Source organism: Miscanthus floridulus, chromosome 5, assembly GCF_019320115.1.
Source record: "Miscanthus floridulus cultivar M001 chromosome 5, ASM1932011v1, whole genome shotgun sequence".
Taxonomy (NCBI): domain Eukaryota; kingdom Viridiplantae; phylum Streptophyta; class Magnoliopsida; order Poales; family Poaceae; genus Miscanthus; species Miscanthus floridulus.
In genome coordinates this window covers 124,819,107-124,891,195 of record NC_089584.1, presented here as the reverse complement: position 1 = coordinate 124,891,195, position 72,089 = coordinate 124,819,107, and the positions used below count along the sequence as shown (strand labels likewise).

Genomic DNA, 72,089 nt, shown 5'->3' with positions numbered 1-72,089 from the left:
TTCTTCCTTGTTGTGTGTGTGAATGAGAGAGAGTGAGTGGTTATTTATAGGTTAAGAGAAGGAATGGAGGCCTCTCAATGTGCCATGTCAGCGATCCGTATGCCTCTTCACCTCAGCCCTTGGATCAAATAGTCATAAGATGGATGGTGGAGATAGAGTGGAGTTGTGCTTCCTTGCATGCCAGTACTATACCAATGATGTGATAATTCGATGTTGTCCGTGTATCTGAAAAGTCTATATTTATTGTCTGAAAAGCATAGATTCGTTCACTGTTGCTTGGTAATCCTAGATTCATCTACAAAGCGTATGTACAATATTTCCTAGATTATACACGTTTTAATAAATTTATTGTTAATCTGTGTACTCCATTTATGCCTTTGTAGAAGTGTAGTATGATTAAAGGCTCACGGAAAAAATTCGCAAGATACGGTCTTGTTTTAGGAGCATCCACAGTTACAAACAGAGACATCAATATATATTCCAAACATTTAATCATCCAAGGAGCATAATACAACCACAACGAATATCACAACCAACATAATATGTCAAGCAAAGTCCAAATAGTCCACAATGTCCATATAACCCTGAATAGTTACAAAAAAGTAAATACAAAATTCATAATAGTTCATACAAACACCTACCACATCCCTCACTGCCTCCTACTCTTGGCCTTACCCTTATGACCCAGAGCGCTGGTGCCTGGAGTGTAAGGGTCACGCGGACGGCGTCGCCTAGTGCCTAGAGGCAGTGTAGGATGAGTCGAGGGAGCGTCATAGAGCTGAGAGGGGCCAAGCTCATCGTGCCTCTTGTCCACGTCATCGTCGTCGTCCTCCTCCTCGTCCTCGTTCCTGTCCCCTGTAGCTGCTTGACTAGAGGAACCCAAGCCTCCTCTTCATGTAGAAGGAACATACACGTCTTGTGTCGTGTCTGTCATGCAACCACAACGACCAGCCGCATGGCGTAGACGATGTGACAACCTCTGTTGTATAAAACTATGTTAACTGAAAGAATATAACGTATTAATGATATGTTTGAAAGAATATTTTTAATCTTACATCTAGGAAGCCAAGTATGTAGTCATCATTGACTCTTGACCGAACGCGCTCGATCTCTTCAACTAAGCATTTCAGTGTATTGCCCTGCAATAAAGTTCTCAATAATAATACTTCTGAACAGATAAAATTTAGTTTTGTTTTCTTTTATACAAGAATCTAACTTATTATAAGGGTTATATGGCTCGAAAGTTGCACTAACTATAATAGATAACTCCTAATGTTGGTCCAAGAACGCCGAATGTATTGTTATGTAACTTAACGTACAAAAATAAGGCGATTGGCTTACCACTCTGTCCAAGATCGGTCCTGCCTCCACCTGCCTTCCTGCACGAGTCGACTGGTCATACACCGTGTCTTCATCGTCGAAGGACTCAATGTCGGCGTAGTCAGCTTCGGTCCACTGTAGCCTCAGCCTACACTATGTCGCACGTTGGTACCAAGCTTGGTACCGCCTGAACTCACGGTTCGTGTGCGGCTCGTTGTTGTCGTCCACGTTGTTATGCATCTCCTTCCATTCCTCAATGAAGGACTGATGGTGCCTCTCCCAGTAAAAAATCTTCTTGTTCCTCTGATGATCCAACCTGCACGTATGTCATCGTTACATGAATCCACATACGTGTCACCATATTAATAGAAATGGACCATCATCATGAGACAATTGAAATATCAAAACACTTACTTGTGTAAGTCAATGCCAGTCGAGAACAGAGCCATAGGCTAAAGCTGTCTCACTCCAAATTGGCGTGCAACCCTATCTGGCAGGTGGTACTCGACAACATAGAAGTAGATTAGAGGGCACCTCATCCTATAGAAGTCGTCGTCGACCCCACAGACGTTGCTCAGCTAAAAAGGAAGTGCGTCCTCTCCACCATACGGCTCCCACTCCACCTACAACATGTCCAAATAAGATGTTAGATGGTATACTAATCCTTTTCAAAGCAGCATGGAAAATAAAATTTACTTACACTAGACGTCGTCAGCGTATCTAGCTCGTTCATGTACTCAATGTACGCCCGGTCTATCCTCGTGTGCGGAACCCTGACCTAGTCCCAAAGGTACGCCCACGTCCGCTGGCGACTTGGAGACTGACCTTGGAACCACTCACGATGAGCCAGAACCTCTAGACGACCAACTGGAAGACGAGCCCATATCCACAGCTGTAACAGGTACACGCATACACCAAGTGACGGGTTGGACGAAGACCGACGACACCCCTCGCACAGCCGCCGGTATAGAAAACACAAGACTGCAGAGCCCCAACTGTACTGACCCGCCTAGTCCCAATCACTGAGGTAGTGGATCCACATCCAGGACACACTGTCACCCGTGGTGTCGGGAAAGAGAACGCAGACAAAAAGGTGTAGGATCGACGCCCGGCAGTAGTACCCAACCGTCTCCTCAATTGCCTCCTCGGGGCACTGTGCGAACTCTACACGTAGCTAGGAGATGGGAACTCCAGAAGTGCAAGCCCCTTGCTCGCCAAGCTCACGCCCAAGGAAGGCCTCTACTTGTGCTCTCCAGTCCTCTGACCTGCACTGCCCGGTGACTGGGTTGCCATGAATCCTTAGGCCTAGCATCTTATGACAGTCCTGGAGCGAGACTGTCATCTCCCCGAAAGGTAGGTGGAAGCTGTGAGTCTCCGGCCGCCACCTATATTTAGGACAAAGCGAGATTACTTGTCAAAAAGTCAATCGTGTGAACAAATGGCCATGAATGGAAGCAATGATTCGCTTTAATACCTGTCTACCAATGCAGTTATCGCCGCTGAGTTGAACTTAGGCAACCCACGACGAACCTAAAAAGAGATGACATCCAGGCTAGCTCTTTGCAGGAAAGGAGTGTACCTGTCGTCGTACCGAATGTCCAAGAACCCACTGTGGGTCTTAGAACGAAGGTGCGGAAGGTCCTGCATCGAATAAAACATAGTCACATGTTACTTCACGAACACATGTACGAATAAAACTTATAGATTATTACCTGCCCCAGCGCAACGAGACGTCCTCGGTGGGTCGCCTCGTACGTCGGGTCGAGTAGGTGGAATTGCTCCATCCTACAAAAAAGTGAATGAATTAGAATTCCAGTATACAATGAAACATGAACTTAGAAATGTATAAGTAATTGACACAAATACAAGCATAAATTGAAACATGCATAATTAAATATATGAATAAGACAAATATAAAATAATAATATAAACCAATAGTCCTACCTCACTAATCTGCCAACGGCAACTTCGTGAGTTGTGGCCAAGTCTACCACACTTGCCGCACTCGTACTGCTCGGGATCAGTAACAAATGGAGTTCCTCTCCCGCGCCTAGTTCTTCTGGGTATCTGATCCATAACCATCCTGTGCCTCGTCCTCTGCCTTGATCCACGCTTATTTCAATGGTAAGCTGGATCCACAATGTATTTCGGCCCATCATATGGAGGCCACTCTCCAAGGTCCCAGAAAGGCACGAAGCGGGGGCTCCATGTGTTCACAAGCGTGTCGACACTGAACTCGTGAGGTATCCTTCTCTCGATATTATAGTTGCGATGCCTAGCTGCTGCCACCAAATGAGAACATACAAAGTGGTATTGCCTTGGTTTACCACAAGTGCACTTGAAATCTTGGAGGACAACCACATGTATCCTCGACTCTTGGACCACGGGAGACAGCACGGCGAGGGACGCGGTGCGGGGCGGGGGGGGGGGGGGGGGGGTGGGCACGGCCTTGGGCGCGGGTGCGGGAGCAGGCGCGGGCTCGGCGCGGCGTGGGGCGGCGGCGCGGGCTCGGCGTGGCGCGGGGCGGGGGGCGGACGGCGCGGTCTCGACGACGAGGCGCGGGCGCGGGCGTGGCACGGGGCGGCGGCGCGCTCGGCGCTGGCTCGACGCGGGCTCGGCGCGGGGCGGGCGCTACCTCGGGCGCGGCGCGGAGCGGGCACGGGGGTGGCGCGGCGGGAGCGTGGACGCGGGGGCGGCGGTGGCGCGGGCAAGGGCGGCGGCGTCGGCGGGGCTAGGGTGCGAGAGGAAGAAGAAGAGAGAAAAGGCGCGGGCTCGGTAGATATTTCCGAGCTCGGCGCCAGAGGCGCCGTAGATCGGCGCCAAGATCTACGGCGCCGAGTTCAGCGCCAGTCACTCTGGCGCCGAGCCCCTGGCAGGTCATCAACCGTGCCCAGGAGCTTGGCGCCAACATCAATAGCGCCGAGCTAAGGGTCCATTTCCTGATTTCTTTCCGTCAGGAATTTATTTATAAAAAACTTAAAAAAAAAGAGTTAAATTGTAAAAAATTTGGACCGGCCCACCACCGCTCCCTCAGCATCCCGCCTCCCCCAGTCCTAGCTGCTGGCGGCGGCTGCCCCTTGGCTGGTTGGCCCCAGCCGCCTCCAGCCCGCCGCCAGGCGCGAGGTGCATAGGAGCCCGCTGCAGCCGATGTTGGCAGCCCGACTGGATCCAAGAGGTGCCTAGAGCCTCCCTGCCTACCGGCGGGATGCGGAAACACGCTGCCGCCAGAGTATCGAACGCCTCTTCGCCTTGCCAGAGATTGGAGAATCAATGATTTTCCCCTTTTTTTTTTTGTTTCAAAGATAAGATATCCATGGGGCGTGCGAAAGGCATCATGAGAAGGCCAAAGCCCAAGGGTGTGCGTGCGTTCGGCGAGTTGGTGGGCCACCTAGCCTCATTCTCTTTTTTTTATTGTCCTAACTGAGAGATCAGCAAGGCAGCCTGTCGTGTATACAGGCAGTTCTATCATTCCCTCTCTCTTTTTTTTCAATTCATTCTTTGTTTTCAAATTTAACATTTACATGTTATTTAACAATTATTCAATGTTATAAATTTCCGCAGCAACGCGCGGGGTATCATCTAGTAAATTGTATGGACATGTCCATATGCCCCTCTCTACGAGACTATGACTCTTAGGAAATCAACAATGTGCATGCCAAAAGTTTGCCTTAAGATGGGCCCCACATAAATGCACAACAGTTGTTACCTGGTGCACAACATATATGCGGCTTGTTCGTTTGGTTGTAAACGATCGTAAATTTTTAGTCAGAACAGTATTTTTCTCTCACACCAAACCAGTCAGCAGTAATAATCCATGATCGTATACGATGGTTTAAGCCCCAGCCGAACAGGATGATGGTTTAAGCCCCAGCCGAACAGGATGATGGTTCAGAGGCATCTTAAGATGGGACCCACGCTTTGATAAAAAAATAAAAACAACTCTCCACAGCACACAGCTAACCGTAGTCGGAATGGGAGTACCATCAGCCTGTTCGGTTGGTTGGTTCATATCGTTGCTGGTTCGTTTATGTGAGAAAGAAGTACTGCTGGCTAGTTCACGTAAATAGTGTCCATGTGAGGGGGCTGCCAGCCCCAGCCGATCACGCTGCATATCTTGAATCGAGTTCTTCTCTTGCTAAATTGAAGCCATGGGCATGGAATTGGCTGACCACCACCTGCACATGGGTGCCGTGCGCCATGGCCCGATCGTGGGTGCGACGGTGATGAAGAGGGCACCCGGCATTCAAGGCTAGGAGCGGTGGGGGAGCTGGGGAGGAAGCCACACATCTTGTCCTCCAACTCGTGGCTCCAACCATTGTTGTTGCTTCCGCGGCACCCGAAGCTCCTAGACCCTGTTCTTCAACTGTTGTCAGCGTTGACGCTCGATGTGCCTCTAAGAGGACTTCGCTCCGCCTCTTCCGACTTTCGGCGAGCTCCCGGCGGTGGCACCAACACCAACAGTCAGGCGTGCGAAGGAGCGAGATGGATGATAGAGAGAAAGAAATGTTATTTTTATTTCTCATGGATGTGGTTCAGCTGCACAATGTTCATTGTCATTTTTTAGTAGCAATAAATACTTAATGCCACCTTGTTAGCACATTGTTGGTGCCCTTCCGTCCCAACATAACCTAGTACTACTAACTAGTGTTAGACGGAGCAGTAGAGTACAACACCATTCCACGCTGGCACACTTATTGTTCGCTAGTCTAGTCCCTAGCTAGTCCTTCGACCTTCGGTTCACGTTCACATGGGCCACATGGCTTTGATGCTGAAACAAAATGGTCTTCCCGTCGTCCACAACGAACCTATCATACCTTGTGGGCGCAGGCGCGAGGAGAGTCGATGCGCGCGGCGTGGGCCTTGCCTGCATTGCCTGCTGCGTGCTGGTCCTGCTGGAGTTCTCCTGCCGGTCCATACAGTGGGCGGGGTCGCGCCGTGGCTGATGCAGCCAAAGCCACACCAAAACCAAAACCAGAGGCGGAGCTTATCGGTCCAGCGCGGCCTTGAATGGAGGGGGGCCGAGGCCAACGTACGCAGACACACGGTCGACAAACACAGAGGCGATTGGGGCAAGCAAAGCCACAGCCACGGGGTCCCAGCGCACGCGGCACGCCAATTTGGCAATTTACTCGCCCCGGAGCCGGACTCTTCGTCAGGTCTTGTGTCTCTTCCCTGCCATGGGCCATGGCGGCCAGGCACTTGGGCCTTGTTTAGATCCCATCAAAGTTTTAAGTTTTTTCACTCTCTCCATCACATCAATTTTTAGCTACTTGTATGAAATATTAAATGTAGGTAAAAAAAATAACTAATTACACAGTTTAGTTAGAAATCACGAGATAAATCTTTTGAGCCTAGTTAGTCCACGATTGGACAATATTTACCAAATAAAACGAAAGTGGTACTATTCAATTTTGTTGAAAAAAGTTTTAATCTAAACAAGGCCTTGGAAAACTTTAACGGCTCCACTGCGCCACTGCACGCACCTGCGCCCGCTCCCTCATTTGCTCATCGCGGCAGTAGCATTCGTCTAGCTACCGCCCTAGCCCTGCTCCGCGCCTCCGCGGCTCACGGTTGCATCGCCAACCCGCGCCGAGATGTTTTCCTGCAGCACCGCCAGTCGTGCTGTTGCAACTACTCCGGGAGTCCGGGCCGGGGTCCGGTCTACGTACTCGCAACTGCTACCGCCAGAGATGTTTTCCTGCAACACTGCCGGTCCTCATCGGGTCAGCACTTTTTCCGTGTTAGTAGGGTACAGCCACATGCATGCACGCCCAGCCGTCTACTCCGGTTGCTCTACCTAAAAGGTGTATCCATGAGACCATGACCATGACGACACCCTGGAGATTGATACCGGGGAAGGCTACCCATAAGAGTAACCACAGTGTGCTCCAAAAATAGTCCATAGAGACTAAATTATTCTATATAGACTAACTAAAATATTGTGAAACTAGCCACTAGCCATAACAAAAGCTACCCATAAACCTACGTACCACCCATAAGGAATAAAAAAATATTACTCTCTCTCCGTCTCTCTTCCTTGATTCCTGCCATCTATAGACTATTTGAACATTTTACGGTGTAGCAACAGAAATAGTTATGGACTACGGGACCCATCCATATAGACTAATTGATCTAAATACACTGTGGTTGCTCTAAGCGTCGTGCAAGCTTTCTTGTAATCATGCATGTACCGATGCCGTCAGTACCGACGTCCGACAAGCCCCAGTTATTCTCCCGTCCATACATCTGTGATCTGTCCCCCCCCCCCCCCCCCCTCTCTCTCTCTCTCTCTCTCTCTCTCTCTCGTCACTTCATCAGAAGTTGTTTCTTGGTAGGAATAGCTGGTTCTGTACAAGTTTTTCCTTCATGCCTGAATTCCGTACAGCAAAACTGCAAAACGAAGAGGAAAAACAGTGGGGCAAACATTTGTTGTGGGTTTCTTTTCACTTTCTCAGCAGTAGAGATTTTTTCAGTATTGTTGTGTGGGGTGTGGTGGGGGGGGGGGGGGGGGGGGGGGGGGACAAAGGTACATATATAGGTAGCCCTGGACAAATTTTACCGAGAACCGAACAGAAAAACCGAGAACCGAACCGAATTTATCGAGAACCGAAATCTCGGTTTCCCATTCGGTTCCCATTTCCTCAGAACCGAAATTTGTTCAGGTTCCTCCCCTCGGTTAACCGAACTAACCGAGGAACCAAACTCTGCCGCCGGCACGACATATGTGAAAAACTCCTAAAAAAATACTTGGGTGTTTTTTTTGGGAAGTCGCTTCATTCATTAAACAACGTTATTACAATCGAATTGCAGACATTGCTGCAAGAAGCTAGGAGGTAAAGACCAAACAAAATTATCTAACAAAGATGTAGCATGTTGGGCGTACAATGAGCTGCAAAATTCGCCGACCTTCTTGTATGGATAACCTTGAAAGAAGAGAAATTTGAAGCCATTTCCTCAACTTCCTCCAGGATTGTAGAGATCTCTGATCGGTTCATTCGTCTATTCTTCCACAACAAGGCCAGTTCTTGCGAATCAGTCTCTATTAAGATGTGCTCCATGGTACCTTGTGGTATGAGCCGCACGCCATCTCTGAACGCCTCTGCTTCTGCAAGGAGAGCTGAGCCCAACGAATCCATCCAGCGCGCTGATGCAGCCATAAAAATCCCATTGCTGTCCTGCAACACTGCCCCCGTTGCACCCGTGTTTGACTCCTAGAGGTAAGCCCCATCAACATTGATCTTTAGAGAGCCCACCTCCGGTGGTCGCCAGTGCATGTTCGGCATCGATGCTCTCCTGACGTCTCATTGTTTACTGCCCCACAGTTGGCAGCACGCCTCGTGTGCCCAGTCCATAGCTGCACCCGGATCAATAGGCGTCTTGTCGTGCCGGCGGTCATTCCTGCTTTGCCAAAGGGACCACATAGCACACATGATGACGCCTCTATCTCCCTCTGGACATACGGAGTCATCCATCAGGTCTCGTGCCCATGTCCTAGGACAAAGCTTTGGCAGCTTAATCCCCGTGAAAGTTCAGAACTTGTTCCAGGACTCAACGGCGAAGGTGCATTGGGTGAGTGTGTGATAGGTAGTGTCGGGTTCATAAACCCGGGTCTCTAATGGGCTTGCTCCCTAGCAAACAGCTCAGCCCAACGGACAAATGTTGCGGACGACGCGCAACTTTTGGGTCGGCCCAAATACCTAACGATAGGCCAGGAGGACAATCTAGTCTCCGACCGGAAGTCCTAGGCAAGGAGGAACGATGCTCGCCTCTGACTCCGACCCGCTTCTCTGACTGAAAAGGCTTGGCCGAACTCCCGCCTCCGCGCTCTGACTCTGACCCACCTGTCCGACCGGAAGGCCCGGCCAAACGCTGCTTCCCACGTCTCTGACCCGGGATGCACCGAACCTCTGCTTACAGCTCGTCTACGACTGGCGCAGTTGGGGCTGACTGGGACCAACCGACCGGGGACGCCCGCTCGGTAAGGACCTAGGAAATGGGCAGAGCAAGTAAGGTAGGACGCTCAAGCCAACTGCCATATCGATGACCGTACCCTACACGACTGTAGGACAGTACCGACAAGACATGTCAGAAGGGTGCCCTGCAACCTTTCAGACGTGTCAGAACCCAAACAGTATTGAGGGCGCCGACATTTGCCCTACAGTGTTGCGGGCGCCATCAATTCTCATACCAGGCAAGCACAGTAAGGCCCTCCACATGCATCTGGGCATCCACAGTGTTGTGGGCGCCGGCATTTACCGTACCTGATGACCACGGTGAAAACCTCCCACATGCGTCTGACATCAATAGTACCGTGGGCGCCTACAATCATCTTGTACCCGACGACGTGGACAACAAGACTTAGTAGCATACGTACACTCCATCTCTCTCTTGTAAGGCCATCCCCTTCATCTATAAAAGGGGATGCGCCCTCTCCCAACAGGGGGGATGGAGATCGACTCAACACACAACAACGGAACTACTAGGTTCAAACCTCGAGCATAGGCTCAAACACTCAGCGCACGTAAGAGCTCCCGTCACTCTCGGCCCTTCAGACCGGAGTCCGACCGGACCTCTTGCGTCTCCCATCTTACTCCCTCTTGTTTGTAACCCCATAGCAAACTTCGAGCACTGGGCTCGGAAATAAAGTCACCGACCGATTCAAACTGGACGTATGGCACATTGCCTGAACCAGTATAAACCTTGTCATTGAGTGCTAGGCCACATCCGATCATAACGTGCAGCAAAATTATAAATATTTACATGGTAGTTTCATCTTCCATTCCACAAAACACACATGTCCCTGCCGGTTCTATATGCCTGCGGTGCAGGTTTGCCCGACAGGGCATAAAATCATTTGACACTTGCCAGCAGAAAACTCTGACCTTTGGTGGGATTTTGCATTTCCATAGCTTCTGCCAGTATGGGTCATCAACTGCTACAGAACATGAAGCCATACGTTATCCGCAAATGTACTTTGGAGCAAAAATCGAGGCACAAACTCAGACTAGAAAAATCATGCTAAAATAATAAAATTCATATGCATATGCCCTACAAGACAAAAATTCATGGGAATTTGTTTTGTTGTTGTGGAAGAAGTGCACCAAAATTTTGTTATTGATCTATGAATTTTTATAAAATGAGTATGCATCTCAACTATTGTGATAAAGTACATATATAGATGAATTATGAGTGGGCATTGTTTCAGTTTCTTTTTACAACCCCTAAGTATGTTTGTTCTAGAGCTTTTCACGTTCCCACCCAAAAGGTGATTTGCATTGAATATTTTTCTATCAATATTGAATTATTAAACTTTCAAAAAAATTAGGATCTCTGCTCATTTTGAAATGTAATAATTTTTTAGGTGTCTATATATTGTAATCCGACTAGACTCGTTAGGATTCCAATAGTGTATAACACAAATTTAGCAAATGTTGTGCATATATAACGAAGCAGTGGGTGACTGTAGAGGGCATGTAGTTCTAATATTTCACAAATTTCAAAGTTAAATGGGTGAAATGACCTAGGATGCTGCCTAGAGGGGGTTGAATAGGCGTTTCTGAAAATTAACACCTTTAAATGCGGAAACAATTAGAAAAGAGAGTTTTCAAAATAGAAACTCCAAATTAAGAGTGATACCACCCCTCACAAGTTAGCCACAGAGTAAACAAGGTATAAAGAATATATTTAGAAGCTACAACCCTGCAACACAAAGTTAAAACAGAGAATAAATATTTTCAGCACAAACAGAATATACTAGACGTGTCCGGTATGATACCAGATGTGTCCGATATACACTATTTCTACAGAGCAGCCCCAAACTTGCTCCTTTTGATTTCTATCTTCAGGCCAAACTGTAGGTACCTACTAGAGATGATAATATACACAGAGAACCTGCACAAGAGCTGGAGCAACACAAATATAAAATGAAATACGAATTGAGACACGATATTTGTTTTACCGAAGTTCGGACTCGTTCGAGTCCTACTCTCCGTTGAGGGGGCTGCGGGTGACCCAGCGAACGTCAGCCCTAGAGGGTACCACGAAGGTCACTCTAGCCAGAGTCTTTTCCAACCCCTTTTCCTCCTTCCACTATTTGATTCCGAGGCGGCGGAATCGACCGTTACAAACTTTCCGAGGCACACCACAATCTCTCAGGTGCTCTTCGGCGATGTCTAACTGTCTAGGACCGAAGAGTCCAAGAGTAACAAATGCAAATAATAAAATAGACTATATGCACAAGTGCTCAAGTGGTGGCTTTCTCTCTTGTTTAAATTCCCTCTTAACCCACAAATGGATTTTGCGATTTGGATCACACACTCACTAAGAGAGGGTTTGGGAGAGTTGGTGAAAGCTCTAGTTTGGTTTTGGTTAATTGATGAAACCCTAAGTGCTAACCTAGTTTATCAAAATGATTATGAGATAGGTAGCACTACTCCAAGTGATGAAGCAATGACGAAGATCATGACAATGGTGATGGCATGGTGATGGTCAAATGCTTAAACTTGGAAAAGAAGAAAGAGAAAAATAAAAGGCTCAAGGCAAAGGTATAAAATGTAGGAGCCATTTTGTTTTAGTGATCAAGACACTTAGTGAGTGTGATCACATTTAGGATAGATAGCCATACTATTAAAAGGAGTAAAACTCGTATCGAAATACGGTTATCAAAGTGCCACTAGATGCTCTAATTTATTGCATATGCATTTAGTATCTAGTGGAGTGCTAACACCCTTGAAAATATTTGAGAAAATATGCTAACATATGTGCACAAGGTGATACACTTGGTGGTTGGCACATTTGAGCAAGGGTAAGATACTTCACCGGTGGAGTGTCCGCCCGTAGAGTGCGGACAGTCCGACGGTGCCATCGGCGCCCTAGATAGAAAAGTTGGAGGTCACTGTAAGTGACCAGACGATGGATCTAAATTGACCAGATGCTGGAAGTCTGGGTCCGGTCGAACTGATGGGTCAGCACAGTATCCAGGGTTTTGCACTGAGGTGTGTCCGGTCAAGGTGGTCCGGACGTGTCCGGTCGAAGAAAACCTAATTTGGAAGCTTACTAGAAACGACCGGGCGCTGGGGGTTCAGCGTTCGGTCACTTATGACGGAGCGTCTAGTCGCTACTTAGCCGTTGCGATCGGGTGGTTCCTGTTGAATGGACAATGACACGTGGCTTACATCGGTTGACCGAACGCTGGGTCTAGAGTCTGGCCAGTCTGACTGGAGCGTCCGGTCAGCCCGTAGTGTGCCCAGTGAAGGGGTACAACGGCTCTATTTCATGGGGCTTCTATTTAAGCCCTATGGCCGGCTCAAGCTCACTCTCTAGCACATTTTCATTAACATAGCAACCTTGTGAGCTTAGCCAAAGCCCTCCCACTCATCTCCATCATTGATCTATCATCATTGTGAGATTGGGAGGGAATCCAAGTGCATTGCTTGAGTGATTGCATCTAGAGGCACTTGGTATTCGTGTTGCGCTGTGGATTTCGCTTGTTACTCTTGGTGGTTGCCACCACCTAGACGGCTTGGTGCAACGATGGAGGATCGGCACGAGTTGGTGATTGTTCGTGGCTGCCTTCGGTGATTGTAAGGGGAGTTGTACCTTCCCCAGCGGAGTGCCAAAAGATAACTCTAGTAAATTGCTCGTGTCATTGAGTTACCTCACTTGTGGGTCAGTTCTTGTGGTGTCCTATCGTGTGGACAAGGTTTGTGAAACACCTCTTAGCCGCCGAACCACCAAGTGTTGGTCAACACAACGGGGACTAGCGTGTTGGCAAGCACGTGAACCTCGGGAGAAAAATCGGTTGTCTCTTGTCATTTGCATTCTCCCGGTGATTGGCTTAATCTTCTTCTTGTGATTATTTCATCCCCTATACGGCGGTATAATCACCCTACTCACCTATTTACATTCTTACAAACTAGTTGATACAAGCTCTTTAGTGTAATTAGAATTGAGAGCTTGCTTTATTATTTACATTCATCTAGTTGAGCTTTTTAGAGTAGCGAGTTTGAGAGCTCTTAGTGAGTAGTTACATAGCAAGTTTGGGTGCCTAAGTAATCATTGCAACTAGAATTATTGAATAGGTGGCTTGCAACCCTTGTAGAGCTAGAGCAAGTTTGCATTACGCTATTTGTCATACTAATCAAATTGCTCTAGTTGATTTGTAGATTTTTAAATAGGCTATTCACCCCCCTCTAGCCATATTAGGACCTTTCAAGTGGTATCAGAGCCGTGGTCACCATTTGATTGAAGGCTTAACAACCTTGGTGTTAAATTATGGCTCAAGTTGTGTTCAACCATGTGGGGGGCAAACCACCATTCTTTGATGGCACATGCTATGATTATTGGAAGAGAAAGATGAGGATGTATCTTGGTTCGATCAATGATCAAGTATGGGAAGTGACCGAGAATGACTATGCTATCATTGATCCCGATGATCCAACCAACCAAGATAAGATCAACAAGCAATGCAATACAATGGCTCTCAACACCATATACAATGCCATTGATTCTAAGGTGTTTGAGCAAATCAAGGATTGTGAAAGAGCAAATGAGGTGTGGAAGAGATTGAAGGAAACATATGAGGGCACACCGGCAGTGAAGAGTGCCAAGTTGTACATCCTCAAGGACAAGTTGACAAGTTTTAAGATGAAGGATGATGAGAGCATTCCGGAGATGTTCCATCGACTACAAGTAATTGTCAATGACTTGAAGGCTTTGGGAGAAAAGACCAAGGATGATGATGTCTTCCATCGATTCTTGATATGCTTACCTCCAAGATTTAAGATGTTGAGATTGCTCATCATAACAGGAGGATTGAAGGATATTACCCCTAACCAAGTACTAGATGATGTCATGACAGAAGAGACATACCGTATGGAAAGGAAGGGGGATGACAAGAAGGAAGAAGAAGACAAGAAGAAGAAAAGCATAGCATTCAAGGCTAGCTCATCATCATCAAAGAACAAGGGCAAGTCCAAGAAAGAATCAAGTGATGATGATGATATTAGTGATATTGATGATGAAGCTATGGCTCTCTTTGTGTGCAAGATGGGAAAATTCATGAAGAAGAAGGGCTATGGTGCAAGAAAGAGAAGAGCTCACACCAAGAAGAAAGAGTATGTGAGAAGATGCTACAATTGCAAAAGCCCTGATCATGTAGTAGCAAATTGTCCATACAATAGTGACAATGTTGAGGATGAGAAGAAGAAGCACAAGGAGGATAAGAAAGAAAAGAAGGAGAAGAGAATGACCTTCCAAAATAAGAAGAAGGGTGGAGGCTATTTGGTCACATGGGATAGTGATGGCTCTTCGGATAGTGATAGCTCTAGTGATGATGACAAGAAATCTATCAAGAGAGCACTAGCAAGCATCGTCATCAACAACAAGCCCTCCATCTTCGACACTCCATCGACATGCCTTATGGCAAAACCTACCAAGGTAAATTATGATGTGAGTGGTGATGATGAATGTGAAAGTGATGCTTGTAGGAGTGATGATGATGAGAAGGAGTACTCCAAGGAGGAGCTCATGGACATGTGTGAGCAAGTACGTACTTGCTTTGAGATGAAGAGAAAGGAGTGCAAGGAATTGAACAAGAAAGTCAAATTTTGTGAGCAATCCCTTGATGAGCTCAGTGCCACTCATGAGAGGCTAATGGAAGCCCATGAGAAGCTTGGCAAAGCTCTCTCTAAGCTTGAAAAGGCTCACTCCTCTCTCATTGAGCAAGTCAAAGTGGAGGAAGCCAAGAAGGAGCAAGTGATCATATCATGTGATGTGGGACTAACATGTGATCTTATTGATGAATCTATTTTTGTTGCTCCCACTAACACTTCTTGTAGCACTACTACTTCCACTTCACCCTTGAGTGATGGTTTCACTTGTGATGCCTCACTTATGGTGGAAAATGAAACCCTCAAGAAGGAGGTGAATGAGCTCACTCGTGCCTTAGGCAATGCCTATGGTGGAGAAGCCCACTTGCTAAAGTGCTTGGGTAGCTAAAGATTTTCTTTCAACAAAGAGGGATTAGGCTATACCCCCAAAAAAGGCAAGGCGACCTTTGTCACTCCCAAAGCTAGCTTTGTGAAGGGCAATGGACGGTTTTGCAATAGATGCAAGCAAGTTGGGCATATAGAGCAAAATTGCAAGACTAACAAGAATAAGCTACCTAATGTATCCTTAATCAAATTTGATTCTTGTTACATGCTTTATAAGGGTGCCAATGGTGTGAAGGCTAAGTTCATTGGTACACCAATTGTGGGCCCAAAGAAGAAGGCCATTTGGGTACCAAAGACCTTGGTAACTAACCTTAAAGGACCCAAGCAAGTTTGGGTACCTAAAAGGAATTGATCTTCTTTTATAGGTGAATTATAAAGCCAGTGGAAGGCATTGTGTGCTTGATAGTGGGTGCACACAACACATGACTGGTGATCCAAGAATATTCAATTCAATCAATGAAAACAAGAGCAATGGGATTGATAGTATCACATTTGGTGACAATGGTAAAGGCAAGGTCAAAGGGCTTGGTAAGATTGCAATATCCAATGACTTGAGCATTTCCAATGTGCTATTAGTGGAGAGCTTGAACTTCAACCTATTGTCGGTAGCTCAATTATGTGATCTTGGTTTCAAGTGCATATTTGGTGTGGATGATGTAGAGATCATAAGTGTAGATGGCTCTAACTTAATATTCAAAGGATTTAGATATGGGAATCTATACATGGTTGATTTCAATGCTAGAGAAGCTCAATTGACAACATGTTTGATCACTAAATTTAGCATGGGTTGGTTATGGCATAGAAGGCTTGGTCATGTTGGAATGAAACAATTAAACAAGTTAATCAAGCATGACTTAGTTAGAGGCTTGAAAGATGTCACTTTTGAGAAAGATAAGCTATGTAGTGCATGTCAAGCCAGAAAGCAAGTTGGTAACACACATCCTAAGAAGAGTATGATGAGCACATCTAAGGCATTTGAGTTAATGCATATGGACTTGTTTGGACCAACCACATACACTAGCATTGGAGGAAATAAATATGGATTTGTGATTGTGGATGATTTTACTAGATACACATGGGTATTCTTTCTTGGTGACAAGAGTGATGTGTTTGCAACATTCAAATCTTTTGTCAAGGGTATTCATAATGAGTTTAAAACAACAATCAAGAAAGTTAGAAGTGACAATGGAAGTGAGTTCAAGAACACTAGAATTGATGAGTTATGTGATGAATTTGGAATTAGACATCAATTCTCGGCTAAGTACACTCCTCAATCAAATGGGCTAGTTGAAAGAAAAAATAGAACCTTGATTGATATGGTAAGATCAATGTTGAGTGAGTACAATGTGAGTCATTCATTTTGGGCCGAAGCAATCAACACGGCTTGCTACTATAGAAACCGACTCTATTGTCACCCCATGATGGAAAAGACACCTTATTAGCTATTGAATGAAAGAAAGCCCAACATAGCATACTTTCGGGTCTTTGGCTGTAAATGCTATATATTGGAGAAAGGCACTAGATTGAGCAAGTTTGAAAAGAAATGTGATGAAGGTTTCTTGCTTGGTTACTCTACTACTAGCAAGGCTTATAGAGTTTGGAATTTGGCTAGTGGCACTCTTGAGGAGGTTCATGATGTGGAGTATGATGAAACAAATGGTTCCCAAGAGGAAGATGAGAATCTAGATGATGTAAGAGGCACTCAATTGGTCAATGCAATGAAGAACATGGATATTGGTGAGTTAAGGCCTAGAGAGGTGATTGATGTTGAAGATGATAAGAATCAAGTGCTCTCTAACTCAAATGTGCAAGCTAGTGGTTCTCATAATCAAATCTAAGCAAGCACTAATAATGGCAATGTGCAAGATCAACAAATGGCTAGTTCATCATCCCAACCAAGTAATCAATCTAATACAAGCAATCAAGTGCAAGTGCTTCAACCAACCAATGTTGCAAGAGATCATCCATTGGACACTATCATTGGTGATATTTCAAGAGGTGTGCAAACAAGATCAAGATTGGCTTTATTTTGTGAGTATTTCTCATTTGTGTCATCTATTGAACCTAAGAAGATAGATGAAGCTTTGAAGGATGTTGATTGGATAAATGCTATGCATGAAGAGCTAAACAACTTCACAAGAAACCAAGTATGGGATTTAGTTGAGAGGCCTAAGGATAATAATGTGATTGGAACTAAGTGGGTCTTTCGGAACAAGCAAGATCAAGATGGGATAGTAATAAGGAACAAAGCAAGATTAGTGGCTCAAGGTTACACTCAAGTTGAAGGTCTTGACTTTGGAGAAACATATGCCCCGGTTGCGAGATTGGAAGCAATTAGGATCTTGCTAGCTTATGCTTGTGCCCACAACATCAAGTTGTACAAAATGGATGTGAAAAGTGCATTTCTAAATGGGTACATCAATGAGCTTGTGTATGTTGAGCAACCTCCCGGTTTTGAAGATGAGAAGAAACCCAACTATGTCTATAAGTTGAGAAAGGCTTTGTATGGATTGAAACAAGCACCTAGAGCATGGTATGAGAGATTGAGGGATTTCCTACTCTCTAAGGGATTCAAGATGGGAAAGGTTGACACCACTCTCTTCATCAAGAAGCTTGGAAATGACTTGTTTATAATGCAAATCTATATTGATGATATCATCTTTGGATCAACAAATCAAGAATTTTGTGAGGAGTTTGGCAAGATGATGGCAAGTGAGTTTGAGATGTCTATGATTGGAGAGCTTAGTTACTTCCTTGGTCTTTAAATCAAACAAATGAAGAATGGCATATTTGTGAGTCAAGGCAAGTATATCAAGGACATGCTCAAGAAGTTTGGAATGGATGATGCTAAAACTATTAGTACACCAATGGGGACAAGTGGAAGCTTGGATAGTGATGCTAGTGGCAACATGGTGGATCAAAAAATGTATCGGTCCATGATTGGAAGTCTACTCTATGTGACCGCATCAAGGCTGGATGTGATGTTTAGTGTTTGTATGTGTGCTAGATTTCAAGCCTCACCAAGAGAAAGTCATTTGAAGGCAACTAAGAGAATATTGAGGTACTTGAAGCATACATAACATGTTGGATTATGGTATCCAAAGGAGCAAGATTTGAGTTGATTGGATATTCGGATTCTGATTATGCGGGATGCAAAGTTGAGAGAAAGAGCACATCGGGCACATGCCAACTATTGGGAAGATCACTTGTATCTTGGTCATCAAAGAAGCAAAATAGTGTAGCACTTTCAACCACCGAAGCGGAGTACATTTCGGCCGATAATTGTTGTGCTCAATTACTTTGGATGAAGGCTACTTTGAGTGACTTTGGAATTAGATTCAAGCAAGTGCCATTGCTATGTGACAATGAGAGTGCCATAAAGCTCACCAACAACCCGGTTCAACACTCAAGAACAAAGCATATTGATGTCTACCATCATTTCATAAGAGATCACCAACAAAAAGGAGACATTTGCATAGGGAGTGTGGGCACCAAAGATCAACTTGCTGACATATTCACCAAGCCACTTGATGAGAAGAGGTTTTGCAAGCTAAGGAATGAATTGAACATACTTGACTTCTCCAATATGTGTTGATACACCCCCACTATATGACATGCCTCTCCTTCGAGCCAAGCAAGGTAAAGTTGATTGACATGTCATCCATCCATTGCTAAGGACATGATTAGTGCATCTAGACATATTTCATATTTGAATAAGCTCACACATGAAAATCAAATAAATTTGATGCTTGTATGGTACCACTATTGCTTGAATGTTTGAAATGATCTAGTGGTAGCATATGACATGTTTGTGGGCTTGCAAACCTAATGATTGATTTAGAAAATGAGCTATAAGTGTTTAACTCAACATGGTACAAGATGACCCTTATTTGGAGGTGTGAAGAAGCTTGTCCTTGGATCAAACCGAGTTAAATATCTTTTGCAAGAAATCTAGATTGAACCAAATTGGGAAAATGATCCTCATTTCATATGGTTTCACCCCAACATATCTATAATTTGAGGCTACCTTTTGTGCAAATTGTTGACATTAATAATCCTACCCTATCTATACTTTAAGCCTTTGTGTTCATTGATGACAAAGGGGGAGAAATAGTGTACAAAGTTAGTGAAACAAAGGGGGAGAGATAATATATGACAAAGGAAGGGGATCAATTAAAATTTTGAGCATATAAATAGGGGGAGCAAGCTCATGAACTCATATGGTAAATTTGTATGTGCATTACATATGGTTGCTTGCATGGCATAAATTTTTAATATCCATGCTTATGTGGTGTATGCTAGTTGTAGGTTTGAATGTTGAAATGAAAAACTAGCATGCATAGGCTAAAGTAACTAGACCTATGTTCATTCTATGGAAACTAGACCCTTATTTGTAATATTGATCTCATGGGGTATTCTAGTTTTTGTGTATGTCTAGTTACTAATGGTGCTAAGGATGGTATAATGGTGCACTCCGATTGGTATCACGCTTCAAAGGTCCATCTCTTATACCTTAGCATCATTTGGTAGAAATTGACTCCTATATTTCCTATCTAAGCATATGTACAAGCTTCAATCCAAACTCTTAGCACATATGTAGGGGGAGCAATTGCTATCATATGGACTTCATGAAACTTGCCCATATCCTTCACACATGGTAAATATGCTTGGGCAAGCAATATGGATTCAAATGTACTTTAATTAATATCTTTGTATAAGGGTTGTCATCAATTACCAAAAAGGGGGAGATTGAAAGCTCTAGTTTGATTTTGGTTAATTGATGAAACCCTAAGTGCTAACCTAGTTTATCAAGATGATTATGAGATAGGTAGCACTACTCCAAGTGATGAAGCAATGGCGAAGATCATGACAATGGTGATGGCATGGTGATGGTCAAATACTTAAACTTAAAAAGAAGAAAGAGAAAAACAAAAGGCTCAAGGCAAAGGTATAAAATATAGGAGCCATTTTGTTTTAGTGATCAAGACACTTAGTGAGTGTGATCACATTTAGGATAGATAGTCGTACTATTAAGAGGAGTAAAACTCGTATTAAAATACGGTTATCAAAGTGCCACTAGATGCTCTAATTCATTGCATATGCATTTAGGATCTAGTGGAGTGCTAACACCCTTGAAAATGTTAGAAAATATGCTAACACATGTGCACAAGGTGATACACTTGGTGGTTGGCACATTTGAGCTAGGGTAAGATACTTCACCGGCGGAGTGTCCGCCCGTAAAGTGCGGACAGTCCGATGGTGCCACCGGCGTCCTAGATAGAAAAGTTGGAGGTCGCTGTAAGTGACCGGACGCTGGATCTTGTTGACACCGTTTTTTGCACGTGTTAAAATGTTCGGAGTGGACTAATCGGCAAGGGGAAAGTTACTGTATACTTTGATAGCCGATGAAAGCCAGCTTGTAAAGATGGTTGCCGATAGCTGGTGATGCCGATGAAGGGAGGCTTGAAGATTACTGCCGATGAAACAGGGAGTATGCCGATGAAGGGAGATTTGAGGACTACTGCCGATGAAACAAGGAGTATGCTGATGAGGGAAGACTTGAAGACTATTGCCGATGAAACAGGGGGTATGCCGATGGGAAGAAGGACAGTGAGATTTCCATCGTAATTAAGGCGGACAGGGAAATAGATAGGAGTTGATTTCCTTTTCTATATTTGTTAGAGTATGATTCATGTAAGAGTCACGTGTTTCCCTAGATATGGGCTTGGTGTCCTAGTTGTGTTTGGTTGTGTCTCTTTAGATCAGGGTATAAATATGGAGTGAGGGGCAATGTAAATAGATATCAATCAATATCAAAACCAATTTTTACTCCTATTTGCATCTACTTACTTTTCGGCGACTTCGTCAATTTGCATTATTTTCTCTTTATGAGTTCTCATTGATTCAGCGAGCTGCATCGCTTCAGTGCGACCTTCGGCGATCCTCGAGTTCTGCATGAGTACCTCTTGGCCGTGACTTCCGGGCGTATCGCTGTTGTCAGGACCAAAGTGCTCGTATCTTCATCCTTGTCGATTAACAGGTCAAATCGACTGGCACGCCTTGGATACCGATTCGGGTATTAGCCCTTTGTGTTTGCAGATCCACTTTTGCATCAACACATCTTTTGGCACGCCCGGTGGGACCAATCAATCCGATCAATATGTTCAATTCCGAGATCGATGCGGGGAACATTATCGCGGTATCAGAAGAAGATCTTAAGGAAGAACAGAGGCAGGCTATGGAAAAGGCCGTAGAAGAATACAGGCAGCTTTGTCTGAAATCGTTTAGCCTGAACAAGAGTGGACAAGTTATCCAGAAGCAAGATTTGTCGTTGCCTCGGCAGGTTACCTTTGACTCCAACCCTGGTAAACTTCAAGAGATGGTTAATTCTGCAGTAAATTATGCTTTGATTAATCATTCCAATGTGTTGTCCAATATTGTTCATAATGCTGTGGTTCGAACTCTCAAAGAAGGACAAGCGTCACCGCATTATGTTGGGCCTGCCTATCACCAACCAGAGCCGGCATCTGTCAATACTCCATCGGCTCCCTCGGCCGTTGTGGGTACAGAAGTTACTTCTTCTCCAGTATCGGCAGGCTTACATAATATTCAATCTACACCGATATGATCAGATCCGGTACTACCAGGAGGACGAATTCAGCTTAGCACAGATCTATCGGCATCAGCTATGTCAGGTCCTGTGTCTCAGAATAGCCAGATTTCTACTAATTGGTGGGGATATGGTATGCCTCCGGGGTCATCTGCTTTCAATCCTGGATTACCTCAAGTGTTTGACGCAGTAGGAAAAGCTCCTGTACCATTGGCTGTTTCGCCGATGGCCCAAGTGCCTCAATATGCCACAACAACTACTGTGCAACCAACTCCAGGGGGTTTCCAGATGCCTTCGGTTCAAACGCCCAGTTCAAATCCATCGGCAAGCTTACTGCCGATACAGCAGAAAGCCCCTATTATGAGTCAAACTGGGGTTCAGTTTATGCCTCAAGCTGGTTATAATTATCCAACAATGTCAGCAAATTACCAGCCATTGGTGAGTTTTGTACCGATGGGTTCTAATAATGGTTGGTCAGGACAGTTACCTGTTCAACACACAGTTCAGCAAAATCAACAGATTGCAGGGATTCAACAAGGTTATATGCAAGCTGGTGTTCAGAATCAAGCATCGGCAGCTCAGCCGATGAATCCTTTCCAACAGGTTAATGGACCACAAGTAACGGCAAATATGCCGATTGCTAGAGATCGTGGGCCACAAAGATATGTGGAAGGATATCAGCAGGTACCTCCTGTAGAAATTCAGCTAGTTCGTCAGCAGGAAGCTGCTGCTTTTTGGGCCGATAGGATAGCAGAAATTATGAAGGATCAGTTTGGGATAAAGCCCAAGGTTAATACTTATTCTTATCAGACTCCATATCCTCCTGCATATGATTTAATTCCTCTCCCAAATCGGTACAAGGTACCAGATTTCACTAAATTCTCCGGGCAGGATGATACATCAACAATGGAACACGTCAATCGCTTCATTATTCAATGTGGAGAGGCAGCTAGCAGAGATGAATTAAGAGTTCGATTATTTTCATCATCTTTGTCTGGATCGGCATTTACGTGGTTCATTTCATTACCACCAAATTCTATTATTACCTGGGCTGATCTAGAAAAACAATTTCATAAGTATTTCTTTGCTGGAATCCATGAAAAGAAGCTTACTGATTTAGTAAAATTGAGACAGCGCAATGATGAATCGGTAGAGAGCTTTGTGCAAAGACTACGAGATGTAAAAAATAAGTGCTATAGTCTGGTGCTGGATGATCGGCAGCTTGCCGATCTGGCTTTCCAAGGGTTGTTGCCACATCTTAAAGACAGATATGCTTCTCAGGAATTTGAAAGCCTCAGTCATCTTGTGCAAAGGATCTCCGATCAAGATACTAGGGTTTTTGAACCTAAAAAGAATTAGAGTAAAAAGGTATCATTTATTGAAGAAGTAGGAGATTCTGATTCTGATGAAGAACCAGTTATCGGCTTAGCTGAGTGGGTTAAGAATAAAAAGCCGATATCTTGTCCCTTTGGTCAAAAAGAGCCAGAAAAGTTTACCTTTGATATCACCAAGGCTGACAAAATATTTGATCTTCTGCTTCAAGAGGGCCAAATTAAGCTATCACCAAATCATGTGATCCCATCAGCAGAAGAGTTGAAGAAGATCTTGTACTGCAAATGGCACAATGCAACTTCACACAGTACAAATGAGTGCAAGGTGTTCAGGCAACAGTTACAATCGGCTATTGAATATGGGAGAATTAAGTTTGGTACTTCTAATGCCCAAAGGCCGATGAAAATTGATCAACACCCCTTTCCAGCAAATACGTTGGAGGCCAAAGGGAAGACCAAGGTATTGACGTCCGAGGCTGCTGAGAAAAACGCATCAGTGGATCCCCAACATCGGATAACTACCGATGATGCAAGAAGTAAGGGGTTGCTGGGAGAAAGCAGTAGTTCCAAAAAACCTCCTCGACCTGGCATTGTGATTACTCATCGAAGGCAGCAGGAGGGTTGGCATCAGCGTAATGATCGATATCGACAATAGCAAGAAGAAAGACGTCGGGAAGAGTGGCATCAGCATAAAGATCATTGGAGGTGCCCATTTTTTATCCATTGCTGGGAGGAAGGTATTAAATTGCCAACTATTGAAAATTGCCCTGAGTGCAATGGTTATTATGGGATCAATCGGTCAGAAAGAAGATTTCAACCTGGCAATCAGGGTTTATTTATCAATGAGCCGATCGGAAGCAGAGCATCAGTACATGATCGGCTGGGGGGCAGACTTAGTGTACATAAAAGGCTTGGTAAACGCGCTAGATGTTTTCCGAGGAATCAAGAGGAGCTTGAGGAAATGGCAAATGCAAGAGTTCCTGATGAGGAAATATTCTACAGGGACCCTAATATACGCCGTGTGGAATCGACTAGGACCTGTTATCAGCCGGTTTGGAAAACCAAGTTTCCTCGATGGTGCCCGGAGGGTCTAACAAAGACACAGAGAAGGAGGATGCAACGTGAGCGTCAGGAGGATTTATACCAAGAGGAAAATTCCTCCAATGAGAAGTCTGGTCATCAGCAATGGCAGGTAAAACACAAAAATAAGGGTCCATCGGCAGATGTTAATATGGTATTCATGTTGCCGATGGAATTTTTGGCACTATCTGATAATGAGGAAGAAGTTGTTCTCTCTGATCAAGTAGCTCAGTTGACACTAGATCCAATGATGGCTGTTTTTGAGAAACCTACCAATGACGAGAGATAGCATCTTAAGGCTTTGTTTGTGAAGGGCAGAGTTGATGGGCAGCCTATGTCTAAGGTACTTATTGATGGAGGGGCTGCGATTAATATTATGCCTTATGTGATGTATTGGAAACTTGGTAAGGGAGATCAAGACTTGACCAAAACCGATATGATGCTGAAAGATTTTGAAGGCAATGTGTCGCCGGCTAAAGGGGCAGTATGCGTTGAATTGACCATCGGCAGCAAAACCTTACCGACGACGTTCTTTGTTATTAACGGCAAGGGTGCATATAATCTGCTTCTAGGGAGGGATTGGATTCATGCTAATTGTTGTGTTCCTTCTACAATGCATCAATGCCTCGTACAGTGGATTGGGGATAAGATTGAGGTTGTTCCTGGTGATTCTTCTTATATCATCGCATCGGTAGAATCAGATACTTATGAGCGAACTAAATGCATATTAGGAGAAGTTTGGAAAAAAGAGTTCCTTAGAGTTGCTGATTATGAAATTCCACCGATCCAAGCAGTCAATTCTGAAGAAGAATTTTAATGGATAGGTTTGCCGATGATGGAAAATTAGGTCAAGGGTTCACATCGGCAGATGATTTAGTAGAAGTAGATATCGGTAATGGCGATAGGCCAAGACCTACTTTTATTAGTGCTAAGTTAGATTCCAAGTGTAAGCAGCAAATAATTGATGTGTTAAAGGAGTATAAAGATTGTTTTGCTTGGGATTATACTGAGATGCCTGTATTAGACCGATCGGTAGTTGAACATCGGTTACCTATCAAATCTGGATTTCGGCCACATCAGCAGCCAGCGCGCCGATGCAACCCTAATATACTTCCTGATATTAAGGCCGAAATAACTAAATTAATTGAGGCAAAGTTTATTCGGCAGTGTCGATATGCAGAGTGGATCTCTAATGTGGTTCCTGTTTATAAGAAAAATAGAAAACTTCGTGTTTGTATTGATTTCAGGAATCTCAACAAAGCCACACCGATGGATGGTTATCCAATGCCGATTGCTGATTTATTGATTGATGCTGCAGCCGAACATCAGATTATCAGCTTTATGGATGGTAATGCAGGCTACAATCAAATATTCATGGCTGAAGAAGATATTCCCAAGACTGCTTTCAGATGTCCAGGTCATGTAGGGTTGTTTGAGTGGGTAGTCATGACGTTTGGCTTAAAAAATGCCGGTGCTACTTATCAGAGAGCTATGAACTTTATTTTTCATGAATACATCGGCACATTAGTGGAGATCTACATTGATGATGTGGTGATTAAGTCTGGAGATATCACAAAACATCTAGCCGATCTGCGAAAGATACTGGAGTGTACAAGGAAGCATGGATTGGAGATGAATCCTAATAAATGTGCATTTGGCGTATCGGCAGGTCAGTTCTTGGGTTTTATGGTGCATCAGCGTGGCATCGAAATCAGTAGGAAGTCTATTGATGCAATTAACAAGGTGGTTGCTCCTGCCAATAAGACTGAATTGCAATCTTTGATCGGTAAGATTAATTTCATTAGAAGATTCATATCTAATTTGTCGGGTAAGATCAAGGCTTTCAGTCCATTACTTAAATTGAAAGCCAATCAGGAATTTGTATGGGGAGCTGAGCAGCAGTTAGCCCTCGATGAAATTAAGAAATATTTAACAAATCCTCTAGTGCTAGTTCCACCTCAACACGGGAAGCCTTTTAGGTTATATTTATCAACTGATGATACAGTTATCGGTTCAGCTCTTGTTCAAGAATTTGAAGGGAAAGAACGTGTTATTTATTATTTGAGCAGAAGACTAGTGGATGCTGAGACGAGGTATTCGGCCATCGAAAAATTATGTCTATGTTTATACTTTTCGTGTGTCAAATTAAGGCATTATTTGTTATCTGCCGAATGTACGGTCGTATGCAAAGACGATGTAGTTAAGTATATGCTGTCGATGCCGATATTAAGTGGTAGAATCGGCAAGTGGATTTTAGCATTATCAGAATTTGAACTACGTTACGAATCAACTAAGGCAGTTAAAGGGCAAGTGATGGCTGATTTGGTCACTCAGCATTATGATTCAGTGGACTCTTTGGAAGTTGCTCCCTGGACACTTTTCTTCGATGGGTCCACATGTGGTGAAGGAGCAGGTATCAGCATTATGTTAATTTCACCTTAAGGAAGGAAGTATGAGTTTTCATTGCCGATTGTTGCTACGTCGACGAATAATCAGGCTAAATACCAAGCCTTGGTAAAAGGGTTAGAATTACTGAAGGAGATATGTGCCGATGCTGTTGAAATCTTTGGTGATTCTATGCTAGTTATAAATCAATTGGCTAGACTTTATGAATGCCGAAGTGAAGCTTTGATTTCGTATTATGAAAAATGTGTGCAATTATTGAAAGGATTTAGGGATTTTCGTCTTGAACATATCCCTCGATTGCATAATGAGGAAGCTAATCGACTAGCTCAGCATGCTTCAGGGTATCAACTTATTCAGGAAGTGCTAACATCGGCAGTTAATACCGATGACTGGAGAAAGGAGATTGTCGATTATTTAAAGGATCCATATAAAAAGGTTGAAAGACGTATAAGGTTCCAAGCTACTAAGTATATGCTCCTCGATGATGAATTATATTATCGAACTATAGATGGAGTTTTACTCAGATGTGTTGGTAGTGATGAATCGAAAACTTTGATGGGTGAAATTCATGAAGGAGTGTGTGGTGCGCATCAATCGGCTTTCAAGATGAAGTGGACGATCAGAAGGAATGGATACTATTGGCCGACTATTCTTGAAGATTGTTTTAAATATTTTAAAGGATGTCAAGGATGTCAAAAGTTTGGTAATATTCAAAGAGCGCCTGCATCGGCTATGAACCCTATAATCAAACCATGGCCGTTCCGGGGATGGGCTATTGATCTAATTGGTCAGATTTATCCGCCATCGAGTAAGGGATATAAATTTATTCTGGTTGCTACCAATTATTTCACAAAATGGGTTGAGGCAATTCCTTTGAAAAAGGTGACATCGTTTAATATGATTGATTTTGTGAAAGAGCATATTGTTTACCGATTTGGTATTCCTCAGACTATCACTACCGATCAGGGCACTATGTTTACATCAGGAGAATTTGATGAGTTTGCTGTAGGTATGGGAATTAAAGTTTTAAATTCTTCTCCATATTATGCTCAAGCTAATGGTCAAGCTGAGGCTTCTAACAAAGGGATCATCAAACTCATTAAGCGCAAAATTGAAGAAAATCCTAGGAAGTGGCATACAGTATTAAATGAAGCCTTGCGGTCATATTGGATGTCATATCATGGTGCAACCAAAGTAACGCCTTATCAGTTAGTATATGGACACGATGCAGTATTGCCTTGGGAAATTAAAGTTGGCTCTAGGCGAATACATTCTCAAGATCAGCTAACAGCCGATGATTATAATACTCTTATGAAGGATGAGTTGGAAGATGTGGCGGGTCATCGGTTAAGGGCTTTAGTTAGCATCGAAGAAAATAAGAAAAGAGTAGCTAGATGGTATGACAAGAAGGTGAAGATAAAGGAGTTTGCCGATGGAGATCTGGTCTGGAAACTGGTTTTACCGATTGGGACTAAAAGTTCAAAGTTTGGAAAATGGTCTCCTAATTGGGAAGGTCTATATCGGATAAATCAGTTTGTTCCTAGTAACGCATATATTCTAGAAACCCTCGAAGGGGTTGTGTTTCCTAGAGCATTAAATGGAAAATATTTAAAGAAATATTACCCTAGTATCTGGATGGATGCATAAAAGTATAAGTGCCGATAACAGTCCTATCGGCTAGAATTATGCAAGGATGTCAATGTCTCATAAAGTGCCGATACAATAAACAAGATTACAAGTTCAACAAGGATTGGATAGCTAATATCGCACGCAGGCGAATCTGCTCGTCTTCCTCCATTTCTTTGATATCATCATCGGCAGTACCCTCCACGGGCTTGAGTTTTTTCTTCATGGCCAAAGCTTTGCGAGCCTGGATATCTCTTTCTTGTTGAAGGGTTTTGATGGCATTGGGTAGCTGGCTTTCTTCTTGTTGAGCATGAGTTAAAGCTGCCTCGATTTCTTTCAATTCAGCCAATAGAGCCATCTTCCTTGCTGATAAATCCAAGATTTTCTGCTTGAGTTCAGCACCCGAAGTCTGCAAGTTGCTGATGCCCTTGTGCTTCTCATCAGCAATTTGTTTCAGTTGTAGCATCTCTTCCTTGAGTTGAGCCTGAGCTGCTCTATCGGCAATACGTTGGGCAGCCCGTTGATATTGTAGTTGGCGACTCTCTAAATGGGCTATTGGGAAGAGTACTTCTTCAACATCGGCAGGGACCTAGCCATGGATTGTTTTGAAAATTGCCTTTGCAGGGTCCGAATCATCTACAAGTTGGGCGGTATCCTGCTGTAGCAAGTTCAGGAGAGCTTCCAACCTGGACTTAGTTTCTGCCGATATTGTTCCCAGTACAAGGGAAGAACTTGTTTCCTCTCCATCATCGTCAGAGATGTCAATAGCAAAGGAGAATAGGCTGTTTGGGGAGTCTTGTTCCTAAGAAAAAGAAAAGGAGGTCGGTTAAGGATAAGTATGAATATTGTAAATCAGCTAGGTTAATCGATTTACCTGTTTCAAGGCAATTTCCTGTGCTTGACTTGAAGAAACAACCTGGAGTGTGTCGTGTGAGGGATCGACTGAGCTTGTCGATGGGATGTCCTCTGTGACTTCATCAGTGGTTGGCTCTTGAGGTATGATGACCGATGACATTGGGGCAGATGTAGGGATCGGCATGGACCTTTGTCGTTTTGGCTGTGCCTCGGCATCTGTTAAAGCTTTGCGCTTTGCTTGGGCATCTGCAACGATTGGCTGGGGGGCATCGGCACTTGTTGGTTGTGAAGCTTGGACGTCTGGTACGCTTGCCGATGTACCCAATTGTTGCTGCAAAACAAGTGTAAGGTATGATATTTAACGGATAAAATGAGAAGTCAAGAGAATACCTCTGAAGGTTTGTCAAAAGAAGTGGTGCTTGATATTGGAGGAATTGTCGATGACGATCCAGTGGCAGCTCTTACCCCCTGGTGATTAATGTTAATACAGTTTGTAATCGGTATAAGTAGAAATAAACAAGGTTGTTACCTTGAATGCCTTGACCAAGGTTGTAGCAGCAGCCGATGGAGTGGCCCTAGCTGTAGCCAATCTGGACTTAGAGGTGATGGTCTTGGTACGGATCTTCTGGTGGGTCAAAGCAGTTAAGGTGGGGGCGTTGTAGCCGATCGGTGATATCGGGGAAATAGGCTGAAGATCGAAGGGTTTCCCACTTTTGCTCACCGATGGTGCTGGGTTGTTAACCTGTCATGAGAGAGTCAGTTACTGGTATATGTAGGGAAAAAGCAAAAAGGAGTTAAAAGAAACTTACTGCGTCGTCAGGGATGGCATATTCAGGGTCGATCATGTGCCGATATGTGTGAGCAGAAGTTGCAAACAGTTGTTCCTTCCATTCTCGCCACCATTGCTTGTATGACTCGGTGATGAAGGATACTGGCGTCTAGGTGGATATATCAACATCTATGATATCGGCATCAGGGGAGAGTTGTACCACCTTGTTCCAATCTGTTCCACAGGTGATTGTTTCCCTGGGTTTGATTACATCGGCAAAGCAAAGTTTGATTGGCAGTTGCCCAAAAGCCAATTGACGGGATACTGCCGATGGGTTGTAAAATTCATATGAAATGTTGGTGTTTTCCCGCTACCAAATGTATTCACTGGAATTGCCCTGGGAGTAATGATGGCCATCATGAGTTCCTTATCCTGATTCAGGGTGTCATTGGCAAAGTTGAAAAGAAGGGGAAACCTGTTGTCCTTGTCAATATAAGGTACCCAGGCCCTATGATAACGAGAAAGACCATTGTAGAAGTTTTGGAAGAATCTGCCGATCTGGTCTTCATTGGCCTCTGTTCCGGGAAGGACAATTATGGCTTCACCAAAATTAAGGGGTGAGCATGTTGCCGATTCATCATCCCCAAGCACATGGTCTTTAGCAATTTCTCGTGGGAATTGTTGGGCAAAAAAGTCCCATTGCAAGCGTTTGTGTATATGGGCATTCAGCCACATGTTGATAAATCACCACGGGCCTCCTAGGTTGCCGATGGGTTCGCCAAGCAGAAGTTTCTGAGACACTTGATGAAGAAGATGATAAGTGGAGCTCAGAAGGTATCGGCCAAGAGGAAACCTTACGCCATTAGCCAAAAGTTCAGCTGCGGGGAGGAAGGCGTTGGTTGGTCCTACTGATCGACCACAGAAAATAAATTTTTCTAACCACATATTCAAAAATGTGGCATGTTCCCTCTGGTTAAGTGTCCCAGTCTTCTGGCATTCTTGAATGTATCCCGTCCAACCACCGATGTTGCGGGTATTCACCCTATATTCAGATTTTCTACCATAAATGGAGCCTTCATCGGCAGTTGAAATATCCAAGCCAGTGAGCATGTGGACATCGGCAAGTGTAGGAGTAGCTGGGCCATGTCCAAACATGAAAGTGTTTGTTGTGTCTGACCAGAAGTAAGCAGCTGCAATCATCATCGATTCATTCTTCTGCATATCGGCAATAGATAACCTAATGCATTGGTCTAATTTCCGTTCTGCCCAGTATACTTGCATCGATCTATTAACCCTCAAGTACCAATCTTTCCACCCTTTGGTGGTTTTGGGCCAAGATCGGAATGTGTCTTTCCATAAATTCAGAGAGAAATTTTGGGCTCTAAAGGGGATTCTGTTAACCTCTACATTAATCAGATCGTTTGGATCTGGGTTGCCCATTGGTCCTAGGCATTGGACATGCGGCTGGTCGGTTGGAATAACTAATTTGTTGTGCAGTTCCTAAGTTTGAAGGATCCGGAGAACAAAAGAAAGGAAAAATCACCAACTGTATGGATTTGCAAAAAACTAGGGGAATCAAAGTAAAGGTAATGGAAGAGGAGCGAACCGCGGGGACGTCGAAGTTGACTGCCATTATCTTGAAGAAGATGAAGGCACGAGCCGGAGACTTGAGGTAACGCTGGAGAAGGGTTCTTGTTGGTTGAGGTCGTGCAGTGGTTCATCGGAGTCGCCGTCGGAAAGAGAAAATGTCAAAGATTGGAGTCTGAGGGTAGAAGACAAGTGTTCCGGAGGAATCTATTTATAAGCCGCTTGGAGTAGGGGTATTTTGGACTTATCTCTATGCTGCGCGCATGTAGGTCAAAGTGGTTCAGATGGATATGGTAACTGTTTGCACGATGATCAGGGGATTGTACAGATGGGTTGATGGCAAGTAATCATGACTTGGAAGAGATATCGGTACAGGATATTTTAATTCTGAAAATGACAGCATTATCATGTTAAGATCTTGCCGATGGGTTATTGTTTCGGTATCTTAACCATAATCAAGGCAAGAGTGGTTGGCGATTGTGCGATATTTACTGAAGTGCGTGAATCAGGATTAGATTTGATTGGATTTGATAACAGATCAGGTTTTGGCTTGGAGAATAAGTTACGGTAATCTGGAGTAAATTTCGGAGCATTAATGGTTTTATACTCCGAAATTGGGGGGCATGTGTTGACACCGTTTTTTGCACGTGTTAAAATGTTCGGAGTGGACTAATCGGCAAGGGGAAAGTTACTGTATACTTTGATAGCCGATGAAAGCCAGCTTGTAAAGATGGTTGCCGATAGCTGGTGATGCCGATGAAGGGAGGCTTGAAGATTACTGCCGATGAAACAGGGAGTATGCCGATGAAGGGAGATTTGAGGACTACTGCCGATGAAACAAGGAGTATGCTAATGAGGGAAGACTTGAAGACTATTACCGATGAAACAGGGGGTATGCCAATGGGAAGAAGGACAGTGAGATTTCCATCGTAATTAAGGCGGACAGGGAAATAGATAGGAGTTGATTTCCTTTTCTATATTTGTTAGAGTATGATTCATGTAAGAGTCACGTGTTTCCCTAGATATGGGCTTGGTGTCCTAGTTGTGTTTGGTTGTGTCTCTTTAGATCAGGGTATAAATATGGAGTGAGGGGCAATGTAAATAGATATCAATCAATATCAAAACCAATTTTTACTCCTATTTGCATCTACTTACTTTTCGGCGACTTCGTCAATTTGCATTATTTTCTCTTTACGAGTTCTCATTGATTCGGCGAGCTACATCGCTTCGGTGCGACCTTCGGCGATCCTCGAGTTCCGCGTGAGTACCTCTTGGCCGTGACTTCTGGGCGTATCGCTGTTGTCAGGACCAAAGTGCTCGTATCTTCATCCTTGTCGATTAACAGGTCAAATCGACTGGCACGCCTTGGATACCGATTCAGGTATTAGCCCTTTATGTTTGCAGATCCACTTTTGCATCAACAGATCTAAATTGACCGGACGCTGGAAGTCCGGGTCCGGTCGAACTGACGGGTCAGCACAGTATCCAGGGTTTTGCACCGGACGCTAAGGTGTGTCCGGTCAAGGTGGACCGGACATGTTCGGTCGAAGAAAACCTGATTTGGAAGGTTACTGGAAACGACCGGACGCTGGGGGTTTAGCGTCCGATCACTTATGACAGAGCGTCCGGTCGCTACTTAGCCGTTGCGATCGGGTGGTTGCTGTTGAATGGACAATGACACGTGGCTTACATCGGTTGACCGGATGCTGGGTCTAGACTTTGGTCAGTCTGACCGGAGCGTCCGGTCAGCCCGCAGTGTGCCTAGTGAAGGGATACAACGACTCTATTTTGTGGGGGCTTCTATTTAAGCCCCATGGCTGGCTCAAGCTCACTCTCTTGCACATTTTCATTGACATAGCAACCTTGTGAGCTTAGCCAAAGCCCTCCCACTCATCTCCATCATTGATCCATCATCATTGTGAGATTGGGAGAGAATCCAAGTGCATTGCTTGAGTGATTGCATCTAGAGGCATTTGGCATTCGTGTTGCGCTGCAGATTTCGCTTGTTACTCTTGGTGGTTGCCACCACCTAGACGGCTCGGTGCAGCGGTGGAGGATTAGCACGAGTTGGTGATTGTTCGTGGCTGCCTTCGGTGATTGTAAGGGGAGTTGTACCTTCCCCGGTGGAGTGCCGAAAGGTAACTCTAGTAAATTGCTCGTGTCATTGAGTTAGCTCACTTGTGGGTCAGTTCTTGCGGTGTCCTATCGTGTGGACGAGGTTTGTGAAACACCTCTTAGCCGCCGAACCACCAAGTGTTGGTCGACACAATGGGGACTAGCGTGTTGGCAAGCACGTGAACCTCGGAGAAAAATCGGTTGTCTCTTGTCATTTGCATTCTCCCGGTGATTGGCTTAATCTTCTTCTTGTGATTATTTCATCCCCTATACGGCGGTATAATCACCCTACTCACCTATTTACATTCTTGCAAACTAGTTGATATAAGCTCTTTAGTGTAATTAGAATTGAGAGCTTGCTTTATTATTTACATTCATCTAGTTGAGCTCTTTAGAGGAGCGAGTTTGAGAGCTCTTAGTGAGTAGTTACATAGCAAGTTTGGGTGCCTAAGTAATCATTGCAACTAGAATTATTGGATAGGTGGCTTGCAACCCTTATAGAGCTAGAGCAAGTTTGCATTACGCTATTTGTCATACTAATCAAATTGCTCTAGTTGATTTGTAGATTTTTAAATAGGCTATTCACCCCCCCTCTAGCCATATTAGGACCTTTTAGTTGGCAAGGCTCAAAAACGTGTATGTGTATTAGCAGAATCAGTAGCCTCCAAAGGTGGAGGCTTGAGGGTATTTATAGCCCCCTTGAAAAAACTAGCCGTTATATAGCTGTTGCCATACCGGACACGTCCGGTTTGACTTACACTGCGCCAACGGTAACTGAGTTACAGTGATATTGTGAGGCATCGAAACTCCCGATGAATGCCGGAACTTCTGACTCACGTCGGAACTCCTGACCCTCAAGGCTTTTCAAAACTAGCCGTTGGCCTCTGGTCGTCCATACCAGACACGTCCAGTATGAATATCGGACACGTCCGGTATGACCAGGACAGTAAACTCTCCAAGTCAGTTTAAGCACGAGACGTCAGAACTCCCGACCATTGCTAGAACTCTCAACGAACTAACCCAAGAACAACAAGAATTTTATCGTGGCTGGGCACACACCGAACACGTCTGGTATCAATACCGGACACGTCCGATATTGCCAGATCAGCAAAACACATGTTAGCTATTTTGTCTCTCAAACACTCAAAACTCACATGGGTTGGCTTGAGCACTTATGAAACATTATCTATCAATATGATGCATCCCTCTTAATAGTACGTCATTCCTATTAACTCAAATTTAAAGAGTATACCAAATTTAAACCTTTTGAGTTGATCTTTTTCAACCGAAGCCATGTATTCCAATCTTCATCAAGTGAGGATGCCAACATGTCAACTTTGGTCTTTTTCTCTTGATCATAGCCATCTTGAGCACGTGACTTAATTCCATTCATCAAATATGAATAACTCCAAATACATCAAGTCACTTCCAACACTTTGTCCAATATAAATTTAATCCTCCACATCAATATGACCATCATAGCTTGATTAGTACCTCAACTAAATGCAAGTACTTTCTTCTTCACCCTAGCTAGGTTCTTCGGCCGTCAAGCCATCGCTTGCCCTTCACCCTTGCTTAGTACCTCAAAGCCTTTCCTTGCTATCTTCACCATCTCAAGCCATCAAGTCACATCTTGTGTTGAATCATCCATTCATTTGTATTGTTATCTTTTCCATTTCATTTTAGCAAGCTTCAAATATGAGAGCATTTCATATGCAATCCCTCATGTCTCATCAACTAATTTTTACCGAGCTTGCTTTCACATAGTACATGGAAATCCCACAATACATAAGCCTTTGCATGAATTCCATTTGCATTGTTGTCTTGTGCTTGAACTAGATTGTTTATACAACAACACATCATTTTGGCTTTCATTGAGTACCTGTGAGATAACCTATTACCTAGTCCACACTTAGCAAACAGGTTAGACCTTTAATCACGTTGTCATTCAATCATCCAAAACCCACTAAAGGCTAGATGCATTTTCAATGGGCTCCTGTAGAAACTTTCCATGAAACAAATTATATTATCTTAGAATCCTACCTTCCTGAATAGATACCTTCCTACCGTCTCCATGCAAATTATCATTTAGTTGTTTTATGGACACTCCAATAGTTCAAAAAATGGTAATGCTCAGTATAGAGCGTCCGTCTATCCAGGACGGTGCCAATGGTGGGTCTGTGACGCAGCCTGTTCGGTGCAGAAAGTGACCAACTAGTAAATATTTGTAGTTTTGCTGTACAGTTGTGATCGGAGGTGGCCTAGCACTCAATGACACAGGATTTATACTGGTTCAGGCAACAGTGCCCTATGTCTAGTCAGGGGTCGGTTGGCGACTTTATTCCTAAGCCTAGGTGCTCAAAGTTGTAGTGGGGGTACAAACGAGAAGGAAGGAAGAAGGGGGTGTACAAGAGAGTTCGGTCGGCTCCGACTGGAAAGGGTCGCGGTCGGAACTTGGCGGTCCTGTGGTTGGGAGCGTTGATGTCGATCTAGTGAGTCTAGGGCTTGAAGAAATCGATCTCCCCCTTGGGGGAGGGAGCACATCCCCTTTTATAGATGAAGGGGATGACTCTTTACAGGTGAGAGGGAGAGAGTACAGATATTTCTAAGTCTTGCTGCCTACGGTGATGAAAACTGGATAATGGTTGAAGCCCCCCAATACTGTCGATGTCGCTGTAGGATGTCGGATGTGCATGGGAGGTCGAGCTATCTTCTTCAGGAAGGATGACGTCTGGTACCTGCAAGATACTTCTTGATGCCTAGTGGCATGTGAGGAGACATGCTATGTTCACCCGGTATGGCAAATCATGGAGCCCATACCGCGATCGATGTCCAGAGACACCATGGGGGCTTACCATATGGGAGTTTCTAGCGGCCCCTACAATACTTTGTGTCAGGGTGGCTACAGAGCACTGCTTCATGTAGGGTATGGTCCCTGGTACAGTGGTGTTGTCTTGTGAGCCATGCCTTGCCTTTCTCCGCACGCTTTCTGGTTCTTTCCGAGCAGGCGTCCCCGGTCGGATGGTCCCTAGTTGGTTCTGGCGCGTTAGTCGGAGAATAGTGATGGCGGTGTTTTTCTATGAATCCTGGTCAGAGTCGGAGGCGGTCCTCGGGTTAGGCTTTTCAAGTGGAGGCCGTGCGGAGGCAGCCGGGGCCTGACGCTAGCGCTCCGACCGAAGAGGCCGTTCAGAGCTGGCCTGAGGCTAAGCTAGTGCTCCGGTCGAAGACATGAGCTGAAGGCGGCCTAGGCCTGAAGCGAGTGCTCTGGTCTATTGGTTTTAGACTTTCGGGCTAGTCCAGAAGAAAGAAAGGTTGTTTTCCTAGGTCGAGACCTGGCGTGGAAGCCGGTCCCTTGAGGGACCCCAGGTTTATGAACCCAACAGGAGCCCCCGAGCCCTCGGGCGATTCGGGCAGAATCATCCGAAGGATTTTTGTCTTGCCGGCGGGTGCGCGCGAGCGCACCTACGGGTGTAGCCCCCGAGCCCCAGGCGGTTCGGGCTGAACCGATTGGGTGTGTTGTCTCAACAGGCGTGTATGCATGTTTTTTAGTTTGAGACGGAATTTTGTTGAACCATGGCGTCGTTGCACAGCCGAGGTGTTTTTAAGCGCGGGGATTGGATTGAGACAGAACTTAATGATCCCAGCATCGGTGCGCGCCGGGGATCGGACGAGGAAGTTTTTAGTTTTTGAAACAAGCCCTGGCATCGGTGCGCACCGTGAACGGAAATAACTTAGTTTCGGATGCAACAGAGTTCGATCTTTGGCGTCGGTGCGCACCGTGGGATCGGGTAAGGTGGAGTCATGAGTAGACCTAGGCGTCGGTGCTCGCCGTGGATCAAAAGAGTTAGTTTTAGTTAGTGAAGCCGTTACGCAAGTTAAGGAGTCACGGTCCCAAGCCGTAGCCGAATGTCACCTATCCCATTGACGTGAATTAAGGAGTCGCGGACCCAAGCCGTAGCCGAATGCCGCCTATCCTGTTGACGCAAGTTAAGGAGTCATGGTCCCAAGCCATAGCCGGATGTCAACTATCCCATCGATGCTGAGTTAAGGAGTCAGTGGTCGCAAGCTGTAGCCGGATGTCTCCTATCCCATCGACGCGAAATTCGAAGTCGTGGTCCCATGGCGTTTAAACCCCTGAGCCTTGTTGGGCCTTCGTGGGGGCTGTGAGTCATTTTTGCGCTACCCCATCCGGTTCCTCACAACCAGAGGGGCTGAAGTTTCGTCGCCTAGTCCCAATCGCTCGGGCTCGAAGACTAGCTCGGTGAGCTCACTAACGGGTGTGATCGAGTGGAATCCGGGTCCTGTCATTCATGACTGGGGTCGGCATAGCCCTCTTGTGACATTCCACTACTCCTTTACCTATAGCCCGGCAGATGCCTAGGTCATTCCATAGACCGACCCAGGTGGCCTGACAGCCTCACCTTCGATGGAGATTCTGTGGGCTCGGCGAGAGGTTCAGGATCGAATGAGAAGGTTGAGATGACCTGGTTTGCCAGACCGGGCGAAGGCCACATGGTGCTCATCTATAGTTTTCTCCCCTGGCTCTGTTTGGTTGCTCATGTCGAATTAGGCAAGCCACCGCTTCGTGGCGCAACATGGAGCGTTTTGGTGCATTTCGCTACATGTGCGATGCTTAGTTCCCGATCCCTCGGGCAGTTCATGCCCTAACCATCTGGGGGGTTCAGGTGTGTGAGATGAATGCACGTATGGATGTATGAATGATTTGTAATGAAATAGAGGGGCTTTGATGGTGTTTTACCTTGAAGACTGGAGCGATGGGGTTCGAAGAGCTCCAGTCGGAAGCGCCCGTCCGAGACCTATGCTTGTCAATCGTGGGTTAGCTCTCGTGTGAACAGTTTTGTATTTAATGAACACATGCTTACCTCGATGACCTGAGAGATGGGGTTCGGAGAGCTTCAGTCAGAAATGTCCGACCGGGACCCGTGCTCGTCATTCAAGACGAAGTCGGCATGGCCCACATGGGGCGCCCCTTTGCTTCCTACTTGTATCTTAGGTGCTTATCCTAAGTGAATCAATTGACTCAGGAGGCCGGTTGATCTCTCCTGGGTGACTCGATTGACTCAGGGAGGTCTGGTGGTCTCTTCTGGCGGAGATTCCTCGCTCTTCCTTTCTTCTTCTTTCTCACTGAGAGTGCCTGTACGGGATCCTTTTGCAAACCCAGAGCGTGATGTCGGATTGGAGGTGAATGTCGCCCCGGTCTTGGCCGAGCCGGATGCCGCGTCATCGGGAAGTGAGTAGCTCGAGCCTTCATCGGTTGCACCGTCGTCGGATGTCGCCGGGTCGGCCCAATAGCATGTAAAAATATAATAGTAGTTAGCAAATGTAGGAAGTTTTAAGTTCGTGGGGAAGCCCCGTGTAAGACGTTTCGTGGTGTGTTTTAATGACTGCAATTGGTTTTTGTTCTTGTGATGGAGTCGCTCCGTTCGGGGAAGCTTGTTCCCTTTCGTTCCTTAGCTTTCCCTTAGCATAATTTTGTTTTAAATTTCTTTCTATCTTGTACCTGCCCGTTTGTTCCGTAGGTCACAACTTTGCGAGCCCGGGGCGTGGCCCGCAAGGCTCGGCCTTTCGTAACCATAGGAAAAGGCGGGGTGCGATCAGTCAGAATGTTCTAAAGCAAAGTTACGTAAGGTAAAACGAAGGAGCGAACTACCCTTTTGTTCAGGTAGGAAGGAGTTTCTTCATACAAAACCAAAAGAGTTCTTAAGGTAAAAACAAAAACAATGGGGTAGTAGAGCCCCCCTAGTGGAGCCCCCCAAGTGCCCTGAGCCAAAAAGTGTTCGGGTCGGGGTGCTCTTACGGGAGCAGTTCGCTAAGTAAGGTAAGACTGAAACTTAGGAAAAGAAGAAAAGACATAGCTGTTCCAAGGTCATCGGAGAGAGCGTCGTCGTCATTGTCCTTCAGTTAGTAGGCTTTCGGTCAGATCCCTTCATGCTCCAGTCATCTAGATCCTTGTCCGCTGTGCCCCCTTCTTCGGTCGCTGCCTCCTCTCCTTTTTCTTCCCTTGGCCTGCCAGCCTACCTCAGTAGGCGCCTGAGGAGCTGGCAGTCCTTGTAGAGATGGTTGATGGGATAGTTGTGGTTGAGGCACGGACCATCCATGAGTTTGTTGAAGTGGTCAGGCAGTCCCTATTGGGGCTGCCTGGGTGCGCGATCAGCTACTGGCGATCAACGCGGTGTCGTCCGTCCGGCGCCGATCCTTCCTGTTCTTTTTGCCCCTCTGAGTAGAGGGGCCTTCGTCTGGATCTGCGCACTTGGGCTTGCCTTTGTCCCAACCTCCGCTGAAGACTGCTCCGACTGTCTCCTCGCCAGAGGCATGGTTGGTGGCGACGTCGAGTAGATCACAGGGTGGTGCGGGGTTTTAGGCAGCCAAGCTTGTGGATCAGGGACTCGTAGTTTGTCCTAGAGAGGAAAGCACTGATGATGTCTACGTCGACGACATCAGGGAGGGAGTTACAATGTTGGGAAAACCTACAGATGTAATCCTACAGGGATTTGCTGGGCTCCTGCTGGCAGCTCTTGAGGTCCTAGGAGTTTCCCAGGCGGATGTACGTCCCCTGGAAAATTCCTGACGAAGACCCTCTTGAGGTTTGTCCAGTCGTGGATACTATCATGTGGATGGAATTCGAGCCATGCCCAAACAAGCTCCCCTACGCAAATGGGAAGATATTGGATGATGAAAAAGTCATCATCCACTCCTCCGGCTCGATAGGCGAGCCAGAAGTCTTCAAGCCAAATGCCTGGGTTTGTCTCCCTGGTGTATTTGGTGATGTTGGTGGGAGGCCAGAAACGCTGCGGAAACGGCGCTCTCCGGATGCGCCGGCTGAAGGCCCATGGCCCTAGGCCCTCAGGGCTAGGGCTCTGGTCATCTGGCCAGCGATCGTGCCTAGGGCGCGTTTCTCCGCTTCCCTCGATGATTCGGCCAGGGTCCGTGTCGCCTGCTGCCGTATGGCGGACGTCGTTACCGTGTCGGGCTCGACGATGGATGCTATCGACGCTACGAGCGTCCCTATGCGGTCGGTGTGGAGCGGGCGCCTGGTTAGACCGTGGTGTGGCTGCCACTCCCCGAGCCAAGCCTGTCGGCTGCGGCGGTGAGCGAACGGATTGATCCGGCTGGTGTGTCCCCATCCCCCCGGTGGGGAGAGATGGCGAGGGTCGGAGTCGCGATGTGGAGCTTTCCGCCTGTTGGACAGCGGCGGCCTCTACTAGAACCCGGAGGTTCCGGTAGACTACCCGCTCCTGAGGGTCGACGGGCTTAGGAACACCGCGGAGAAGCATTGCTGCAGCAGCGATATTCTAGCCGGCCCGGGAGAATTGTGGGACATCGTTCCCTTCGCTCACGATGTCATGCTGAACCTGATGAGCGTGACCCCGGGCACCACCCGCCAGGCCAGGCGCGTGGGGCGCAACGTGCTGCACCTGACGGCACCGGTGCAGACGGTGGCTGATTCTACCGTCGTTGTCGTAATTCCTCAGCGTGTGCTTACGCATACACGAGGGCTCCCGCACGGCCCAACAACCACATCTTACGAGGCCGGTCCAGAAGAAAGAAAGGCTGTTTTCCTAGGCCGAGCCCTGGCGTGGAAGCCGGTCCTCGAGGGACCCCGGGTTTATGAACCCAACACAGCCCAACAACCACATCTTACATGCTCATCCAACCTGTTATAAAAAGAGAAGAAGAAAATCACTTCACCGCAGCACCGCGACAACTCTCTGCGACGGCGCTCTGCCACGCCGCCTTGGCGACGACGCTACCAAGAGCGCTTCCCTCTCCATTGCGTCATCCCCCTTCATCGCGCCTCTAGTCCAGTCAACCATCATCTCCTCCTGTTCCAGAGCACGATAGCCTGTCTTCCTCCCTCTCCATCACGCCTCTCGTCCGCCGTGGGCTTCTCCAACGCACGGACCCACCACAGCCTTCTCACGAGACCTACCATGGCTTGTCCATCGGAGGAGCGAGGTCCGCACCACCCTGCGAGCTCTACACCCGTGCCCGTGAACTCCATGCGCCGACGAGACTCCATTCCGAAGCAACAAGGAGATGTTGCACTAAAAGCGCATGCTGCAAACGAATGTTCCAAGTATTTTAAATGTTTCAGAGGTAGATTGTAAGTGTTTCATATGGATGTTGCAAAATAGATTGGGATGTTGCATATGATGCATGTGTTTCATAGGCATGTTCCAAGCATTTATTCAAAGTGTTTCATCTATTTCAGACGTATGTTGCAAGCGTTTTGATTTGGATGTTGCAAGCATTTGTTCAAAAGTAGATCGAAACATATGTTGTAAGGGTATGTTCCAAATGTTTCAGCTATTTTATTCTTATGTTGTAGTAAGTATTTTCATGTTGCAAGTGTTTTATTCAGATGTTGCATATGTTTCACACATATGTTGCAAGTGTATGTTCTAAATGTTTCATCTACTTCAAACTTATGTTGCATTCAAGTGTTTCATGTTGCAGAGGTATGTTCAGAGAGTCATGGGGCACTGCCTAGGTGCTAGATAATGGGGCGCGGTGAGCCGGGGGCTAATAGATGGGGTGTACGACACGCTAGGGTCCTACGGACGGGGCGTGCTCGTCCTCATCTGGGCTCCCGGTGGAGAGAGGAAGGGGTCAGGGGGGGGGGGGGAGTGGCGGGCGCAGCCAGGGTGCACGTGCGGGGCGGGACGAGACAGACGGGTGACAGACATGCGCGTGCAAAAATGATACGGCGGAGCAGCATGCATGGGCAGGCGGGCTAGGATAGCACATGCACAGGGTGACCGAACACACTCATCTGCTCCGGACGTCCAGGCGCTAGTAAGTCCCTTAAAAAAATACTAGGTAAATCAATAAGTTTTCCAAGTGGCAAAAAAAAAAGTTAGGAGCACATATATGGTTTATCTATGACTACACAAAAGTCATGGAAAAAAATTGTTCTACAACTTTTAAGCAACTTATTAAACGTGACCACATACATTTATAGATCTCATGGCACTTAGCGGAGGAATCCCTAACGATCCTACAGAAAAGGCATTATACATTCGTTTCCCTCTCTAGGAAAGAGTAGCAAGCCCCTAACCGGCCATCTGAAGAGCAATATCAAGAAGCTCTTTATATCCTTCCGTATCAATAAAAATAGAGATTTTGGTGACAAAAAACCGCAACCAGTTTTAAATTAGATCTTCAAAGTTCAATTGTTGCCAAGTGCACGGATAGCTCTCCAAAGTGGACAACAACATATAGAGAACCCATTGGAAGGTGGAAAAGATATAGACAACGGGTTTAATTCAACTGGCTCTACAAATAAGGATTTAGATAGTGAGTTTAAGAAAAACTCTTGAAGACGCTCTAAGAGCAACTTTAAGAGTCCCTTCATATCCTTCCATATTAATAGGTATAGAGATTTCGACAAAAAAAACCTCCAATAACTCCTTCGATTAGATCTCTAAATATTGACATCATATATTCATGATTTCTCGCCAGTCAAAGATGAAGAGCGGAGTTGACTCTCCAAAATGCACATAAGATATAGAGAAGTTGTTAGAGCGTGGAAAGATATATAGAGCATTTTCTCAAATGGCTCTCTAAATAAGGATTTAGAGGGTGGGTTTTAAGAAAAAGTCCTGAGATACCTAAAAGTGACTCAAGAGCCTTTTTATATCCTTCTGTATTGATATAGATATTGATCGTGGTGAAAAAGTCCTCTAACAGTTTTCGATTAGGAGCCTATTTGGTTTGTGACCACAACTTGCTACGCCACAAGTCATGTCATATTTTTTCGGCAGTTGTTTGCTTCATTGTCATAACATGTGGTGTGCCACACTTTCTTAGCATTCTGCCCCACGCGTAATACTCTCTGTGTGTGGGGGGGGGGGGGGGGATGACCCCAGCAAACCTTCGTCTGCTAACAAAACCTTCGTTAAGATCGTTTTGGCACTGGGGAACAACTAGGGCGAAGGTCACAGGCACCACAAGAAGTGGGTGGTCGTAGGACATCCAGCGGATCCATGCACGAGGAGGTATCGTGTGAACGAAGATCCACTGCAAGCCGACAGGCAAGAACAAGAGAAGACGCCCAGGAGACGGACGCGACCAGCGCCGCCCTGGGAGTGGTTGGCATGGGGATGGGGAATTACCATCGTACCCCTGTCAATGCAATGTCCAGATGTTGTGCATAATCAACCCTTATGTAACTTCACATCGCCCTGGGTATGTTCTATAAATACCGGGGGTGGCACTGTTTCAGACAGAGTTTTCGGTGGAATTAATGAGCATTTACCCCAAAATTTACTTATGTCTTCCACCGTTCCATTCCCGGCATCCACCTTCGCCTTTCTCTTCTCCTGTGGGAAGCCCTCGTCCTCGCCCCTCCTAGTCTCGAGCGATGGTGGAAGGCCAGGAGTGACCCTACATACTCATTTTCTTACCAAACGTTGCCACAAGTGTGACTTCAATTTTACTCGACACACTTTCTTTGACAGCCAGTTTGTTGAAAGTTAGATGTGGCAAACAACGACACCAACCAAACAAACCCTAGACTCTAAACACTGTCATCCTCTAAAGTTTCTCGCAAAACAAAGATAGAGAGTGGGGCTGACTCTTTATAAAGAAGCTATTGGAGGATGGAAGACACATGCCCTTTTCGTTTCGCTGAAATTTGGCTGCTGCTGATGCTGATACTGATTTGTTGTGAGAGAAAAGCATTCGCTGAAAAATATTGCTCAAGTAGTGCTAAAAACAGGACGACAGATAGCAATTTTTATTTTAATGACTCTCCAAATGACTAAATGAGGATATACAGAGACATAGTTTAAGAAAGAATATTGGAACCAAATACCGCTGTTATGAAATTAGGTGTCGCTGCAAAGTTAAACGACATTCAGATACTGCTGCCTGCAGCTATCATTTAACGGCCGCGCTGTTTAAATTGACTATCCGCGAAAGCCAGGTCAAACACAGGGACTGTCGTATGTTAATGCAAAGTACTAAGCCATGACGCTTTGCCGCGGCACGGCTGCGTCTGCCGGCCGTCGATCTGGTCACCAGCCCACTCACTACCCCAGCACCAACCAAACGTCGTCGTGCGCGCTGACGTGGCTGACACGCCATCCAGCCGGCGAAAAGCCTCGGCACCACCCCGCAGCGCACGGTCACTTTCGTGGCGCAGCCCAGCAGCGCTTACTACGAACTAGGAGACCGAAGAAAAGCGGTCAGCCCTCCCACAGCTTGTGCTAACGAAAAGAACGCGCCCGCTGGCCTGTTCGAAATGGCGTCGTGCGCTTGGAACTCCGTCCGATCGAGTCAAATGGTGATTGCTTGTTCCACATGGCATCGCCGTGCGCAATTACTGTTCGCTGCACCCGCCCTTGTTCGTTTTTGGCGTCCGTCTGGCCCGTTTGGGTGTTTCGAATGCTGCTGCTCTGCAGTATCACTCCCTGTCCGGACTCTGGACTTCTGGAGGGGGCCAAAAATGAAGAAGGAAACCGTGTTCTGACCGTGTCAGCAAGACGATATGCGATTGGAAACAGCACATGTCGAAGGAAGCCAGGTTAGCCTGGGCCCTGTTTACTTTCCCTCCAAAACGCCAAATTTTTCAAGATTCCCCGTCACATCGAATCTTTGGACACATACATAAAGCATTAAATATAAATAAAAAATAAAATTAATTACATAGTTTAGACGAAATCCACGAGATGAATCTTTTAAGCCTAATTAGACTATGATTGGACACTAATTATCAAATAACAACAAAAACGCTACAGTAGTGTTTTGCCAAATTTTTTGGCAACCAAACTGGCCCCTGATTGTCTGCTACTAGTCGCTCAGCTCGGGTAGAAAAGCCCACGAAGATAGTAATTAGGCCCTGTTTAGTTTTCAAAAATTTTCACCCCAAAGTGTCATATCGAATCTTGCGACACATGCATGGAGTACTAAATGTAGACGAAAAAAAATTGCACAGTTGGATGAAAAATCACGAGACGAAACTTTCGAACCTAATTAGTTCATAATTAGACACTAATTGCCAAATACAAACAAAAGTGCAACGGTACCGAAAACCAAAAAAAAAATTCGCCGTCTAAACGCGCCCTAAAGAGCTCCGGGATTGTCGGATGCAATCATCCAAGTGGCAGTCGGACTGTTCAATGTGGAAGTGGAAGCCCGTTGTCTGTCACGAAGGCACGTCACATTCGATCGACCAGTCGCCTGTTCTGACCAGCACGCGAAGCGCAACCATCACAGTAGAAGATAAGCAAGCAACCTCTCATGCGGGTTGGGATTCCTTTCCAGCTCTCAACCAACTGCACACGCCTACCGACCATCACAGTAGAAGATAAGCAAGCCCCTCCTCTCTCTCTCTTTCTCTGTCTTCACCTCGCCGCACCGCCATCCCCACTAAACCAGCCGTTTCTGTAGGTGTTAGTTATACCGCGCTCAGCTGTTCCAACTCCAATGGCCATGCCCAACCCACGATCGGTGTTGACCTCCGCGCCGTCACCGCCCGGCAGCTGCTCCTCCTCCACCTCCTCCTGGTCGGCGGCGGCGGAGATCATGGCGCCGGCGCCTCTGTCACCGTCCGACGGGGAGCTGCTGCGCTCGCTGCACCGCCTCGCGCGGGACCTGTCGGCGGCCGCCGAGACGCCGGCCCCGTTCCTGCGCGGCGCGCTCGCGTCCATCACAAGGCGGTACAGGCTCCTGGCCGCCGCGTTCGACGACCTGGTGCTGTGCGCCGCGGCGGCCGGGGGGGACATGCCGCGGTCCGCGTCGCTGTGCCTTCGCGAGGTGCTCCTCGTGCTGCAGCGCTTCAAGGTGCTGGCCGCCGACTGCGCCGCGCGGAGCCGGATGCGGCTGCTGCTGCAGTCGGACGAGATCGAGGAGGAGGTGCGGGAGCTGCACCAGGACCTGGCCACGCTGCTCGACCTCCTGCCCGTCGTCGAGCTGGGCCTCGCCGAGGACGTCGTGGACCTGCTCGACCTTGCGTCGCGCCAGTGCAGGCGGTTCGCGCCGTCGGTGTCTGTCCAGGCGGAACAGGCTCTCAAGGCCAGAGTGCTCTCGCTAATACAGGAAATCGAGCGGGAGATCGTGCCGGAGCGGGAGAGGCTGCGGGAGATCCTGGAGGAAGGTGGGCATCAACGACCCGGCGACCTGCAGCCAAGAGATCGAGAGCCTTGAGCGGGAGATCGGCGACCGCGCCTCGGAGAGGTGGACGGACGCCATGATCGCGCTCGTCGGGTTGCTACGGTACGCCAAGTGCGTCCTGTTCAGCGCCACGCCCCGACCTTCGGATTCCAAGCCGGACCCCGAGGTCGACGAAGAAGGGGAGCCCCCGGCGCCTGCCGCCGGACTTCCGCTGCCCCATCACCCTCGACATCATGCACGAGCCCGTCGTCGTCGCCAGCGGCCAGACATACGACCGGGAGTCCATCTCCCGGTGGTTCGACTCCGGCAAGTCAACGTGCCCCAAGACAGGGCAGGTCCTTACCGTTTTGGAGCTGGTTCCCAACAAGGCGCTCAAGAACCTCATCGTCAAGTGGTGCCGAGGAGAACGGCGTCGCCGTGGAGAGCAGCGAGGCGAGCAAGAGCGAGCCGGCGCAGGCGGTGGCCGCGAACAAGGCGGCGCTGGAGGCGGCGCGCATGACGGCGTCGTTCCTCGTGAAGAAGCTCTCCATCTGTTTCTCCCCTGACGCGGCCAACCGTGTGGTGCACGAGATCCGGCTGCTGTCCAAGTCCGGCGCCGACAGCCGCGCCTTCGTCGGGGAGGCCGGAGCCGTGCCGCTGCTGGTGCCCCTGCTCTACTCCGAGGACGCCGGGCTCCAGCTCAACGCCGTCACGGCGCTGCTCAACCTCTCCATCCTTGAGGCCAACAAGAAGCGCATCATGCACGCCGAGGGCGCCGTGGAGGCGGTCGCCCACATCATGAGCTCCGGCGCGACGTGGCGCGCCAAGGAGAATGCGGCGGCCGCTGTGCTCAGCCTGGCGTCCGTCCACACCTACCGGCGCCGCCTCGGCCGGAACCTGTCCGTCGTGGAGAAGCTCGTGCATCTGGTCCGCACCGGCCCGACGAGCACCAAGAAGGACGCGCTGGCCACGCTGCTGTCGCTGGCGGGCGAGAGGGAGAACGTGGGAAAGCTCGTGGACGCCGGCGTCGCGCAGGCGGCGCTGTCCGCGATCAGCGGGGAGGAGACCGCGGCCGCGGTGCTGGCCGCGCTGGCGAAGCGCGGCGGCGCGGAGGCTATCGTGGGCATCGACGGCGCCTGTGGCGCGGCTGGTGGCCGAGATGCGGCGCGGCACGGAGTGGTCCAGGGAGAATGCGACGGCGGCGCTGGTGCTCCTGTGCCGGCGGCTGGGCGCGCAGGCGGTGACGCAGGTGATGGCCGTGCCAGGCGTGGAGTGGGCCATCTGGGAGCTGATGGGCACCGGCACGGAGCGCGCCCGCCGCAAGGCCGCGTCGCTCGGCAGGATATGCCGCCGGTGGGCCGCCGCCTCGGCCGCCGACGGCGAGCGGGGCAGCGTGTGCCCGGCCGCCAGCAGCGTCGTGCCTCCGGCCATGATGGCGTCGTAATCAAGGCTAGCCATAGCAATGCCAGATAGGATAAAGCTCGGATTAAACAAAAATGTTATAGAATGTTTATGCAAACTTTGATAAAGTTGGTAGCATGTACTTTGTAGGCGACGATGAAATGTGTACGGTCGAGGACGAAGCTCGCTAGCTAGTATATGAAGAAGCTCGAAAATCGAATTCGACGTGAAACCATCGAGGTTTATTCGTTTCGCGTAAAGTCTGTAATTAGGTCGATGAAGCCATGTTTGGAAATTTTTGTAGAGCGAGCGGCCTAAGAAGTGGCGTGATGTCATGGCTTGGGTCGATATCCCTATGTACCCTCTTGCGTATAGAAGAATTGGTTTGGCGTTTGGACCATCGGGTAGGATTTTGCAACAGCTTTAAAAAGCGTGCACGTCACATAGTTCAACCAAGCTGGCGCTGGCCGTGGTCACCGCCTCTGCCTGGCACTGCTGCTACCGCTGCTGGCCGCCAGCGAGCACTGCCGAGTCGGCCAGCGTCGTCACTGCTGCACTCGGGCGAGCACGCCGCGCGCGGGCCAGCTGCACTGGTCGTCCCGGTCGCTGCCCTTGCCCTGGCTGCTGCTACGCTGCTGCGCTGGCGCACCGCAAGCGTTTCCGAACCAGCCGCCGTCGCGCCTGCGCGCGTACACCGCGTGTTGGTCCGGCACTGCTGGCTTGGGTCCCCTGCTATCGTGCGCTGGCACACGGCGCACGCGCTAGGCCTAGCCATGACTAGCGGCTCTGCTCCCCCTTCAAGCGCATCCGCTGTGGCCTGCTGCTCGCGTCGCGTCGCTCGCATTGCGTGCCATCCGGCGCTGCCATCCTGGTACTGCTCTCGTTGACGTCGGTTGTGCGCTGCGTGTGGGCTTATTCGGCTTGTCGCGTTCTCACGCTTGCGCTCAAGGCCACGCCTAAAGGCGCCAGTCACTTCGCCTGCAAGGTCATCGGTCGGCCGAGTCACGCCAAGCAACTGAATCGATGCGCTGCCCTTTTCTGTGTATCGTGCACATGTGGTGGTCGCGTGGAAGGACGGCATCGTGCCAAACCGTTCACTGTGGCGGTGGTACAAGGGAAGGACGCCAATTTGGAATTATGTCGTCGTCGGCCGCCATAAGTCCTTAGGAGTCGCCACTGCAATTGGCCCCAACCACTCCACCGTTTCCCAATTAACCACGCCCACTGCGAGCCGAAATAGTTAGCGTGTGAGTGAAGCCGTCCTGGCTTTCGTTCGGCCTTCAGCAAGGTGAGACGGGGCGTTTCCCTCGTGGCGGTCCGCCATGGCCGCCTAAGCGAGCGCATGGCCAGAGCGTCGTGGGGTGCTTTGCCGTTTCAATTAGGCTGTGCCTTGAGTAATAATTGACTTGGTTATCGCAATCGTGTAGTGGTTTCGTCGGCAGAGCAGCGGGTCACCGGAGACGCCGTCGCTGTGCTCGCCAGGAACCAGCGTCACCCCATGTTTGTGGCCAACCGTTTTGCTGAGCCTCGTGCCTTCGCCCAGTCTGTTCGTCACACCACTGGTGAGGTCCTCTTACTCCTAGAGTACCTAGTTGACTCGATTAGGGCAGAAGTGTGTTGGAGTGCGTGGCCGTCCCCGGCGGACGTAGGTAGATGCCGTTTTTGTGGCCGACGCGTTTGAAGGTAGTAGCGAACCAATTAGAACTGTTACTTTGTTCAACGCAGCCTGCTGGTGGTCATCGAGTAGTATTTAAGGCGTTCGAATAGGTGATTTCACCGGCGTCGAGCTACCGCGGCCAGTCACCACCGTGGCGTGTGGCCACGGCTGCGTGGTGCGCCATTCTGGGTGTGTGTTACCTCAATCCGTTTCGCGTGGCACGTGGAAGCTCGTGGGGATGCTGGTGTGTGCCGGCGTGGTCGGTGCTCGCCGATGTTTGGCCGGTGAGGTCGTGGCTCTGTTACATCCGGCCAGGGCATTGTCGCAACGTGAATTTGAAGTAAACGAAGGGGTTAAGTGCTAGAGTCAGTGAGAGGAGGGAATAGTGTAATGGACTGCACTGTCATTTGATGGGAACCCGAGGGCTCTTTTAGAGAAATGGGCCAGCACGCCGAATGAGAGAAAGAGAGGGAGGGACAAAGAATTGGCTTTTATTTTTTCCAAAACAATTTTCCAACTTCATTTTCAAATAGTTTTTGGAATCATTTTGAGTTTTGGATCAAAACCACTCAACCCAATAAATAAAATGCTATAGCATGAGTGCATCAACATGTATCTATCCTTAAGATTGATTTTAATTGCATAAAAATTATTATTTTTCCTATATTTGAATGCACACATAATTACATAAATAAATCAAATTTAACTATTTTAAAAGAATACAAATTTTAGGGGCGTTACACCAAGTTTGGATGGGGACCTGGACACCCGGGATAGGAAGAGTGATGGATTAGTCCTGCTTGTGTATGGGGTACAAGCGGGGCGTGTGTTTTGGGGGCACCCAGCAGGGCACATCGATTCGTGAATCGCCGGAAAATCCGGTACTGGCTTGTCTGCGGTTTAGCACCGTAGTAAGAACTAAAGTTGAAAGGAAAAGAAATAGGAACTGATTGCTCAACTCTTACTTGAAAGTAGAACAGGTGCTTATATGGATGGGCTAGATGATAACTTAATGCGGCTGATAATAATACATAAATAAGGACTTACTAATAGTATTGCTTTCTACCAAAAGAAACCAGCAAACCATAAAGCTTATCATTTTCCTTGGAGTCAGGGAAATTATTCCCACTAGTCGGATAAGTATTGCGAGTATATTGTGTATTAGGGTTTTATTTACCCCTATTGCAGGTGATGCATGAGAAGTACCTTTGTGTGGAGGATTCTTCTGGTGGGCACAAACGGAATCCTCGCTCCTATCGCTAGATGTTTATTTAAATTCCATTGTTTATCATTCCACACTCTGACATTTAGGTAATGTAATAATGTACTTTTCAAGAATCTCTGACGTATGAAATGGACTTGTATTGTCACTCGTTCTTATTATTAGATCCTTAGAAAAAATGTGGATCTTTCGGGTTCTCCCTTGGGGTGTGCCCGATGGACACCGCTCGTGGTAGCCTGTTTTTGGGTGCTTAGTGTCTGGTGGGAGATGAGCACCTCCGTAAGCATGCTATTTCGGGCGGTTCTACCACAGATGGTACTAGAGCCAATAATGGTTATGAGTTTCATTATTTTTTTCAAAAACGTAAAAATTTGAGCAACAAAAGTTTTGCGAAAAGTAGGATGCGATTAAGTTAAGTTAAATAAGTATAAGCCCAAGCAATATGGTTATCTAGGATAGCGGCACTGGTTTTATCTAATCAGTTTTCTGCAGGTACACTGCCTTACGTTGCGTAAGAAATCGCTTAGTATTACAGAAAGTGAGTGTGCGATGTGCCAAAAATTTTACGAATGCCGCTATATTCCGGCTTGAGTGAACATATAGGTCAAAGCATGCATCAGGATAATAGCATCTTACTTCAACTGAAATTCCCCTTCAAGTATAATTGAATTAGTAAATTGATAGGACTAACTAATAGAATGCTTTAATAAATGTGCTGTCATCTCTCTGATTCCTTGCTTTTGATTGGGAGGGCATTCTAATGGATGGTTCATATCTCTTACAGATGAATCTAAGGTCTGGACCATGGGAGCACCAGCGCGGGGACGACTCACGGTCTTGGCGAGGGCCACGGCGAGAGTGGCTGGGCCCATGAGCCCAATAGGGAGAGCCATGGGGCTCCGTTTCTGGCTCCTCCTCCGCCACCGCCGCCTCCGATGACTCACGCTGAGATGATGGCGGAGCTGTTGGCTGCTCGCCGTGAGTCAGCCCATGCCATGGAGATCATGGCACAAGCTGTCGTGGACCTCGCCTGCGGAGGCCACGGGGGCAATGGTGGGAACAGAGGGTGGTGCCCACCATCCTGAGGGACCGTCCTCTTACTAGGACTTCCTCAAGACTCACCCACCCACTTTCACCCTGTCTAATAAGCCCCTAGATGTGGAGCACTGGCTTCACATTCTGGAGCAGTAGTTTCTGCTGCTCGACGTGGCCGACGAGCTGAAGGTACGCTTTGCAGTGTAGCAGCTTTTGGGGTTCGCAAGTGTATGGTGGGATACCTTCCATGCCATGGAGTAGCCTGATCATCCGGCAACCTGGCAGGACTTCACCATCATATTCTGAGAGTTCTTTATCCCTGCTGGTGTCATCAACCGGAAGGTGACTGAGTTCCTAGAGCCACGCTAGGGGAATATGATAGTGATGGACTATGTGAATAAGTTCAATCACCTGTCCCAGTATGCTAGCATTCACGTGGACACTGATGATAAGAAGAAGGACCGTTTCTTTCAAGGTCTCTCTTCCATCCTTCAGGAGAAGTTGTACACAGCGAACTATCAGACCTTCGGGGCGCTGATGAACGCCGCCATAACCATGGAGGGTTTTCAGTGGGAGTCTCAGGTAGAGTGGAAGAGGAAGCGGGTGGTAGCTAGATCTTCTGGCCACCCTCACACTCAGAAGGTACAGGTTGTCTGACGGGGGCTCTATCAGTCATCAGGTGGGCCTTCGTTCTGGCAGCCCCAGCAGACTTCTCAAACTTCCTCCACATAGTACCATGCACCCCCATAGTAGGTGCAGCCCTAGCATTCTCAAGGACAGCAGGTCCCACCTCGTTAGGGGTTTGGGAACAAGCTAGGTGCTTGCTTCAAGTGTGGCAAAATGGCCACTATGCCCGAGCTTGTCTCCAGAACCAGCCAGCTCAGTCCGCTCAATCGTAAGCGAACTCTAGGCTTATCAAGAAGACCATAATCAAGAAGAAAGTGCCCAGCAGATCTAGTCAGGTGCATTTCATAGATGTTGAACAGATTTTGCAGTAGGAGCCGATGATGGCTGGTATGTTTACCATCGACTCCTATCTAGCTTATGTGTTGTTCGATTCTGGTGCATCACATTCCTTTATGAGCATAGGGTTTATAGAGCGGCACAACTTACCACTTATGGCTATACCTTATGCCTATAAGATCCGAATTGCGGGTTCACAAATGTTCATCAATACCAGCACAGATACAGTAAGTTTGGTATTAGCCACCCACACTTACCACCTACAGTTCATGGTCATGCCTGAGCAAGGCATTGATGCTATTCTTGGAATGAACTGGTTGTGGGTATATAGGGTAGTCTTGGATTTGAAGAGGAGAAGTGTGGAGTTACGGCTTCCTTCTTTTGAGGATAGGATGTCTCTTATTGTACCCTTACATCTAGTCTTACATGTTGCTGCCCATGCTAAAGCTTCTCCTGATCTTACCTCCATTCCAGTAGTATGTGAGTTCCCGGATGTTTTCCTAGAAGATCTTCCTAGGTTGCCACCGGATAGAGAGGTAGAATTCTCTATTGAGCTAGAGCCTGGTACTGCCCCTATCTCTAGATGCCCGTACTGCATGGCTCCAAGGGAACTAGCAGAAATGAAGAAGCAGCTGGAAGAGTTGATGGACAAAGGTTTCATCCATCCTAGTTCTTCACCAAGGGGTTGTCCGGCTATTTTCGTGAAGAAGAAGGATGGTACTTTGCAAATGTGTGTGGATTACCACCCTCTTAATGTGGTAATAGTTAAGAATAAGTATCCTTTGCCTCGCATAGATACTTTGTTCTATCAGCTAGCTGGCACCAAGGTGTTCTCGAAGATTGATCTCCGATCAGGCTATCATCAGATCAAGATCAGGCCACATGATATACTAAAGACAACTTTCTCTACTTGGTAAGGGCTGTATGAGTACCTAGTGATGTCTTTTGGTCTCACCAATGCTCATGCCTTCTTCATGTACCTGATGAATTTAGTTTTTATGCCGGAGCTGGATAAGTTTCTGGTAGTTTTCATTGATGACAACCTGATCTATTCCAAGAATGATGAAGAGCATGCCCAACACCTTTGGATAGTACTGGCTCAACTAAGGGAGCACAAGCTTGTATGCTAAATTCAGCAAGTGCGAATTTTGGTTAGATCGAGTTGAAAGCTCTAGTTTGGTTTTGGTGAATTGATGGAACCCTAAGTGCTAACCTAGTTTATGAAGTAATCATGATATAGGTAGCACACTCCAAGTGGTGAAGCAAATGAAGATCATGACATGATGATGGTAATGCCATGATGATGATCAAGTGCTTCGACTTGAAAAGAAGAAAGAGAAAAACAAAAGGCTCAAGGCAAAGGTATAAATGATAGGAGCCATTTTGTTTTGGTGATCAAGACACTTAGTGAGTATGATCACATTTAGGATCGATAGCCATACTATTAAGAGAGGTGAAACTCATATCGAAATGCAGTTATTAAAGTGCCACTAGATGCTCTAACTCATTGCATATGCATTTAGGATCTAGTGGAGTGCTAACACCTTTGAAAATGTTTGTGAAAATATGCTAACACATGTGCACTAAGGTGAATACACTTGGTGGTTGGCATATTTGAGCAAGGGTTAGAAACTTCATCGGTGGAGTGTTCGCCCGTAGAGTGCGGACAGTCTAACGGTGCCACCAACGCCCTAAACTCAGGTGAACGTGGTCACTGTAAGTGACCGGATACTGGTCTCTGAAGGACTAGCGTGTCCGGTCAGTAGCAGCAGAAGAAGCACAGCGTCGATCGTCGACCGGACACTGGTGCTAAAATGACCGGGCACTGGCTGGCTATGTCCGGTCACACTGACATTGTCATGCATAGGGGAAATGTCAAGTGACCGGACGCAGGGTGAGTCCAGTTGATCATGACCGAACGCGTCCGATCGTGAAAAGTCGTTTCTGGATGCTTACTGGAAATGACCAGACGCTGGTGTTCAGCGTCCGGTCACTTTGAGCTGCTACGTTTGGTCGTCACTTGACCATTGAGATTGGGTGATCAACATTTGAAGAGAGGGGACACATGGCATGCATCGCATGACCGGACGCTGAGGTCTAGCGTCCGGTCAATATGACCGGAGCGTCCGGTCACCCCGTGTTGTGCCCAGTGATGGGGTACAATGGCTCTATTTCGTGGGGGCTTCTATTTATGCCCCATGACTGGCTTAAGCTCACCCTCTTGGCCATTTGTATTGATATAACAACCTTATGAGCTTAGCCAAAGTCCTCCCACTCATCTTATCATTGATTCATCATCTTTATGAGATTGGGAGAGAATCCAAGTGCATTGCTTGAGTGTTTGCATCTAGAGGCACTTGGTGTTCGTGTTTTGTTGCAGGATTCGCTTGTTACTCTTGGTGGTTGCCGCCACCTAGACGGCTTGGAGCAGTGAGGATTGTCGAGCGAAGGGTGGTGATTGTTTTCGACTCCGATCGTGGTGATTGTGAGGGGTTCTTGACCTTTCCCCGGCGGAGAGCCAAAAGGTACTCAAGTGGTTGCTCGTGGCTTGTGTGATCCTCCTCTTATATTGGTTGTGCGGCACCCTATTGAGGGTTTGGTGTGTGAAGCCATTTAGCGTGTGAACCTCCTAAGTGAGTGAATCGCCACAACGAGGAGTAGCTTGCCGGCTAGCAAGTGAACCTCGGTAAAAAATCATTATGTTCATCATTTGATTCCAAGGTGATTGGTCTTCATTGGTATTCATTCTTGTGATTGATTGGCCCACTCCTTGACTCAGCGGTATAACCATCTTGCTCACTTCTCTTTACATTACCGCAAACTAGTTATCAAGCTCTTTAGTGTAGCTAGTTGTGAGAGCTTGTTAGTTTGGTTAGTGTGGCTCTTTAGTTAGCTTTTGAGAGCACACTAACTTAGTGTAGTGACATAGTTATTGCGTGGATAGAAACTACATAAACTAGAATTGTGGTAGGTGGCTCACATTTTTAGTAGGCTAGCGCAACACTCGCTTCGCCTCATAATTGTCTAACCGGTTTGTTAAGTGTTGTTGTAGAATTTTTTTTGAATAGGCTATTCACCCCCCTCTAGCCATTAGAACCTTTCACGAGTGTAGTTTTTGGGGCATGTGTTGACACCTGAGGGTGTTTCAGTAGATCCCAGCATGGTGCAAGATGTATTGGATTAGAAGTCTCCCAAGTCTGTGCATTAGATTTGTCAGTTCCTTGGTCTGGCTAGATACTATTGGTGTTTCATCCAGAATTTCTCCAAGATAGCACAGCCAATGACAAAGTTGCTCCAAAAAGAAGCTAAGTTTGATTGGAGCCTAGCTTGTGAATAAGCTTTCCAAACTCTGAAGACATTCCAGACCACTGCTTCTGTGTTGGCCCAACCAGATATTGATAGGCCCTTCGATGTATACTATGATGCCTCGAAGACGGGGTTGGGGTGTGTGCTTATGCAAGATGGGCGCGTGATAGCTTATGATCCGCGCCAACTGAAGAAGCACGAGGTGAATTACCCGACTCATAACTTAGAGCTGGCTGCTATAGTCCACGCTCTAAAGATTTGGAGGCACTATCTGTTGGGCAACAAAGTGCATATCTTTACAAATCACAAGAGCCTCAAGTATATTTTCACTCAGTCTAAGCTAAACATGAGGCAGAGGAGATGGTTAGAATTGATAAAGGACTATAACTTGGAAGTCTAGTATGACCCAGGAAAGCTAATGTCATGGTGGATGCTTTGAGTCGAAAGTCACATTAGGTTGAGGAAACACCTTTGTCTCTCAACCATGCAGAGGTATTGGCTCACATTACATTGACCTTAGAATTGCTAGAGCAGATTATGCGGGAGCAAAAGGAACACCCCGAAGAGGTTCTTCACATTAGGAAGTTGATGACTGAAGGGCGTGGCCCTCACTTTAGTGTTGATGAACATGGAGTAGTGAGATATAAGGATAGATTGGTGGTTCCATCCAATGAAGAGCTAAAAAGAAAGATTTTGAATGAAGCTCACCATTCAAAACTGTCTATTCATCCTGGTAGCAACAAGATGTATCATGATCTGCGCCACTTGTACAGGTGGTCTAACATGAAGCAGGACATCACCCTGGCATGTCGCGGAGTGCGACACTTGTGGTAGAGTTAAAGCAGATCATATGTGTACCATAGGATATTTGCAGCCCTTGTCCATGCCTGTTTGGAAATGGGATGATATTTCTATGGATTTCATTGTGGGTTTACCCCGCACATCCACGAGCTTTAATTCTATTTGTATCATTGTGGACCGTCTCACCAAGTCTACCCATTTTGTCTCGGTGGACACTAGGTATATAGCCAAGAAGTATGCTGAGATATATTTCGATCAGATTGTGACCCTTCATGGAATCATGGAGTTCCCCTTACTATCGTCTCTGATAGAGGGTCAACCTTTGTCTCTCGTTTCTTGGAGCAACTACAACACTGTCTGGGTACTCATCTTCTTAGAAGCTCAGCATACCACCGACAAACTGATGGTCAAACTAAAAGGGTGAACCTAGTGCTCAAGGATATGTTGAGGGCTTATGCCATCTCTTTTCCTGAGAAGTGGGATAAGTGTTTGAAGTTAGCTGAATTTTCTTACAATAACAGCTACCAAGAGAGCATCCGCATGGCACCATTTGAGGCCCTATATGGGCAAAAGTGTAGAACGCCACTGAACTAGGTTGAAGTGGGAGACTGTGGGTACTTTGGGCCTGATTTCATAAAAGAGGCCCGAGAGAAAGAAACATTATTCAAAGCCACTTGAAGGCAGCTCAAAGCTGACAAAAGTCTTACGCAGACAAGCGAAGGAGGCCTTTGGAGTTTGTAGCTAGGGACTATGTGTATCTCAAAGTGTCTCCTATGAGAGGGGTGCATCGGTTTGGTGTCCATGGCAAGCTAGCCCCTCGGTATGTGGGCCCGTAGCAGGTGTTGCAACAGTGTGGCCCCGTTGCTTATTGTCTCCAGCTTCCTGATATTTTATCTATGGTACACAATGTGTTTCATGTATCGTAATTGAAGAAATGTCTGCATGGTCCTGATGAAGCTATGGAAATTGAAGAACTTCCCCTCCATCCAGATTTGACTTATGTGGAGCACCCTATCAAAATCTTGGATGAGAAGGAGAGAGTGACCAGGAATAGAGTGTTAAAGTTCTACAAGGTGCAGTGGTAAAACCATTCGGAGGATGAAGCCACCTAGGAACAAGAGAGTTACCTATTGCAGCATTACCCCCACCTTCTCGCCGGCTCTGATTGTTAGCTGCTCCACCAAAAATGTATTCCCTACCTCTTTCTCACACTAGGCACATGAAATCTCGGGTCGAGATTTTGTTTTAGGGGGGTAGATTTGTAACAACCTCGTTGTTACATTGTATAGTTTTTGCTAAAACACTGCATGAGCATCCTACTTATGTGTAAAGGTGTGTAACATAAGGTATAAATCAATGTACGTCACTTGAAACATTTATACGAAACAAGAAAAAAATGTTACGCTTCATGTCGTTTAATATCATTTAGTATTCTAAGCGAATTTTTATCGAACAAAAATGCTATAGAATGTTTATGCAAACTTTGATAAAGTTTGTAGTATGTACTTTGTAGGTGACGATGAAATGTGTATGGTCGAGGACAAGGCTCGCTAGCTAGTATACGAAGAAGCTCAGAAATTGAATTCGACGCGAAACCATCGAGGTTTATTCGTTTTGCGTTAAGTCTGTAATTGGGTTGACGAAGCCGTGTTTGGGAATTTTTGTAGAGCGAGCGGCCTAAGAAGTGGCGTGATGTCATGGCTTGGGTCGATAGCCCTACGTACCCTCTTGCGTATAGAAGAATTGGTTTGGCGTTTGGACCATTGGCTAGGATTTTGCAACAGCTTTAAAAAGCGTGCACATCACATAGTTCAACCAAGCTAGCGCTGGCCGCGATCACCGCCTCTGCCTGGCACTGCTGCCGCTACTGGCCGCCAGCGAGCACTGCTGAGCCGGCCGTGTTGTCACTACTGCGCTCGGGCGAGCATGCTACGCGTGGGCCACTGCACTGGCCGTCCCGGCCGCTGCCTGTGGCAGAACCTCCTAAGAAATCGGGCCCACGTGCACTTATCGTTGTCTCAACAGACCTTTGATAGCGTACACGAGTTCCCAACAACTTAACAGATCTGTCGGGTGTCCTCGAGAAACCTGAATCATCTACGAATCTTTTTTGAACAGGATCCCAATCACAGACATTGTAGATTACAATAGTTTATTCAAATATATACATCAGAGTAAAAATATAGCGGAAGTCTTAAGATACATAGTTTTACAAACCAGTTATTTCAAACTTACAAAACCATAAGTGTCATACAACCATACTAGCGGGATAATATTACATTAACATTATTTATTTCACACAAACTAGTGCCTTGTCCAAAGACCATTCATCATTCCTCATCGTCATCGACTTCAAACACTGACATGCAACAGGGACCAAAACAAGCCTACGCATACGACTCTCCTGCAACAAGGGTTAACAAACCCTGAGTACAAAAGTACTCAACAAGACTAACCCGACGAAAAAGGGGTTGAAAGACTTTAGAGATGCAGGTGTTGGGTCAAGGTAAGGATGTAGCAAGATTCAAAAGTTCTTTGCCAAAAGCTTACTATTCTTGATTCTATTTTCCAGTTTTACCCCTAACTACTTTAGTTCATTATCTCAAACTAAGTGTTCATATCCCATATTCCAATCCTTCTCATTCCATTCCTTTTTCTCATGTTTTAGTAATTTACCAGTCCTGCATTGCTTCTGTAATGAAACGAGTCTCCATATCCGTGGAGCACCAGCAATTCGAATTGATTCAAGTCCCAGCGGGGGATTCCTTATCACATGACATATGTAGAACTTAATCTTGCATATATCAACCTCGCTATCGGATCCTCCTATACTAAGCCATCTCCACGCCACCCGAGAGCACAGCACACCTCAAATCCAGCCACATTCCAGCCATGAGGGTACATGCTACTCCCGCCATCTCTCCACTCCTAGTGCATGGGCATTCATCTTAGTATCGGATTAGCTGAAGTAGGCTTACCGGAGTATGTGACCAGTACTACAAAGTGTCTCGTTTAGAAGATCCACAATGAGTGGCCTTTAAGCGACATAGTCGGCAATATTATCCAACATTCAAGATAAGTCACCCGACTAGTCTCTAGTTCATTCTAGCTTCTTTCTTTCTTTGGCCAGCATGCCATCTTTGATTGTATCGAAACTTTTACTTTGAAAGCCTACCATAAAGCATACTAAGCATTCTACGCCTTTGTAAATGAAATCATCTTCGAGGATGGTAAACAATTAACAAGGTAGGCAATGCATCAAGTAGGTGACATTTGACATATCAACTTAATGCAATAAGCAACATAGGTGATCATCTTTTCAAAGTAAACAAGGTAAGGGTTTAATGCATAAACCGGGGCTTGCCTTCGTTGATGATCTCGGGTTCTGGATCAGTACCACAAATATCGAATCCTAAGGCAACCGGGGATTCTTCCACAACTTGCTCAACTAGAATCAGTTCACTCTCGGATTCTACATGAAATAATAGCATATGCTTCAACATGATGATAATGTAAACATGATGCTTTCATGGTGCATGAAATATAACAACACCTTAAATACAACTTTCCTTCACGGTACAGTTCCAAGCCAAAAAAACCAACTTGCTAGTTCTACCATCGAGAACCACACAAGTGACTTGACCAAACTGATCTTGAAACCCTACTGGTCACAAAACATGACCAAAACAAGATCAAACCCTAAACTAACACTTAGGGTTTGCTTTCATCCATTTTTGAATTAATTTGGAAATAAGCCCAAAAATGAACTTGTTCCAAATGACCTCAAAATTTTACTGTAAGCTTCCTCATGACAAATTAGTGTACCAAAACAAATTTCATAATTTTTGGAGTTATACAGTGGCCTAGCAAAAATCATGGAAATCACTATTTATCAATTAATTAAATAATTTTTAAACATTAAAAATTTATTCAAATTTCAAGTTTCATATTTTTAAACCATACTAGAACATGTATAGAAGCTACACACAAATTTTCAGAATTTTTGGAGCTATAATTATTTTCTTATAAATTTCCAAAGTTACTGCACTATTTAAAATTCAGAAATAACAAAATCTCACTATTCTCTCTCTCTCTCACTGACAGCCGGTCCCGCTCGTCAGTGACACAACACAGTGCATACGGCGGCGCTGTCAGCTCCGGCCAGCAAAATGCACCGGCGGTGAGGTTCCGACGAGACGGACTGCACCAACACGACCTATGCCACCCCGCGAATCCATCCTAGCCCTTAGAACGGTAGCAGGCGCACCGGAGGGAGCTCCGCGCCGGCCATGGCGGCGTGGGCATGACGGCGCATGATACATCGTCAACTACAACATGGTAGAGAGTAAAACGGAGAGAGCATCACGCTCAGAAGCTCACCGCGAACGCGACGGTGGACTCGGTGAAGGCGGAGACGGTCTGGAGCAGCCTAGCCACAGTGAGGTCAGTCGTGGCGGAGCTCCGGCCGGTCACGGGGAAGAACGCATTGCGCTGGGAGGATTTCGGCCAACCCAAGCGATGCGAGCAAGCCGAAGAGGAGCGCAAGGTCAAGGCGATCACGCTGGTGTAGCTAGGCATGACGGACATGGTTCGACGGTGGCTACAGCGAGTGGCGGAGCTGATCGGTGGTGGAGCAGAGCAGAGAGGAAAAGGAGGACGACGGCGGCGGTGCTCCTATTTATAGACAGGGAAGGATGCGTCCGGTGTCGACAGCTCACGCACGAGCTCGCCACGGAGCCTGCTGCAGTGTCACCGCGCGAGAAAGCGGCGAAAATCGATCGGCGGCGGCAGCTGCGTGGCGCCGGCGGCAAGCAGGGAGGTGGCGCTCGGCTTCGTTTTGATTTTTGGATTATTTACAGAATTGCCACTAGCGTTTATTTTGCAAATTACTCACAAATTTTCTAAAGAAGTTGAAAATCTCCAAAAATGAAAGTTGCTCAACTTTTCAAACTCTACAACTTTGCTTCAAGGAATATTTTCAAATTCTGCCTCCATTTTGAAATTTGAATTTGGGGTGCATTTGAGCATTTGAATCATTTCAAAATTACTCCAAATTTTATATGTAAACTTTAAAAACTTTGAATACCAAAGTTGATCCTTATAAAATAAGCTTCAACTTTGCTTTTTGTCACAACCCCAAATTCCAAATGGATTTTGAATTAGACAAAAGGGGCAAAAAGGACTTTTATGGTTTGAATTTGAATTCAAATTTGATTTGTATACCTTTTTACTTAACTTTGATTTTTGACCAGTAACATGGCCCATTAGGGTTATTTGAGTCAATTGACACATGGTCTCACATGATCACATGAAATTTGACCCTTGTGGTCATGATCTTTATTTAGAGTTTTGAATCACATCACATAAAATAACAACATTATGAAATAAAGCTTATTTAGTGAATGCATTCAAAATTTTCTACTTTATGAATGCTTTGCAATGCATATGATGACATGTCAAGTTTTAGTGCTAGGTCAAAACACCAGAGGTGTTACAACCCTTCCCCTTAAAGAAATCTCGTCCCGAGATTTAAAACCTAAGGCTAAGTAATGGAAAAGGAAATGTGTCAAGCTAACACATCATAACTTTATTCAAAAGCTAGTGAGGGGGTTTTCCATTCTGTTGACAAACGAGACAAGTTACAATATAGACAAGGTATTGCAACTAGATAGAAGCGAAGAAGTCAGGAAAGTTTTCTTCTAAGTAATCCTCGGACTCCCAAGTAGCTTCATCTTCAGTGTGTTGATTCCATTGTACTTTGTAGAACTTGATTGTACGTCTTCGAGTGACTCGATCTTTCTGATCTAAGACTCTAATGGGGTACTCGGCATAAGTCAAATCAGGTTCTAGTTCTACATCACCAAAGTCGATCACTTGGTCAGGTACTTGAAGACACTTCTTTAACTGAGATACATGGAAGATATCATGCACAGCTGACATGTGATCTGGTAGCTTGACGCGATAGGCGACCGGTCCACATCGTTGTTGGATTTGAAAAGGACCGACATAACGGGGCGCCAACTTTCCCCGAATCCCAAAATCGATGAACTCCTTTCATCGGCGATACCTTGAGGTAGACATGATCTCCCACTTTGAATTCTAGCGGTCGTCTCCTCTTATCAGCATAGCTTTTCTGTCGGGATTGAGCTACCTTCATATTAGCTTGTATGAGTTTAACTTTCTCTTCAGCTTCCTTGACCACATCTGGTCCAAAGAACCAACGTTCTCCTAGCTTCTGACCAATTTAAAGGTGTCAGGCATCTACGGCCATACAATGCTTCGAATGGTGCCATTTTAATGCTCTCTTGATGGCTATTGTTATATGAGAATTCAGCTAAGGGAAGGCATTCATCCCATTTAGCACCATAGGAAAGGACACATGCTCTTAACATATCTTCAAGAATTTGATTTACCCTCTCAGTCTGTCCATCTGTTTGCGGATGATAAGCAGAACTACGGATAAGTTTGGTTCCCAAAGACTCATGTAGACTTTTCCAAAACTTGGATATGAACAATGACCCTCTGTCAGAGACAATGGTCTTGGGTGCCCCATGCAGACTGAAGATTCTATCAAGATAAAGCTTTGCATACTGTTCCGCTCGATATTTATCTCTGACTGGTAAGAAATGAGCTATCTTGGTTAGGCGATCAACAATAACCCATATTGAATTGTAGCCTGCAGATGTCCTAGGCAATCCCACGATGAAGTCCATACAGATATCTTCCCACTTCCAAGATGGAACTGGCAATGAATGTAATGGACCTACAGTCTTCATGTGAACCGCTTTGACTCTCTGACAAGTATCACATTTGGCCACATATTGAGCTATTTCTATTTTCATTTTGGTCCACCAATATCTCTTTCTCAGATCATGATACATTTTGTTGCTACCTGGATGAATGGAGTATCTTGTAGAATGAGCTTCATCAAGAATCTGCTTTCGCAGCTCCGGACTTTTGGGTACTACCAATCTATCTTTGAACCATACGACATCGGATTCATCAATATTGAAACATGTTGGTTTTCCAGATCTGACTTTATCTTTGATATGGGCTATACCCTTACTTTTCTGTTGAGCAAGCAATGATCTGATCTTTGATAGTGGACTCAACTGCAATATTGGATAGGGAACCTTGTTCTATGATTTGTAAATTCAGATGCTCCATCTCTTGACACAATGTTCGTTGCATAGGTTTCATAGTCAGACAATGGCAATGACTCTTGCGACTCAGGGCATCGGCAACCACATTAGCCTTGCCTGGATGATAATGCACTTCTAAGTCATAATCTTTGATAAGTTCTAACCATCTTCTTTGCCTCATATTCAACTCTGACTGAGTGAAGATATATTTCAAACTTTTGTGATCCGTATAGATATGACAGATATTGCCCAATAAATAATGTCGCCAAACCTTGAGTGCATGAACAACAGCAGGCTAATTCAAGATCATGGGTGGGATAATGTTCTTCATGCTTCTTGAGTTGTCTAGGAAGCATACGCTATGACTCTGCCTTCTTGCATAAGAACACAGCCAATACCAATTCCAGATGCATCACAATAGATATCAAACGGCCTCTCGATATCAGGTTGTGCTAATACTGGTGCAGTTGTCAGCAACTTCTTTAATGTTTGAAAGGCCTTCTCACATTCTGTTGACCATACAAACTTAGTTTGATTTTTCAGCAGTCCAGTAATTAGGCTTCGCAATTCTGGAGAAGTCAGGGATGAACCGACGATAATACCCTGCCAACCCCAGAAAACTACGAACTTGATGAACAGTGGTAGGTGCTTTCTAGTTAAGGACTTCTTCTACCTTGCTCGGATCAACAGCTATACCTTCAGTAGATAACACATGACCCAGAAATTGTACTTCCTCTAACCAGAATGCACATTTACTGAATTTGGCATATAATTGGTGGTCTCTTAATCTTTGTAGAACAATGCAGAGATGTTCCGCATGTTCCTCTTTGCTCTTAGAATAGATAAGAATGTCATCAATGAACACCACTACAAACTTATCCAACTCGGGCATGAAAACTGAGTTCATCAGGTACATGAAATGAGCCGGGCATTGGTCAGCCCAAAAGACATGACTAGATACTCATATAGACCATATCGGGTAGTAAACACTAGTCTTCGGCACATCTTCTCGTCTGATCTTAATCTGGTGATAGCCTGATCTCAAGTCTATCTTCGAGAACACCTTAGCTCCCGCAAGTTGATCAAAAAGCAAATCAATTCGGGGTAAGGGGTATTTGTTCTTTATGGTGACTTCATTTAACGGCCGATAGTCAACACATAACCTTAAGGTTTGGTCCTTCTTCTTCACGAAGATAGCAGGGCATCCCCAAGGTGATGAACTGGGTTGAATGAAACCCTTGTCTAACAACTCTTGTAGTTGCATTTTAATTCTGCTAGTTCTTTGGGTGGCATCCTATATGCTCTTCTGGACACAGGTGTCGTTCCTGGTTTTAGATCAATTCTAAACTCTACATCTCGGTCTGGTGGCAGACCAGGCAGATCATCGGGAAAGACATCCGTAAATTCACATACCACTAGAATTTTCTCGGCTTCTTCAACAGTAGTTGCACAGACTGTTTCAACTGTACTCTTAGGAAAGGGAAGTTGGATGAGAAGTTGGGTTTTGCTGTCAGGTGCATTTACCCTTATGGTTCTACGCAGGACATCTATGATAGCCCCGTGTTGGGTTAACCAGTTCATACCAAGGATCACATCTATATCTTGATCCTTTAATATCAGCATATTGGTAGGGAACTCATATCCTCCCAAATCAATAGGTACATGCTGAACTACCTCCCTTGTACAGATTCGTCCCCCGGGCGACTGTATATGATATGGTTCTTTCAGTTTCCCCAATAGTTATCCCATGCTTCACAACAAATGTACGATTGATGAATGTATGGGATGCACCAGAATCAAATAAGGTAATTGCAGGATGCTTAGCAATGGGAAACATACCCATCATTACTGGTTCTCCTTCTGGAATAGATTCCACCTGAGTATAGAAGACCCTTCTAGTTTTCTTCTCAGCCTGACCCTTCTGACTGTTCTGAGCATTGCCCTTGTACTGATTCTGAGCTTGAGGAACAGGGGCTTTAGGTGCATCAGGATTATTCTTCCTGGGATACGGACATTCTCGGGAAAAGTGTCCGGGTTTACCACAATTATAACATGGATAATTGTGATTCTAGGGGAGTAGCAGTGCGGTTTGCATTATTTGTATTATTTTGCTGCTGCGGTGCTTGATGAGGATAAGGCAGTATTAGTTGCAGGGCGAATAAAGATTTGCTGCCTGCTTTGGCTTTGTTGGGGGCGGAATGGCGTACGGCCATGATTCTGAGGATGGTAGACTATCTTTTGACGCTTTCCACTCGACGATCCGGAAGCAGATATTCTCTTTTTCTTTGCCTCCTTGTGTCGGCGGTAATTCTCTTCTGAAGCGATAGCAATGTTGACTGTCTCATGATAAGTTGCGTTGCCACAAGTTGCCATCATGGTCTGAAGTTTAGTGTTCAGGCCTCTAAGGAAATGATTCTTCTTCTTCCTGTCAGTATTCACATACTTCTATAGCATACTGTGACAGGTGATTGAAGCGCCCAACATAGTGCATCACCGGGTGCTCCCCTTGCTTAAGAGCCAAAAACTCTTCTAACTTCATGGTCATCACACCATCTGGAATATAGTGTGCCCTGAAGGCATCCTTAAACTCCATCTAGGTGATTTGGTGACCAGCGGGCTGTACTGCTACCAAATTTGCCCACCAGGCACCAGCAGCTCCTCGGAGTTGCTGTGCCGCAAACCTTGGTTTCTGAATCTCGGTACAGTGAATCAGCTCAAACTTTTGCTCTATTGTCCTAAGCCAATCGTCAGCTTCTAAAGGCTCTTCTGCCTTAGAGAACACAGGCGGACGTGTGTCAGTAAAATCAACATAGGTTGACTCATCATTTCCATTATTACGGCGGCCATGATTAGGGTGTGGTGCCTGTTGGTTCTGAGCCAATTCCCTTAACAACCTAGCATTCTCTGCCGTTGCATTGACGAGTGCGGCTATGGCATCTGCCATAGTCGGAGGCATTGGTGGAGGATTTGGGATATCATCATTAGTCATGCGAGCCACTTGCACCAGCTCGGGTGATAGGACGAGGCATCTGTTAGAGAGACACGTTGATTTACATTATTATTTATTGAAAGCAGTTAAAAGGTTTCATGCTACAAAGGGTTACTTATTTAATTACATGTCTTGTATCCCACAAGACAACCCTGGTTTACTAGGAAAGCAGTAAAGGAACTATTACTACTCCGAAGCTCTCAGTCATCGGCGTCCGTGCCCATACCGGATGAAACCTCATCTTCATCTGAGAAGTACACTAATTCCTCAGGATCCTCCTCCTCTTCTTCATTCTTGACTTCTCCTAGATCTACAATCATTTCTTCATCTGTAACTTCACCATCCCCATGAGGAGGATGAAGTTGAGCGTACAGCATGTGGACATTCTCATGAAGAATGGCATTGTCCATCTCCAGGTCTTCTACGTAGAACTCCAACTCATGGACGCGTTCATTGGCCGCATCCTCTCATGTCCAGGCTTCATTCCATAGCTCCATGGTCATGGTGATGCCCCTTTGCATTTCCGCCAGCTCCTCTTGATCTTTGGCATGAGCTCGACGAAGAGTGTTGAGCTCCTTGGTAAGGTTCTCGATGTTGGCGGGATTGCTTGAAGATCCTTCATCTCCTAGGGTCTTGGAACTTCCTTCACCAAGCTCATGGTTTCGCGGTGCCAACTGGTGACTGAGGGACTCCAGTGAGGTCCGGTGGACTTGCAGTGCGGTTATCTTGGTCTTTGCCATAGCCTGTAGAAGTTAGGGTAGGACTATAAGAATAGCTTGAGGATAATGGAGGTTAGCAAGAATGGGATTGACATTACTTACCCAACCACTTTAAGGGGAATTATTATGCAAGGTGTTCAAGCATGATGCATGAATCGATCTTACTGAATCTAGGTACAAAAGATTTATATAATCAAAAGTACTAGATTTTTAATACATAGGACAAACCTAATCATATTATCCGCCATGAACTTTCAAATAAGATAGGATTGAGACTAGATCAAAGGTAAGAAGAAAGAAATTTGAACTTTAAAATATCAAGTTTACTTTCTTTGATCCAAATCAATTTGAAGGTTTTCCAAAGTAACCTACAATGATCTTAGATAGGAACTGCTCTGATACCAGCTGTGGTAGAACCTCCTAAGAAATCGGGCCCACGTGCATCTATCGTTGTCTCAACAGACCTCTGATAGCGTACATGAGTTCCCAACAACTTAACAGGTCTGTCGGGTGTCCTCGGGAAACCTGAATCATCCATGAATCTTTTTCGAATAGGATCCCAATCACAGACATTGCAGATTACAATAGTTTATTCAAATATATACATCAGAGTAAAATATAGCGGAAGTCTTAAGATACATAGTTTACAAACCTAGTTGTTTCAAACTTACAATACCATAAGTGTCATACAACCATAGTAGCGGGATAATATTACATTAACATTATTTATTTCACACAAACTAGTGCCTTGTCCAAAGGCCATTCATCATTCCTCATCGTCATCGACTTCAAACACTGACATGCAGTCAGGGACCAAAACAAGCCTGCGCATGCGACTCACCTACAACAAGGGTTAACAAACCCTGAGTACAAAAGTACTCAACAAGACTGACCCTGACAAAAAGGGGTTGAAGGACTTTAGAGATGTAGGTGTTGGGTCAAGGTAAGGATGTAGCAAGATTCAAAAGTTCTTTGCCAAAAGCTTACTATTCTTGATTCTATTTTCAGTTTTACCCCTAAGTACTTTAGTTCATTATCTCAAACTAAGTGTTCATATCCCATATTCCAATCCTTCTCATTCCATTCCTTTTTCTCATGTTTTAGTAATTCACCAGTCCTGCATTGCTTCTGTAATGAAACGAGTCTCCATATCCACGGAGCACCGGCAATTCGAATTGATTCAAGTCCCAGCTGGGGATTCCTTATCACACGACATATGTAGAACTTAATCTTGCATATATCAACCTCAGCTACCGGATCCTCCTATACTAAGCCATCTCCACTGCCACCCAAGAGCACAGCACACCTCAAATCTGGCCACATTCTAGCCACGAGGGTACACACTACTCCCGCCATCTCTCCACTCCTAGTGTGTGGGCATTCATCTTAGTATCGGATTAGCTGAAGTAGGCTTACCAGAGTATGTGACCAGTACTACAAAGTGTCTCGTTCAGAAGATCCACAATGAGTGGCCTTTAAGCTGACATAGTTGGCAACATTACCCAACATTCAAGATAAGTCACCCGACTAGTCTCTAGTTCATTCTAGCTTCTTTCTTTCTTTGGCCAGCATGCCATCTTTGATTGTATCGAAACTTTTACTTTGAAAGCCTACCATAAAGCATACTAAGCATTCTACACCATTGTAAATGAAATCATCTTCAAGGATGGTAAACAATTAACAAGGTAGGCAATGCATCAAGTAGGTGACATTTGACATAATCAACTTAATGCAATAAGTAACATAGGTGATAATCTTTTCAAAGTAAACAAGGTAAGGGTTTAATGCATAAACCGGGGCTTGCCTTCGTTGACGATCTTGGGTTCCGGATCAGTACCACAAATATCGAATCCCGAGGCAACCGGGGATTCTACCACAACTTGCTCAACTAGAATCAGTTCACTCTCGGATTCTACATGAAATAATAGCATATGCTTCAACATGATGATAATGTAAACATGATGCTTTCATGGTGCATGAAATATAACAACACCTTGAATACAACTTTCCTTCACGGTATAGTTGCAAGCCAACAAAACCAACTTGCTATTCTACCATCGAGACCACACAAGTGACTTGACCAAACTAATCTTGAAATCCTACTGGTCACAAAACATGACCAAAACAAGATCAAACCCTAAACTAACACTTAGGGTTTGCTTTCATCCATTTTTGAATTAATTTGGAAATAAGCCCAAAAATGAACTTGTTCCAAATGACCTCAAAATTTTATGTAAGCTTCCTCATGACAAATTAGTGTACCAAAACAAATTTCATAATTTTTGGAGTTATACAGTGGCCTACAAAAATCATGGAAATCACATTTATCAATTAATTAACTGAATTTTTGAACATTAAAAATTTATTCAAATTTCAAGTTTCATATTTTTAAACCATACTAGAATATGTACAGAAGCTACACACAAATTTTCAGAATTTTTGGAGCTATAATTATTTTCTTATAAATTTCCAAAGTTACTGCACTATTCAAAATTCAGAAATAACAAAATCTTACTATTCTCTCTCTCTCTCTCACTGACAGCCGGTCCCGCTCGTCAGTGACACAACACAGAGCATACGGTGGCGCTATCAGCTCCGGCTAGCAAAATGCGCCGGCGGTGAGGTTCCGACGAGACGGACTGCACCAGCACGACCTATGCCACCCCGTGAATCCATCCCAGCCCTCAGAACGGCAACAGGTGCACCGGAGGGAGCTGCACGCCGGCCATGGTGGCGTGGGCACGACGGCGCACGATACATCGTCGGCTACAGCACGGTAGAGAGTAAAACAAAGAGAGCATCACGCTCAGAAGCTCACCGCAAACGCGACGGTGGACTCGGTGAAGGCAGAGACGGTCTGGAGCAGCCTGGCCACGGTGAGGTCGATCGTGGCAAAGCTCGGGCCGGTCACGGGGAAGAACACGTTGCGCCTGGAGATTCTGGCCAACTCAAGCGATGCGAGCAAGCCGAAGAGGAGCGCAAGGTCAAGGCGATCATGCTGGTGTAGCTAGGCACGACGGACACGGTTCGACGGCGGCTATGACGAGCGGTGGAGCTGATCGGTGGTGGAGCAGAGCAGAGAGGAAAAGGAGGACGACGGCGGCGGTGCTCCTATTTATAGACGGGAAGGATGTGTCCGGTGTCGACAGCTCACGCACGAGCTCGCCACGGAGCCTACTATGTGTCACCGTGCGAGAAAGCGGCGAAAATCAATCGACGGCGGCAGCTACGTGGCGCCGGCAGTAAGCAGGGAGGTGGCGCTCGGCTTCGTTTTGATTTTTGGATTATTTACAAAATTGCCACTACGTTTATTTTGCAAATTACTCACAAATTTTCTAAAGAAGTTGAAAATCTCCAAAAATGAAAGTTGCTCAACTTTTCAAACTCTACAACTTTGCTTCAAGGATTATTTTCAAATTCTGCCTCCATTTTGAAATTTGAATTTGGGGTGCATTTGAGCATTTGAATCATTTCAAAATTACTCCAAATTTTATATGTAAACTTTAAAAACTTTGAATACCAAAGTTGATCCTTATAAAATAAGCTTCAACTTTGCTTTTTGTCACAACCCCAAATTCCAAATGGATTTTGAATTAGACAAAAGGGGCAAAAAGGACTTTTATGGTTTGAATTTGAATTCAAATTTGATTTGTATACCTTTTTACTTAACTTTGATTTTTGACAAGTAACATGGCCCATTAGGGTTATTTGAGTCAATTGACACATGGTCTCACATGATCACATGAAATTTGACCCTTGTGGTCATGATCTTTATTAGAGTTTTGAATCACATCACATAAAATAACAACATTATGAAATAAAGCTTATTTAGTGAATGCATTCAAAATTTTCTACTTTATGAATGCTTTGCAATGCATATGATGACATGTCTAGTTTTAGTGCTAGATCAAAACACCAGAGGTGTTACACTGCCCTTGCCCTGGCTACGCTGCGATGCTGCGCTGGCGCGCCGTATGCATTTCTAAACCGGCCGCCGTCGCGCTTGTGCGCGCACACTGCGCGTTGGTCTGGCGCTGCCGGCTTG

The 72,089-nt window shown here is 46.1% G+C and overlaps 1 pseudogene; it reads left to right on the top strand.

The window, feature by feature from the left end:
• Window positions 1-45,852: 45,852 nt before the first annotated feature.
• On the top strand, window positions 45,853-48,539 carry LOC136453437 (U-box domain-containing protein 16-like; annotated as a pseudogene).
• Window positions 48,540-72,089: the final 23,550 nt, after the last annotated feature.